Source organism: Alnus glutinosa, chromosome 10, assembly GCF_958979055.1.
Source record: "Alnus glutinosa chromosome 10, dhAlnGlut1.1, whole genome shotgun sequence".
Lineage (NCBI taxonomy): Eukaryota > Viridiplantae > Streptophyta > Magnoliopsida > Fagales > Betulaceae > Alnus > Alnus glutinosa.
Window position 1 is genome coordinate 23,148,747 of NC_084895.1, and position 60,850 is coordinate 23,209,596.

A 60,850-nucleotide genomic window follows, 5' to 3' on the forward strand; every position below is an offset into this window, starting at 1 on the left:
GAGTTTTGATAAATAGCTCATTAAATTTTATATAGTGATTAATCACTCCTCGGGGTAAGCAAACCAGAACAAATTAGTCATGGCCATTAGAAAAGTCAACAAAATCTGTTTATGTGCCATATCATCACGAATCAGGACAGCCAAACTACTCCCATTGCCATTGGGAGTGGTTCGGCCACCACCTTCAATTTTTTTTTTTTTTTTGGCCATTTAGGAGTGGTCAAACCACCCCGAATAGCCACGGGGGTGGTTCGCCCACCCTTAGATGCTCAAATGAGTGGTCAGACCACCCCCAAAGCCATGGGGTGGTTCAGTTACACCTCATTTAGTATCTTAATGAATTTTGTTAACTTTTATAGCGGCAGAAACCAATTTTTTTTTTTTGCTTACCTCGTGGAGTGATTAAATACTATTTAAAACTCAAAAAGATATTTGTTAAAACTCCAAATCACATGAATAAAAATTGCATTTATAACTTTAAAATTTATCTTTTTACACATAATATTAAACCTGGGCCAGAGGTTGAATCATGGAAGAGTGTAAAACAATTAAAATTGGGCTAGAAGCCCAAAACTGATCAAAGTTTTCAAACCATTTAAAAGTTTAAAATTAGGACAGAAAAGATAACAAAGTTAGGCCCAAATGCCCCAAACAAGTGGGCAAGGGCTCATAATCATTTTAAAACAAAAACAAAAACAAAAACAAAAGAATAGAGAAAAGAATTAATAGGCCCAAAACCCTCATTTCAGCCCAACCATTATGACATTACTAACCACCACCGTAACTGACATGGCAATGACCAATGGTGTGTTTGGTAAAGATTATTGAGTTGGTTTTTTTTTTTTTTAGTAGTAATAAGAAGTGATTGATATGATATAAAATATAAAGAATCATGAAAAATTGAAAAAAAAGAAAAAAAAAAAGAAAAAGAAAAAATATATATATATATTTATATATATTATAGTTAATTTATTTTATTTGAATAGCAATAAAAAATTATTGATGTGTTATAAAATGTAAAAAAAGTTAAAATTATGGCTGGCAAAACGGGTCACCTGACATGACCCGTTAAGACTTGCGACCCGTTTACCCTAGACCTGGACACGACCCCGTTTATGTTAACAGGTCGGGGCTCAAAACATGATATGAACACGATTATTTTACGGATCACCCGACACGACCCATGAACCCGTTTAACATAATGGGTTGGATCGGGTTGACATGACCCGTTTAGCTTAAAAACTTTTATTTTATTTTTAATTTATTGTTATTATTATTATTTGGTGGGGTGGGGTGGGGGTTTGTTGGTATTTAAATGAAATAATAATAATTTTAGCAAGGGCTATAATTCTGGGTTTCTGTTTATGCCACTTGGTTTGACGAAGTCAGCGAAGCTTATAGTTGAATTACACAAGAGGGATAAATTTTTATATTTTCAAACGAAATAATTTAGAAAAACGAACTTTAAGCCAAAGTGCTATTTTACTCAACCAACTAAGCATATAGTTGAATTATGCAAGGAGGGATAAAGTCTTCTTTTGTCGGTGGCAAATAATATTTTCTTCATCTTTTTTTTTTTAAAGGAAAAAAAAAAAAAAAAAAAAAAAAAAAAAAAAAAAAACCTTTTGATCCAAATTTCTGTTTCACTCAATACCTCCAATGAAACAGCAAGCATAAGCAAAATCCAGATATCGGTACAACATTGGAAAAAACATGATAACATATATTATCATAAGGCTTAGCTGCGGCTACATACATGTATATATGCATATACATTCTTTCAGAAAGCATACACACATACATAAGCAAGTACTGACACATAAAAATTAAACATTCAGCTAAAATATATTCCTAAAAAATGAAGAGAACCCATAAAGTAAAGTTTCAGGGTATTTCAAATTTCACACCAGAAAAGAGAGAGCAACAATAACAACAACAACAAGCCCCAGAAATAAGAGGTATTTATGATATTGGAAGAAGACCCAGAAACAAATAATGGGCAGTTATGAAATTGGAAGAAGACCCAGAGCAATAATTGAATATTACCAAATCCATTTGTTTATAGCATAAATGTATTGAAATTTCTTCACAAAAAATTTCCATTTGTTCACAAAAAATTTATGAAGAAATTTTAAACAAGCAAGCAAGCATCACAGATTATCGAATTATGATTTCATACCCACAATAATAAGGTTATAAAAATAAAAAATGGAAATCAACTAACATACCGGTAGACTCGGCAGTACCGGACGCAACATCGGCTGGAGAGAGAGAGAGAGAGCGGCAGAGAGACAGGGAGAGCAGAGACTTGAGAGAGAGAGCGTCGAACGCTGCGACTCGACGAAACTGAAGGAGAAGAGAAGGACGGCGGCGCGGAGCTGAAGAAGAAGAGAAGGGCAGCGGCGTTGCGACTTGGCGAGGCTGAAGGAGAAGAGAAGGGCGGCAGCGCGGCGACTCGACGTCATCGGCGAGGCTGAAGGAAAAATCCAAAAAGAAAAAGCTAGGGTTTTCTTTCATTTTTCTCACTTTTCCGATTTTGTTTGTTTTTTTACTGTTTTGAATTTTGATTCTTTAAGTTTTGAATCTCTTGTTTTCAACTTTTCATAAGTTTTCACTTTTCAGATAATTCCCATTTCCCCATTTCCCAATTTTCCTCCAAATTTTCCATTCGGCCCATTCAGCCATTCCGCCATTCTCCTTTTTTTAAAAAAATAAAATAAAAAAAATACTAATCGTGTATGGCGGGTGACCCGCGACCCGATCCACTAGACAAATATAAACAGGTCATAAACTGGTTGACCCGTTTATGACCAAAACCCGTTTAATGTAGACCCAAACTCGCTAATTTCGTGTCGTGTTCGTGTCGGGTTATTGGATTGTGTCAAAATTGCCGGCCCTAATTAAAATGTTATAAAGTTTTTTTTTTTTTTTTTTGAAAAAGTAAAACTAAAATAAGGGAATTGAGTGTTTGTTGCCAAACACTCCAGAAATCGTGTATCAGTGTAAAAAGTTGGTGACATTTCCGACATTACCGTTGGCAGAGCAAAAGACGAAAATACCCCTTTTGGTACTGTTTTATCTGAGTCCTGATCCTACCTTCATGAAAAATCTACGCCACTCAATATCATTTTTAATAATAATCATAAAATCATGTATCAAACGAAGGGGGTAAGGATAGGGTTTTGTCTCAAACTAAAATCACACACGCGTGTATATATATATATATATATATATATATATATATATATATATATATATATATATATAATTTAAATTTGAGTAATGGTAAACGTATAATATTTTTAAAACTTTTAATATGTAGCATATGATAGGAGCAAAAGTTATACGGTATAGTTTGGTTTGTGGATTGAATATTCCATTGATAAAGGAAATAGTTATTACTATAAATATAAGAGAGTAGAATGTAATAGTTATTTCTACTATTTAGTTTGGTGACAACATATATATTTTAATTGGAATTGAATAAAAATTACTAAAACACCCCACATGATTTATTTTTTTTTTAAAAATAATAACAATAATAAAAATAAAAACTCAAAAAGAAGAAGAAGAAGAAGAAGAAAACGTAAAAACTGATGGAGGGCTCAACCACCGAGACACTTGGAGGTGGCCTAGGCCACCCCAAATGCACATGGGGTGTGCGGCCACCCCTGGCTCCTTATGTGGCTGCCCACCACCCATCGACTAGCCACAATATCATGCAGGTTTCTTTTTTCTTTTTCTTTTTCTTTTTCTTTTTTTTTTAAAAAAAAAAAAAAGAGAGAAAATATAAAATAATGATTGACTTTTTGTTGAAAATGTAGTATATTTCTATAGGAATAGTTATTCCTTTCTATTTTTTAAGAAATAGGCAATCATCTTCAAGGCTGGCTAGATAAATTTTGAAGCTTAAGGCAACAAGTTTAAGTGATGTCATTTTCTTATATATTAACTATTAATTAAAGTAAATTTATTTTAATATTTATACTATTTTTTTTTAATATGTCAATTATAGCACTTTTTTCTATTTGTAAAATGTATTTTCAAACTTTATATTTTTATTTTTATATAACTTATGAGATATACAATGAATTATCACTTGATTCAAAGACATTAAATAAAAAGATTTAAAGAAAAATAAAGAGAAAAATGAAAATAAGTTATATAAAGATTGATTTATAATAGAACATAATGCGGGAAAAAATTGTTGGACATTTTTTTTTTTGAACAGATTTTGTATTCTATTATTGATATTGCAAATAGCCCAGAGGCTTACAAGTTGAAAATAAGGGATAAGACCCCCATTTTCTAAGCCAGAAGGATCTGACTTAGTAAGACAGCTGCCTAAGCAGAAATACAAATTTTACAAGAATGACATTTGAACTTCTCTTACATTAACGCTCACTCTCTAAAGAAAAAAGACTTGATCTAGCAATTTAGCCAACAAATATTTTCATAAAAATTTGACCAAAACACAAGCAGACTGTGACCGGAGAAATAAGAGAAAAACACAAGAACACTTTAGCAAAAAAACCACCCAAAACAAGTTGCCGGCAATGGAGGAGAGGACCAAGACATCGGGCAGCAGCGCGTGAAGGACACGAGTCGACACCGGTACCACCCAGACGGAGGTCCGACGCCATATAACCGGTTGCCACCGAGACCGGCCTGAAAAAAGAAGAGCGTGGCCCACACGCGCACCAAATAGCAGAGAGCTCCCAGGCGCGTGCATGGGCACCACGCGCCGATCTCCGGCAATCAACACGGTTGGATCTTGCGGCGGCAAGGGTGGAAGACGACGGAAAACGCGACTGGGTGACGCGTGTCAGTCAAAAGTCGATGAGGAAGTGTAGATCTGGCTTCCAAAATCAATGAAAAAAAAGGTGAAAAAACGGGTCAAAACATCCCACCGACGACAAGTTAGCTCGGCCACTCCCCCAAAGAAGACATCTTAAGATGAACGATCCTGCCAAAACGAAAAGAAAAAACAAAGGAAAACAAATAAACAAGCCACCATAGCCCAAAAAGGCTAAGGGAAGATCAACCTTCACCGGATCTAGCTGGGATGAACAATTGCTCCATAACCCTAGAGGTTGGGAGAATAAACTAACCCCACTGAACCAACTCAGGGGGAACAAAAAACACCCTGACTCATGAGGAGCCAGAGGGAAGTCACCACCGGGAGGGGAGGTGTGAAAGCTACCCCCTCCCGATGAAAACCATGCTCACAGGGGAGGGCTCTAGAAGAGAGGAAGAGAGGGGGAGGCGTGAAAGCAAAAATTGTTGGACATTGAAGCTTATTGATGGTGTAATTTTATTTATTATGCACAAAGCAAACAATGAGAATTTATATACTTTGAAAACTTTTTATATTTTTTTTAGGACAAAAATTAGCTACAAACCGGTTTAATAAATTGACAAGTGTCCTAAAACATGTGAGATGCACATATAACTTTTAATAGATTTTAACGGTGTTAACTTTCCTTCTTTTTTTTTGTTTTTTTTTTTGTTTTTTTTTTTTAAAAAAAACTTTATTATTTTAACCTAATATTTCTCTCAAATAAACTTAATCTTTAATTCTTCTAACTCACTTTTTCTTCATTTTTTTTTTCCTTTTCTTCTAACCCTTCCTCTTCCTCTTCGTTTTTTTTTTTTTTTTTTTCCTAACCTCCTTCTTATACTCATGAGCATATATAAAAGAACCATCAAGTACATGATGACATGATGTAAATTTTACTGTAGTTACAATTAAGAAACAAAATGAAAACTTTTCTGTTATACAAAATATTTTCTAAGAAGCAAACACGGAAAAAAACTGGGAAGAAAAAGAAAAGGAAAAAAATTGTTCTGTTTAGGACAAAAAAAAAAAAAAAAAAAAAAAAAAAAAAACCTGCTGGACTGTCCTAACTGGAAAAAAAGTAAAATAAAATAAAATAAAATCTCTCACAAATAAACCTGCTCACCAGAAGAAAGCCAAACACATGAAAAAAAAAAAAAGAAAAAAAAGAACGAACCTGCTGAAAATAAAATTTAAAAAAAAACCTTGAAAAGAAGAGGGACAAAAATTAGCTTACAAAAAGGGAATACTCATAAACATAAAAGAACCATCAAATAAACTTGCTGTTAAAGAATGTCACTATCCTGGTGTGAAGAAAAAACTTGGAAAAAAAGAAAAAAAAATCTCTCACAACTAAACTCTTACTCAACTCTTACTCATCACTTGAAAGCCAATTAATTGGAAATAGAACATGAAAAAAACAAAAACAAAGAAGAAGGGTTAGAAGAAAGAAAAACATAGGAAAAAATAAAAAAGAAGGGGGTTAGAAGAATTAAATGACAGGTTTATTTGAGAAATAAATTACGTTAAAAGAAGAAATGTTTTTTTTTTTTTTTTTTTTTTTTAATAAAAAAAAAACAAAACAAATGGGAAGTTAACACTGTACCGTTAAATTCTATTAAAAGTCACATGTTTTATGACACTTGTCAACTTATTAAACCGGTTTATAGCTAATTTTTGTCATTTTTCTAAACATTCAATTCAAATAAACGTTGGAAAAAACATTATGCACGTTGAACTAATTTCATGAATGTAAAAATAAGGCTTTTAAAAAGAGTAAATAAGTTGGACTTTTCAAGAATTTATGAACTTTTATTATTATTATTATTATTATTATTTTGAATATGAATAATGAAACTTTCAATTTAGAATTTCTTTTACTATGATTGAGGGGGACAAAGATCATCTCGAGTTCAAATGAACTAGAAAAGGGCTAGTTAGTATAACAATCAAGGCAAAATGGTCATTTTATATATATATTTTTTATAATTTTGCCATTTTATTTAAATTAACCAGAGCTTCTCAAATTTAAATGAATTAGAGAGGATCCAAATGCGTTTGAGAACCTTAATTAAAAACTATTTATTAAATCGTTTTGTATCATAGTCTTAAATTTTGTTTTAGAAATAACTTATATTGTACAATTACTAAGTATGGCATTAATTAAAGAGTATTTTATTAATTTTTTATCATATTATAGCCTTAAAATATATATTTTTTTGTATTAACTTTTATAAAAAAAAAAAATATTTATTATATAATTATCAATTAGAGACCTTATTCAATTAAGAGCCTTAAATCGCCTAAGGCTCCGACCACCGTGCATACCTCTTGGAAATAGTTATTCCAACTATTCTTAATAAATAGACCGTACTCTGTCTCTACCAAATAAATGGATTCCTTACACGAACCAAACGAAAGTCTAATTATGGTTTGAAACTGTCAACTGAAATAGCAAGCCGTCCGTTCTCTCTCTCTCAAAAAAAGAAAAAAAAAGAGACCGCCAATTTCCAAAGTATGGGCGGGAAAATTACAAATGAGAAATCATATTGGAAGAATAAAAGCCCTCCATTGTTCTCTGTGCTCAGTAATTGCATGGTTCTTGACTTATTACTGTGCTAACGCACAGCTTCAACAATGCCTCCGAGGAAAAAGCCCAACTCTTCTTCTTCCTCCTCCTCATCGTCCAAGAAATCCAACCCAACCAATCAACCCCAGCCCTCCAAGTTTGGCATCCAACATTTCTTCCAACGCCACACCCAGAACGGCGAGAACGTCCTCTTAGCCTCTCGGAACCCCAAGCCCTCCTCCCCTTCCAACGCCGCCGTTTCGACCTCGCATAACCCTGCCACCGATGCTCCGAGTTCAGCGCCAGAGAAATCGGGTTTGCCTGTTCGAAACCCGATAAATTATCCCGAAAATGCACCGGATTTGCAGAAACCCGACGCGACACATGCGGTTTCGGCGTCTCGGGACCCTAAAAGCTGGTCGGGTTCGCAGGCGAATGATCCGAATAGTGCCTCGCAGAATATGCCGACGGATAATATCGTGGTGATGGATGTTAGTTCTGATGAGGAGGACCTGTCGGAGGGTTCGCAGGTAAATGATCCGAATAGTGGGTCGCTGACTACGCCGACGGATAATATCGCGGTGATGGATGTTAGTTCTGATGAGAGCCTGTCGGAGGGTTCGCAGGCAAATGATCCGAATAGTGGGTCGCAGAATACGCCGACGGATAATATGGCGGTGATGGACGTTAGTTCTGATGAGAGCCTGTCGGAGGTACCGCCAGAGCCCAGAGGTTTCCAAGTCCGTGCCTCTCAAGCGCTTCAAGTTCTCGCCTATAACGGTAAATTTACATCGGAAACTTCGTTGTAGTTCAGCTTAAAGTGTACTAGTAGTGTTAATGATTACATTTTTTGAATTATGCTCATCGTGTGTTTGTAGTATTTATAGCTTAATTTTTTTTTTAAAATTAAATGGTTAAGATTTTGTCAAATCACTATTTACCCAATGCAATAAATTAAGTAAAAATTAAGAATGTGATTATGACATGAACTAGTAATTGATACGTAGTTACTACCAAAAAAAAAAAAAAAAAAAAAAAGATTTTTGAAATGGCTATAGTAATCTGTGTTTTTTTTAAAGTCTACTTAATTTTAAATAAGTATATCAAAATTTGAATAATTAGTGACATGGCAAAATTTAACACGTAAATAATTTATTTACGTGTCAATTTTTGATTTGTGACATGTTTGTTCGACATGTCACAAATTTTTGCTAGGGGGCATGCTGCACGGGACATTTCACTTGTCCCGCGTGTCATACCCCCTTGGGCCATAACTCCTCTCCTCTCACTCTACTCTCTTTCTCTCTCTCTCTATCTCTCCTTACAATACTGCCGCCGCCCGGCTTACCCAAAAATTACTATTTGAGACGTTATTTAATTGGAGGCGTTAGGCAATTGCCTAATTTGCCTAGTCTATCAGCCGGCCATGCCTATGAGATTACTGCTTTAAGCCCTATGAAGTCAATAGAAAAATGAAAAAAAAAAAAAAAAAAATGTCCCATGAAGTGTGCATCTCGTTTACTAAAAAGAAACTTTGAGATAGATTTGAAAAACAAAAAGCCATTGCTTTTTCAAAGACAGTTCCTGTGGGCAAAATGATTCAACAGTTATTATCATTATTTTTCTATGTAAAGGTAACTACGGGTATTATCATCTCAATTTGTAAGAAAATTATATTAAAAACTGTAACACGTCAAACGTTATCTGTACATTAATGTTATTGTTGAAGCTGCTGATTCTGTACTAACAAAAAATAAAACTAACTAATATGGCTGGAATCAGAAACTTCTTGCGAATGGATCATTTATTTTCATTTAGTTTGGAGAATTCAGTTGGTGATTAGTACTCAGTTTAGGACTTGTCAGTTGTCATTGGGTTCTGCTTGTTTTACTGATGTTGCATGAGGTTGATTTGTTTATGAGGATAGTATTGACAGGAAATTAATGTTTATTTGTTGAGTAAATGATATTTCTAGCTTTCATGCATATGAAATTTCTATGATTTCTCTAGTGAATCTCTGAAGTGCTTGCTTGTTTGATTATCCCTGCTGATAATTTAAAATTTTAAAATCTTTTTAATCTCAACAAACCATTTAGCCGAGACCGAAGATAATATAAGTAGGCATTTGTAATTCTAAAAAACATGATGTTTGAATTTGTTAGGTCTTGATAGATTTTGTAACCCATAGTCACATTATTAACATTCCTAGCTCACGTGCATAATCTATATTAAGCACATAAATCAAATAAATAACGTGAAACGGAAACATATCTCGTACAGGCTAAATTACAATGATGCTAGGCTATTAGCGCACCTAATAGTCACATACTTTTTTAATTGAATTCCTAAGTCCATACTACTTGCAAAACAATTTTTTTTTTTTTTTTTTTCAATTCTTCTGTCACTGCCTAGCCTGGGCTATAGTAACCCGTCTGTCTTAAGTTAGGGAAATGATAAAAAAACAACAATTACACAATTCTTCCACAACTATCACTCACGTGGGGTGAGCCCATGTGGTGGTAGACCCCACCCCATGCGAGTGATTGTTGTATACAATTTGTGCATTTGGTAAATGATATATATCTCATTGTCAAATATGTGAGTCATTCATATATGGTGGTGCATATTTCATCCATTAATGTATACACAATTAATTAATTTGGGGGTGTGATGTATTTCACAGATTACAATGAGTTATAGGGAAAAATCTAGAGCACAGAGGACCCCACGCGAGTATAGGCTGCCTACGGCACAGGGGTTGGGATCTAGTGACCTTGAGCACACGAAGGAAGGGCAGACCCCTGTACGCCCTGGAGCATATGGTCATACAAGCTTGACCCAGTTGGGGTACGAGTATCAACCTGCATCGTACGACACAGATGCTTCATTTCATCTGTCACATATGCCGTCGACGATGAAGGAGGTAGGGGTGTGTTCCCCTAGTCATGTGGCGCGGCTATTCCCCCATAGCAGCTCGGGTGCAGACGACAGTGAGACACAGCCTCTGGACAATAGCCAGACACAGGCTCCGGACGACCTGCATGGGGGGGCAGGTGACACGCATGATGTGCAGCCCGAGGACCCTGCTACACAGGTCTTGCGCCCTGACCAGATTCGGACAATAAGTAAGTATATATTTTTTTAAAAAAATAACAATATTTACGTATATATGTTTTGTAGTTAATATTCAATTCGAAATAATTAACATCAGTAATTATTAATGTGTTAGGTATCAATCTAGATGGAAGCACTTGTTTCGAAGTGTTAACCATTGCAGACCTGCACAATAATTGGGGGATCCCCTCGGGGAAAAGGGTTGTATTGGAGTATAATGCAGCGTCTCAACCTGTAGGACTTAGCGCTAATAAATTTAGACGGCAGACCGGTAAGCTAATAAGGAGTGGGGCCTATGTGCATATACGGGACGCTTGGGCGCATGTAAAGAATAGTATGAAGGAGGATGTATGGAATGCCCTCATGGTATGTTTAAACTAGATGTTATATGAAACGTTCGTAACATATTGTTAATATATATAACGTATTGTTAATAATTGTGTATACACACACACACACACACATGACATTTTTTTGTTTAGTTTTTTAAATTTAACAACTTTTAACTTGTGCAGGTAGACTTCTACATCCCGCCAACATATGATTTAGCTGCCGTAAAGCGGGATGCATTTCGGGACATGGGAGAAAAGCTCAAGAGTTGGAGATACAAATTAAAAAAACAGCTTAACATTCAGTCAGACGATACTCCCGAGATGGTACGGGCAAGAGTGGGGGAAGCAAACCTCTCTAAGTACGACCCCGAAGACTTGGAAGCGTTGTTGGATAAATGGTGTGACAGGGCCAATCAGGTAGGTCATGAGTTATATTACTATTTTGTGTAGTTTCATTAATTTCATGTAATTGTGTTAGTACTAAAATATTAAGAATGTTAATTGTGTAGGAGTATGCTGCTCATATGAAGGCATTGCGAGCATTGAACAATACTCCCCATTGCGCCGGGTCCAAAAGCTTTGCGAGGTTGACACACGAGGAGGTATGTGTGTAATTTACCCTATTCATATAGATGTAAACATTTGAATATATATAAACATGTGTTATTGTTTTATTTTTTTCGGCAGACTATCACCAATGGCACTCCTCCTACACGAGCACAGACATACATAAAATCACATAAGAAGAAGGATGGAAGCTATCCTAATGATGTAATAAAGGAGAGATGTGTATGCTACTCACCTTTCATATTTTGTTTTACTTATATGTGTGATAAATTCTTTACGATTAATACTTATTTGACACACCAACATTTAATACAACATACAGGAGAGAATGACAGAGCTAATACCAACTGACCTTGCCGCATTGTCGAGCGTGACACAAGGGACGGTACGTTGGGCACCAAACGACGCGTATGCCCAGGCGCACGACAATAAGCCCGAGTATGCTGGCAGGGTTCGGCAGGTTGGGCCGAATGTTTTGCCTGTGCGGGGAACCATACACTCATACTATATACCCTCACAGGCACGATCACAAAGCTCGAGGCATTCCACCATCTCTCAAGAAGTTCTTGACCGAGCACTCAAGGCTGAACGGGCACGACACAAGGCAGAGATGGATGCAGTGTTGGCGTCACAGGCACAGATGGTGACGCGATATGAGGCCCGTTTTTGCCAGCTTGAGGAAATGATGCGCCAGTCGATATCCGTGCCCGAGGTCACTCAGCATACCACAACGCCGAACAGAGCTTTCATACCATGTTTGAATGTGAGATCATCTGTCGGTAGTGGATCAGGTAATAATTAATGATTTGGACCATAGGATTGAAATGCTCATCTATAGGTTAATGCATTATTATAAGTTACACTAGGTAAATTGTTGTTACTATGTGCCACTTTTGGATGCCGTATAAATATATGTTCTCTGTGTGTGTGTGTGACATTCTAGATGTATATGATTCATCATCTATATAGAACATGCATAGAAGGGCCAAACCTTCAAATCCTCCTAAATTTTGATATGTCACAGGATACTTCAGATTCATAACACTTCAGCTGCTTTCTTGAAATGGTCAGATTCCTCTTACAGATCTTGTGCAAATACATTTAGTTTCCAGTATTTCCCATGTTCCTTCAAGATCTTCTTCTCCTATTCCTTTTCAATATTTGCTATACTGTTGCAATGAAAATTAAGGCAATGATTTTCTAATGGTTGTCATTGGAGCTGTCAGTTGCTTCCCATCGTAACGTGGCTACCACCTACTAAGATTGATTTATGCAGTTCAGTCCCTCATATGAGGCATCAAGCTTATAGTGTTAATGGTTTACAGAAATTGGATGTGGATATCAAAATATGCCTGTGATTAGGATGATTCTTACATGTTTTTGGTATTGTCTTATGGTTATTGTAGGATGATTCTTACATGTTGTCGTGATTCTCATTTGCAAATGATGATCAGGGTGAGGGTGAAACAGGAGATGTCAAGAAAATCCATCAATCTTGGTTGCAAACATGAGATGTTTTGCCTTTTGTACTCTGTAATGTTGAAGGATACAATGTTACAATCAACATCTTCCTGTGTAAGTGAGAAACAAATGCTGAATTTTGAAAAATGAAATGTATAGATAAATATGTTACTAAATTGTAATCTTTGTCATTGCATCTTTCATATCCGTGTACTTCCATCTTCACCTAAACCATGAGAGTAGGATCTTTTACTGCAGATCAAAAGAAATATAAGATCATCAAATGAAAATGTAAGAGAATGAATACAAATGCTTGACTTTCCCCTTCTCTGAGCTGTCTTAATTTCTTGCTCAGATTATGTCATGGTGGTTATAATTAATGTGTAAGTTCTGTTTACAAAGAGAAAATTAAATTATTTTATGCTCTGTTCTTTTAAAAATGTATTTATATTCATTTTCTGTGCATATTGAATGTTTTGCAGCATCAAATAGAGCTTTTGAGAATCTTCATTTTCTGTGTATATACAAATCCTAATCCATGTTATGCACTTTGCAGCACAATGTTTTTAGCTTCCTATTTAAAATAGAATGGAAATAGATTTAAAATTCCTGCAAACTCGCTCGGGCAAGGGTTCAGTTTCATAAATTAAAATGATCTATTTTTTATATCATTAACTCAATAGTGGTACGTTTGTGAATAAAATAATGGCTAAATACTTTTTTGCCGCATGGGTTTTAACAACTTTATTTTCCTTCCTTAGGTTTCACTTTTGATCACATGTGGTACTTTGCTTATGGGTATATACCTAAATAGTACTTCCGTCCATCTGCCATTAAAAAAACTAAAGAAATTTTACGTCAAACCAATCAAAACTTAACACGTATTATATACTTTATTAAAATAATAATAATAATAATAAGAGAAAAGTACACATAACTCTTTCAAATTATCACTTTATTGTTAATGTTCTCTCAAACTCTCAATTGTGTCAATGTTTTCTTAATGACAAAAATACTTTTCATAAAATTATTAATTTTTATTAAAAAAAAACTAAGAAATTATTTTAAAAAATCTAAAATAACAAAAAGTTATAAAAAAGCAAAAAATAAAAATTGGGTTTTCAATTTTTTATTTATTTATTTTTATAATTTTCAGTTATTTTTTAAATTTTCTTCTTTTTTTTAAAAATTTTTTTTTTCCCTGAATTAATAAGAACATTTTTTGTCCTATTGAAAACAAAAAATTAGGATCATTTTTGTTTTTTTGTTGGTCTTAGGAGAGATATTGACATTTTTTAGTAGTTTTATGAGGGAAATTGACACAATTGGTAGGGAATATTTGTATTTTTCCCTAATAATAATAATAATAATAATAATCTTTAAAAAATTTAAATGTAAAAATCAAGAAAAAAATAACTAAAAAACTATTAAAAAAAATTATTCCAAAGGGGTGGCTGAGCCATCCCAGGGCCAATCTGGGGGTGGTCCGAAGCCGTTGAATTACCCCTAAAGCTATTGGGGGTGGTTAGGTCACCCCAAAATGGCGAAATGGGGGTCGTCAAAACTGCCCCCAAAGGCCTCGCGCCACCCCCGTTTGGCTTGGAGGTGGTTTTGGCCACCTGGCCAAACCCATACTCTTTTTAAAAAAAAAAATTGAATTTTTGATATATTTTTTTTTAAAATTATTTATTTTTAATAAGATATTAAACACATGTCAAATTCTGATTGGTTTGACATTAAATTCTATTAGTTTTCTTGATGAAGATAATATTTTGGTATATTCCTATAAGCGAGGTACCACCTATAATCAAATAAAGAAAAAAATAAAATTATTAAAACCTAAGAAGCAAAAATGTATTTAACCCTAAAATAATTAGGGTTAATAAGAGGGGTGATTTCATGTTGAAATGTGGCTCTCCGTTCCCGAAGTTCAAGTTAGCTGAATTTATGGATAACTCACGAGGCACTTTTATTGACCGTGAGTAGCTTTCTTTATAAATAACTTCATTAGCACCTGAATCAACAATTTTTTTTTTTCCTATGTTTTAGTTTAAAAAATTATTTTTTTTAAGAGATGTGATTTTTTGCCATCCTCAGACACAATTCTTAACCACCTTGCCCATGTGACAAGGTGGTTCTCTAACTAGCTTTATGTTTTTTTTTTTTAAAAAATAAAATAAAAAAAGAAGTAAAAGTTGCTACACGAGCAAAAGTGGTTAAGAATGGATGACAATGCATTCCGCAAGCCAAAATTAACAAACAACTCAAACACAAAACACTCATAAATATTACAAAAACAATTTTCACATTATGTCACATAAAAACATTTTAAAAAAAAAAATAATAAAAACACTCACAAAACACATTAACAAACAGTTTCTTACAAACTAATATGACACTTATCATGTTAGTCACTAAATTGCTGCGGTCAAAGTGACTCAAAGTGCTATGTAAGATTTAAAATATTAAAAAAAATAAAAGGGAATTGAGAGGTGGGTAGTCAACTACCTCAAGAGAATTGTTGGGATGGCTTTCCATTAGTGGCTAACCACCCTTTAGGAGTGAGGGGGTGGTACGCTAAGCCGGTGGATGCGATTACCCCTTGAGGCTCGAGCCATCAAGGTGGTTGTGATGCCATTGGAGTGTTTTGGCAACCCCAAATAGCTAGAGCCTAGAGGGTTGGTTAACAATCTCAAAAATATTTTATATATATTTTTTTAAAAAAAAAAGAAAAGAAAAAAAAAGACCGCCACAACTATGGGCGGGAAATCACTAATGACTAAGCTATTGAAAAATATAAAGCCCTCCGTGTGCTTCTCTCTCTGACTATGCGCGCAGTAATTGGAAGCTAATGAAGTGACAAACCCTAGTTCTTACTGCAGAGCTTCAACAATGCCTCCGAGGAAAAAGCCCAATTCTTCTTCCTCCTCATCAGCATCAACATCAACATCATCATCTTCGAAGAAATCCAACCCAACCAATCAACCCCAGCCCTCCAAGTTTGGCATCCAACATTTCTTCGAGCGCCACACTCAGAACGCCCTCTTAGCCTCTCAGAACCCCAAGCCGGCCTCCCCTTCCAACGCCGCCGTTTCGACCTCGCAAAACCCCGCCACCGATGCTCCGAGTTCAGGGCCACAGACATCGCGTTTGCCTGTTCGAAACCCGATAAATGATCCCGAAAATGCGCCAAATTTGCAAAAACCCGACCCGAGTCATAAGGGTTCGGCGCACCGGGACACTAAAAACTTGTCGGGTTCGCAGGCGAATGGCCCGAATAGTGCGTCGCAGAATACGCCGACGGATAATATCGCGGTGAGGGGTGTTAGTTCTGATGAGAACCTGTCGGAGGTGTCGCCGGAGGTTTCCAAGTCCGTGTCTCTCAAGCGCTTCAAGTTCTCGCCTGGAATGGTAAAGTTACATTGGCAAATCCATTGTAGTTCAGCTTAATGTGTATTAGTAGTGCTAATGATCACGTGTTTGGTAATTGTTTTTAAAGGTTGGCAATGCATGAATTATGCTGATTGTGTTTATGGTATTTTCAGCTCAATTTCTTTTTGGACTGTTTTTGAAATTAAATGGTGCAGATTTTGTCACATCAGTGTTTACCCAATGCAATAAATTAAGTAAATTTTAAAAAAATTTAAAGGAAGTAAATGTTGGTGGGAAAATCTGAACTATTTAATTTGAAAATAATGGTTAGGATTTTAAGAACTGCATGGTGAGTTACATTGAAACGCTTGAGGTTTACATGTTACAATTGAATTGTTAGTTTTAACAAAGTTATGGAAATGCTTAAGGTATGCTAATTAGAGTGATTTCTATTTTCGTTTTTATTTTTTTTTGAAAATTGGCATGGGGATAGTTGATAAAGCAGAGCCAGGATGATGGGGGTGATGAGGTGACATGGAAGATATCTCCGGTGAACGAAAAACTCCAGGCAGTTTCGAAGCGCATACCGGAGATGATGAGAGTGTTGGCTGACTCTTCAAGGCTCAATGCTTTACACCTTCGGCAATGTTCACAGAATAAGGCATGTTGGTTGGTTAAGAATTTTGCATCTGTTGACAATTTGTAGTGGTTTGATCATATGGTTAACTAATAGGGTGGTACAGACTTCTCCCGGTACATCTGGCAAGGTTGAGAAGTGGCTTTCATCCCCGACAAAAAAGGCTGCTGAAAAATCTCTATTATCCACAAATAGGGTTGGCTTGAAAAGGGTTAACCCGGATCAGGATATGGATTTGTATGGAAATGAAAGTCAATTGACAAGCACTGGAGTTGCTAGTAGGCAGAGTCCATTCCGAACTCCGCCATCTCTGTCATATTGCCATGATAAGGTAATTTTGTCATAAAAAATGTTTGGTTCTGTTTGTATTCCAGGAAGGTGGAGGACCAAGAAGAAAACATTTTTCTTAAATGGTTTGTTATTTAGGATACAAGAAAAGACTGTAGAAAACGTCCCTTTAACTAAGTTTGATATTCTATATATTTCGAGGTTCATTATTTTTGTTCTGGAAGCAAACACCAGAAATAATGTAAGACTAAACAATTTCTGATTTCTTGATCTTTTCTGTTTTCTTTTCCACTGTAAAGTGTGTACTTTTCCTTTTCTCATTTACACTGTAATTAAACTGCAGATTGCTAATGGTGTTGCATGTAATAGAGCATCTGATCAGCTGGGTTTAAGACAGCACAAAAAGGTATGGATGTACTATGCTGTTTTACTTATGCTGATCAGTTTTCATGCTTCTTTTCTGATTCAAGTGTTGGATTATCTTGAGAACACAAGTGCAAGTTTTCAATTGCTGAGTGAGAAAGTTTACATAATTTATTATGCAGGAATCAATTACATATTCCCATAAGTAGTCTTAATTACCAATGAGATCTATTTGTTCCTATATTCTCCTAGGCACTGCTTGAACTTTTGGATCAAGTAGAGGATGTCATTTCTGTTGAAGACTCATTATCTAGTGACATGGAGGCATATTCATCTAAGTCTCATGATAGAAATGATGATGAGATGCCTGTCAAAGTTGATCCTGCAGTAGAAAGAGTGGCAGTGGATTTACCAGAAGAGGTCACTGGGGGTTCTTCCAATTGTAATTTTCTTGTATTGGAGGTATGCTTTACCTTTCAAATTTTATGTCCTTTTGTTGGTGGCATGCTTTACTTTAATGGTTTGATGCTGATAACGGAATGAATGAGGTCTTAAAGATTGATTATGCGAAACACATCTATGCTACAGGTGTCTGAGAGGTGTAAGCCTGCTGACTCATCTGGTACTCAATGCCCATATAAGGTTTTCAGTAAGCTCTACACACAAACCACCTCATTTCTGCAATAGAACTAGAACAGTACTAAAGCTGATCGCTTGATTTTCAGGTTCTTCGCTTACTGAACGAGCATAGTGGAGAAGAGCGTGCTGTGTATTTGTGGGAAGATTGGTAAGTAAGGCACCTATCTTTCTTTGCAGCATTTTATAACTTATCACTGTTTTTGGAACCACTCCCTGCCCCCCTCCCTCACCTCTATTGAGAGTCACATAAGTCCAAAAATTTGCTAATCCTGATTGGTTGTTGTATAGGTTAATCAACGGCTGTTGTTGAAAATTATGTTTGTAGTGTTTCTCAAGTTTTGTCTTCTTTCATGTCTTGTCAGGTTTTATAGTGTAGTTGCACCTGGAGATACTGTGAATGTCATTGGTGAATTTGATGATGAAGGAAAGTGTGACATAGATCGTGACAGTAATTTTATAATTGTTCATCCTGACATATTGCTGTCTGGAACACGGGTAAATTACCTGCTTCTCGAATATTGTATGTATATGTTTTCATGAGGCAATATTTGTTGTGGCTCTACTCCTGGTAGCTACTCCAAAGCATTGTTATGAAGATATAAGTTGACTAGATTTGAGCTTACTTTTACTTCATTTCTTCCTCGTAACAAGAAATTTTTTTTAGGTTTCGGGTAGTTTCAGTTGCTCTAGGCGAACTGTTCTGGATGAGAGGCTAAAGTCCAGTGAGTATTCAACTGCAGCTTTAATTGGTACCTTGCTGCACCAAATTTTTCAGGTTTCAGAACTCCCTCTAGTACCTCGTAAATTTTTTTGATGCAAAATCAATCTTCTTTTCATGAGCTACAATTGTAATATTTCTTTCCTTTTTCAGGCTGGACTTATGAAGGAAGTTCCAACTGTACAATTCTTGGAGGAATATGCAAGAGTGGTGCTCCAAAAAAACATTGAAAGCCTATATGCATGTGGAGGTGGAAACATATATAATTGTCAATTAACTATAATTTCTAATTTCTCACTGGCAATGTCCTCCCCCATTTGGGTGTACTCATAGAACCTTAAGCATTTGCATATGTTCAATGGACCATAATCTCTTTAAATTTTATTTCTTAATATTTTAATTTAGCTTCTCCTAACAAAATATTTAAAATAAGAGCCATCCTTTTAACTCTATGGATTATCTTGTCTAAAACTTTTAGTTTCTCCATATTTGGGGTTTGCAGTAAATGAAAATGATATACAGAAAACCTTGATTGAGGCTGTCCCAAAAATGTTGAATTGGATCATCACATTCAAGGACTCACAGGTACGCTTATGTAGTCTTCTCATCGCTGTTACTTTTGTTCTTGATTATCTTTTTGTATTAGTATGGATTTGGTTCATTATTGACAAAGCTTTACCTCATCCTAGCTGGATTGATTGTGAACCACATAAATTCCTGCATGGAGCCAATTCATTTATTTTGTAACTCATTTTTACAGGACTGCACTGTGGGTTTTTTTTGTGCGCTTGTTTATGTCTTAGTGGTAATTGTAACATTGTAATACCCTATAACCTGTATCAGAATTGTGTAAATAGACCTACATTAGTCATCTGTTGCAAGTCCCAATTTCCATGTCCAACCCGAGGGGTTGGATGCATGAACCCACCCCATTTCCATCCGAAAGTTGCCACGCCTTTATATAATTTGTTATATGATCTACTCTACACCTTTTTATTTTTTTATTTATTTTTTTATTTGTTTTATCTATCCTTGTTTTATATGTGTTACGGAAATAAATTTATGTCTTTGTAGATATACGATTTCTCTTTTTCTTGGTTGTTGGTGTACTTGAAACCTTATAGATAGAGGCATAATATGTTGCCATTCTATACCTTATAAAGCTATGGAGACTTCCAACTCTTGAGTCTAATGATCTTATAATTTGTCTGTTGGTAGGTTTCAAAAGCTCCTTCTGTTGATTTTGGATCTGATGATGGGCTGAAAAAAGTTAACCTATCTGAGGCAAGGCCTCTCACCTACTTGTACTTGTATGATGTCATTTTCAATTTTGCATCTATACATATGCATTCGTATTATACATTTATAGATCATATGAATATAATTTTACATGGTTGCATGTGTAGATTTTGATTTGCATGTACACTACCTATCTTTCTTGTAGTCCCTATAAATATAGGAAGGACAAACCTACACCTGATAATCGATAGTAGTAGCATACATTTGAATCAATATTCAAATATTTATCACAATTGTAGTTGTCTCTAGTTGCAATTACCCTGTGAGAGTCGCTTCAAGTTATGTGAAGTTTGAGATTGTAAAATTTAGTGCTACTTTCTCCTCAGTTCAATGTAAACGATATTAATGTTATATTTAGAAGATTTCTGTTATAAATGCAGGTAATTGATATTGAGGAGATGGCATGGGCCCCTAAATATGGCTTGAAAGGGATGATTGATGCTTCTGTCAGAGTCAGAATAACATCAAACAAAAATCAAGCTAATGAGAAGATTATGCCTTTAGAGTTTAAAACTGGGAAAGTATCGAATGGCCAGGCAAGTTTATAGTTGCTACTGCAATTTGTTAGCCAAGAAATGCTAGAATAATTGAAAATTTGAAATACTCAAATCACCTTATCTTCTATGGTATTATCCTTATTTTTGACACTTGTGATTTCTGCAGTCATCTATGGAACATTGTGCGCAAGTAATCTTTTACACTCTCCTCATGTCTGAGAGGTGTGCCCATTATCCTTTCTTTTTTGTTTTTGTTTTTTTTTTTTTTTTTTTTTTTTTTTTTTGTTTTTAAAAAAAACCGCGGGGGGGGGGGGGGGGGTGAGGATGTCAGATGCCTCTGTTATGAGAAATTTTAAGAAAAAAACATACTTTTATTTACTTTGTTTTTAGTTTTTATTCAGGTACAAAAAGCATATTGATCGTGGTCTTTTATATTACCTACAGTCAGATCAGACGCAGGTAAATTCAGATATAACTACACAAGCATTTTCTCAAAATTTTGACGTTATTGAGTGGTATTTACTGTCTATAAAGGGAATTGTGGTTCGAAGATCTGATTTGGTTGGGCTAATTATGCGTCGTAATGAACTTGCAAATGATATTCTCAAGGCATCAACAGTGCAACAACTACCCCCAATGATACAGGTATGACCATTTACCGAATTGTTAAGTATATTGTGTTCTGGACAACACCTTGCTGGACTGCTATTTGACATTCTTGCAATTTTCTACAGAGTCTGAACATGTGTAAAGGCTGTCGCCATCTTAATGTTTGTAGCATCTATCACAAGGTAATCTTTTGATTTGAAGGACTCAAAAGTTGTTATGCTACTTAAACTGCTTCTGTTTGTTGGCTATGGAAGTGGGGTAATGGGACTCATTCACAAGCTGGTCATTCCCATGTTTGGTTTGTGTAAAATTCATTTTATGAGAATGAATATTTTTTTTCCATCAAAAAATTCATTCTCATTGCATTGATAATGAACCTGGTATACCCATGAAATGTGAGAAAACCCATTCCCACCAAGTGGGTGGTACCAGATTCCGCAAAATTTATTTATTTTTATTTGGCCTTGAGAACGCTATTCAGTACTCTATTAGTGTTGTCATCAGCTTTAATGTGATATTGATGCAGGCACATGGTGGTAGCACTGAAACCAGTGGATTAGGAGATGTGTTTGATTCACATACTAGCCACCTAACAGTTCCTCATTGCACATTCCTTCGGCATTGGGACCGGTTGATTGACTTAGAAGCTAGAGAGATTGAGGTGCATCTTTGAAGCCATTATGTCCATTTTTATTTATGCTAGACTACCCAAAATATTTTACATAATTCTTTGACATGCTTTTTCTTTTTTATTCTCAGCTTGTAAAGAAAAAAATCTGGCGTTCGCATAGTTTGAAGCATGATAATTCCACTAGTTTCCTTTCTTCTCTTGTTCTTGATGCGTCAGATGAACTTCCACATCAGAAGTCTCTTAAAGAAAACCGGTTTATTTATCGTTTTGTGTATCGAGATCTAACATCTTTCAATGTGAAAGCGTCTAATAGAGATTCTTCAACTGTAGCCACTTCTCCAACAAGTGATATGGACTGCACACTTAAAAGTGGAGACTATGTGGTACACTTATTTTCTTGTATAGATTTGTGCATGATGTCATTTTAGCTAAGTTCACTTATATTTGTCTTATTGATGCATGCACAAAAAATCTGCAGTTTGCTTTCTTAAGCAACTAGAACTTACAAACTTACAAAGCTACCTTATGAGTTAGCAAGCATGATCCAATTTCTTCTGCTAACATATGACAATTTATGAGCTGCACAGTCATTTGCACATTATGTTACTGTAATAATTTCTATATCATGTGGCATATTTCATCTTTAATTTTTCTCATAATAGTTAGTTTCGAATTTTTCCCATGTTATGTTTAGATACTTAGCACCGAATCTGGCCATCTAACCATTGCAAGTGGGGTCATTACAGAAATCAGTCGCTTTCACGTTTTTGTAAGTATTTCATTTGCTATAACTCTTTATATCTACTACTGTGAACTGAAAAATTAGCTAATTGGTGCCAAACCTGCTCCAGCAGGATGTGTTACGGAACATAGTAGTTTCTGCTCTTGAACTACGATATTTCGATGAATTTATCAGTTTGCAAATTGTCTTCTATAAAACTCTAGGTTTCTTTTTCAAAGCGCCTACGACTTCCTGGGAGTAATCCTTCTTCAGAAGCCCAGAATCTTTTTAGAGAGGTTTGGCGGATTGACAAGGATGAATTCATGACTTCATTTGCAGTTATGAGGTACATACATGTATTTTAACTATTCAGGGATGTGTTTTTGTAGCATTAGACATTGTACCCTGGCTGAATTCATGCTTGATGTTATTATTTGAAGGTTTAACCTTGTACAACTTTTTCTACGAAGTGTGCAAAGTACTCATCTTCGGAAGATAATTGTTGACCTTGAGGTGAATGTTTGTTGCTATGTTGTTTGTCCTGGACGTTTTTACGTTTTTCCTAATCCTATGGCACCTTTTTTGCATGGTTCTGCATGTGTGCGTCCTTTTAGGCTCCTAAATTTGACAGTGGATGTATATTCAGCCAAGATCCAGCAATAGCTTATGTATGGTCAGAGAAGAATTTGAATGATGATCAGCGTCGAGCTATCCTTAAGGTTTTCTGTACAGCATGCTGACAACCCAATTTATTGAACAGTTACTTGTTGAAGCTATTCTGACCAATTATCTATGGGTTGCATCTTTTTACTTATTTATCTATTATTCAGATACTTACCGCAAAGGATTACGCTCTAATACTAGGAATGCCTGGAACGGGCAAGACTTCTACAATGGTGCATGCTGTGAAGGCCTTGTTGATGAGAGGCGCATCCATCTTGCTTACATCCTATACAAACTCCGCTGTTGATAATTTGCTTATAAAATTAAAAGCTCAGGTCATTACTACCGTCCTTTCATCTTTTATTACTATATTAATGTTTGGTTTCTTCCATTTTATTTCATTTTCTTTATCTGTCACTTTTTATATATAATGCTTCAAGTGGTCAGTGAATATACTTGTCTGCTTGAGTTCATTATTTTGTGTGTTGCTTACTACTGTTTACTTGTACGCAGCTTATTTTGGAACGAAATTTGCTATAAGTTGTTTGTAAATCAAGTAATAAAAGATTTGTAGTAGGTTTGAGAGTAAAAAGGAAATAAGATTGTGTTTGTTGTTAATATGGTTTTGAAACTATGGGGAACCTTCTTTCTATAACCACTTTTGGTCTTTCATGTTACGTGATGCCTTGTATACAGTAGCCCAACTGATTGAAAACTTTGAATCCCAACTTCCTTTTTCTATGATAAGCATGTTTGACTGTAATGCAGTATTTGGCGCTCTGGCAACATGCCCATAAGCTCGAGTCATAAAGTTTCTTTAAACTGGGGTCTTATCTATGATTTTGTTATTGATTTATTGGTAATCGTGCCTATTCATTCCACTTCAGCCAATTTTTCTTTTGGTGTTGCCTCTAGCATTAGGCACACCAGAATGCTTAGTGAGAAGCACTTAGAAGTTCTCAGTCCTCGGTGTAAGCAGTGCTTTCTCAGTCTTCAAAAACCAATTGTGGTGGACATGCACATCAATTCATTTCTCTGATTGTCCTTATGATTGTATGATGATCATTGCACCCTGTATCCTCCTGTTAATATTACTATCATCAATCTCTCTTGCGTGGTATTGAAATTTTAAATTATCAGGGCATTGATTTTGTACGTATTGGAAGACATGAAGCTGTACATGAGGAAGTTCGGGGACATTGCTTTTCAGGTCAGATTATAAATTGTTAAGAGCATTCCTTGTAATAAAATCAGTTTATTTCTTATCCATCTTATGTTGAAGGTTTCTATGACAGGGATGAACATACAAAGCGTCAAAGATGTTAAACTAAGATTAGACCAAGTCAAAGTTGTTGCAGTTACTTGTCTTGGAATTACCAGTCCCTTGCTCACCAACAAGAGATTTGATGTCTGCATCATGGATGAAGCTGGACAGACTACCCTCCCAGTATGCTTCCTTTCTTGTTTATGGGTTCTACAGTATCTATAAATTCATTTTTGTTGAGGTAGGTTTTTAAAATGCAACTGGAGGCATCTTCTTAAAACTAAAATTAAAGAAGTGGGCGTACTGCAATCTGGTGGCTGAGAGATTTTGAAAAGTGAATCTCTCTTTCTCTCTATAAACACATATGCACATGCACCCACACGCAAGCAAGCGTGCGCACACTCACAGACAAACATACACGGTATTTGCATTTCTAAATCAGTCATTCGTGTTACTTATCAAAAACAAAAAAAATCGGTCATTTGTGTGGACAGTGAACATATCTTTCCCTCAGAATATGAAAGTTGATATTTTGAAACGTACCAATAAAATGAAGCATGCATTATGTTGATAATGTTTGGTAATAATTATGAAACAGCTGGAGCGTGTATATTTGAGATGGGCGAGAGCAAGAAAAAAATTATAAAATTAGAAATGAATGTGATACAGACATGGAAAACAGCGACTAGCTGCTAAATTTTAGGTGATCTCCAGTTTTGGCAATTTGGAGTGTTTATATATTTGGGGCACACATCTCTGATAGGGGCCAGGCCTGTATGTTTTCTCTTTAAAATTGATGATGCTTCTAAACTTAGTATGTAGATTTTATTACTGCATAACTTCTTTGTCAGTATATCTTGTGGAGAGTTAAAATATGTATATCATGCATTTCAGGTTGTTATGCATCCTGTATATGGTTGAAAGTAAAGCTTAGTTAAGTTGAGTTTGTTGTTCTGCCTATATATTTAGGCTGTTTTCTGCTAATGACATGGTGGTCCTGTCTACGAAAAATTGTTAATGAATACAATCATTGTTAATAAATGCTGTTTGTTGTGTTGGACTCTGTAATGGATTTATGAGTGATTATCCTATCAGGTATCTCTGGGACCCTTGATGTTTGCTTCAACATTTGTCCTTGTTGGTGACCATTATCAACTACCTCCTCTTGTCCAGGTGATACATCTTATGTATTTATAGTTCTTTTTGCTTAACTTTTCCTGCTATAATGTTTTTAGCTCATTAAAAATATGGTGCTTATCAATTTCTAGAGCACAGAGGCTCGGGAGAATGGAATGGGGATAAGCTTGTTTTGCAGGCTGTCAGAAGCACATCCTCAGGCAATTTCAGCACTGCAGAGCCAGGTAACTTGAATTCAGTGTTGGATTTAAAGTCGACTCTTCATCTGGTACTTATTCTGTACCAGGTCTACTTACTAAGCTGATCTGTATGCAGTACCGTATGTGTCAAGGCATTATGGAACTATCAAATGCCTTGATATATGGTAACAGATTACGTTGTGGTTCCTCCGAAGTAGCCAATGCCAAACTTCACTTTTCTAGTTTGAAGTCTTGTTCATTGTGGCTAAAGGAGGTAAGAGCATTCTTTTGCACGCAGTTCCATTGTGATCTATTCTCTTCTTGCCTGTAGCTGATGTGTAATGTAATTCTGTGGTCATCTTGTGTATGGTTAGTCATCTTGTGCAATTGAAATTCATCTTTCAATTTTAAACTACTAAATATTAAATGCCCTTACCGAGTGATTCATGATTGCAGGTTTTGAATCCAACCAAACCAGTCATATTTATTGATACAGGTTTATAAATAGATAGTCATTTGCTTTTCTTGTAATTTCCATTCACGGATTTTTGTTAAATGGCTTGGTTTCTTACATATAATTTTTTCACAACTCAGATATGTTGCCTGCTTTTGAGGCAAAAGATAAAAAGACTCTGAATAATCCAATCGAAGCTTACATAATTGCAGAGGTATGATTTTAGTTTAAATGTGCTGTAAATAGTTCTTGTCACCTAAGGCCCAATATCATTTCATTTGAATTCTGTTTCTTGATTGAAGCCCTATAAGTACTTTAAAGCTTTAATGAATGATATTTGTTCCCCATTTTGTTAATCATATAGGTCACCGAAAAATTGGTGAACAATGGAATCGGAGGGGAAGATATTGGCATCATTACCCCTTATAATTCCCAGGCAAATCTCATACGCCATGCTATATACATAACCACTGTGGAGATACATACCATTGATAAATACCAGGTGAGGTTGATTATATGACTGTTGTGTCATTGTTTATTTTTCTGAAACTGATTTGATAATTAGCTTTACTTAATTACTGGAAACTTTGATTAGACTGTGTGACTTGTGAAACGGAGGTCACTAGTTGGAATCTTTCTTTTTTCTTCCCTTTGGGGCCAATTACTCATTGTAAAAAAAATAATAATAATAATTAGACTGACTTGTTCAGGCTCAGTCCTGTGATAAAGATGGAACAGATTTTAGGGGCTCCACCTGCTTTATCTTGACCCAACTAATTATGCTTCAATCCTTCACTTATCAAAAACTAATAATAGCCCACTTGTTTTTTTTTGGACGATGAGGAATACTCAATCTCCCATTTCTTTCTTTTTTTGGTTTGTTTATATTCTTAGTTAAGTTTGACGATCATATCCTATATCATTGAAATTTTTAACTTTTTTATTTTTATTTTTTCCTTTGGTCTAGGGAAGAGACAAGGACTGCATACTTGTGTCATTTGTTAGGTCTAGTGAAAATCCAAGGGACTGCTCTTCCTCCCTTCTTGGTGACTGGCATAGGATTAATGTGGCTCTCACACGTGCAAAGGTAGGCATCATCAGTTCTTTCCCCGTATCAAAAACTAATATTTGACCATAAATTTGGAGTTTACTCGAACATCTTGGTTGCAATTGTAAATCTTGTGCTTTGTGAGTTGATTATATGGGGAAATGGTTCATGTTAGCATATCTCTCACATTTATTTCTTTTTTGTTTGGACAGAAAAAGTTGATCATGGTAGGGTCATGCAAAACCCTATCGAAGGTTCCATTACTGAAACTTCTCATCAAGAAAGTTGATGAGCAATCAGGCATTCTGAGGATATCCAAGACGGAAATTAGTTACAGGGAAGAGCTGAAGAGATGCTCTCAGTTGAGATAAAATTTTCCTCCTTTTCCATTTCTTGTCACTGTAAATAAAATAATTTTGATAATTTGTTACCAATATTAACGTTGTGAATAGAAGGAAAACTAGTTTTCTTTGTAACATTTTTGGAAATGTAAATAACACAGAAAATGTCATCTGAAATCTACATTTTCCATTCTATGCGCATAGCAGAATCAATTGCAATTAATCTTAAGAAAAATGCAAAATTAGTTCACGTGGTTATACCGATTTGCACTACGTATCTTGTAGTATAAAAATTTGTTGGGAGCTCAATATGGTAAGGAAACATTTCTCACATTTTATCCTAACCAAACATCACCGATTCACCATGCATGGTTTCCCATACCAGTCGAGGGGCTGAAAAGCCCAGATTTGGGGAATATGATTCCCATGATCATTTCAAATAAAATGGAGACCATTCATTTTATGGTCAATATTTAAAATTAATGCATTTAATGTTCTATATGAAGTTAATGTTAGTACGATTTTTTTAAAATTAAATAATGTAAAATTATATACACTGTTAGATGTACTAACTTAAAATCTTTATAATGAAATGGATAGTTAATTTGGAACTCAGATTGTACACCAAGTCTGGTGTTTTTTCTTTTTTTTTTTTGTCCTAAGCACCCAAGTCTGGTGCTGAGTGGGATATTAGCATATTGAGGTTCGGACGACGACGTTTCAAAGTGTATATTTTGTTAAAAAAAGATACAGAAGCCCTTTTGTGACTCTGTAAGAAGAAAACATGTCTGAGCCCGGGTTCGAACCGGGGACCTCTAGTGTGTGAGACTAGCGTGATAACCAACTACACCACCCAGACGCCATGCTTGTTTGACCATTTTATAAAACTTATATTTTTAACAATAGTTTTAATTTTATTATTATTGAAATACCATTTATGAAATTCTTAATTTCTAAATAATCGATAGAATTTCAAGTACCTTTTTTTTTTTTAAAAAAAAAATAAAATAAAATTGTATTTTCAAGTCATTTGAATCTTCATATGTATATCACCCCATATATATGAATTGCAACAACTGACAAGGTTTCCCGGCCCAAATGCATGCTTTGACAAATCATTGTTCAACCTAACCACGGTTGCTGGTGACTGGAGTTGCTGCCTAAGCAATTCAAACGTCATTTTATATAATTTTCTTTGTTTTTTTTGGCAAAATAAATTACCAATCAGGTAGCTATTAATTAGGAGTTATGTTAACATTATTTTAATATCTTAGTATCCTAATATCCACGGGCATCTCATTATGATTTATTTTTACATTATTTTTCTCTAACAATTCATGATAAGATATGCATTGTAGTTGAACTTTTTTGTCTATAATTTGACGTAATATTGTTGAAAGTTGATAATAAACAGAACATGTCATTTGACATGTTCTATTTATCTAGACAAACAGCCTGCAATCAATTAACTATTATCCATAACCACCCATTCAATGACTCAATACCTTCCAAACATTCTCGAAGAAATTTCTTTTAAATGATGTGATATTATATACAAAATAAAATTTCCACCATAAAATAAAGAGGATCCTTATCTTAAATGCTGTTTAGGAAATCCATCCTCAAAAACCCACAATTTCGTCAGATTTAATTTATGTTTTTCATTAAACCAACTAATTAATATGGAATGTTCCTCTAAAACCCATATAGAAGTTTCTTATTATCTGCCAAAATCGTAGAACTAAACATTGACTCTATGTGACAATCAATTATATATCTAAAACAAAATCAGAGTCGGGATTATGTTTAATTTCAAGCAATTATAGAAATAAATATTAACTATAATGTTGTATATATGTGTCCCTATTTAATTTATTCATAATAATTAATATTGTATTATCAGATGCCATGTCTTGTAGGAGTGTGTTTGGTTTGGTTATAAGCCTGCTCTCCATCTCTTTGTTGATTCATGGAGTTTCTTCAGTAGAATATGGGGAAGCTCTGACCAAATCCTTGTTGTATTTTGAGGCTCAACGATCAGGGAAGCTTCCATCTAACCAGAGAGTGCAATGGCGGGGAGATTCTGGGCTTCATGCAAGATGGTAGCGATCCATGGAGAAGTAAGATCATTTTCACCTTTTTTAACAAAATATATGTTTATGTTAATTTGTCGTCATCATCACCACTACACGCACCTTCACTACTTAAAAATTGCTTAATTCACTTATATATATATATATATGGACAAAAGACATTTGTTCCCCTGTTTTATCTACGGTTTGACGATATATTCCCAATGTACAAAAATTGTTAAATGACAATTTTGAACTTGATAACGTGTGGCAAATTTTATCTTCCGTCCACTTACCCGTCAATTTAGACGGAAAAAGCACGTGACCTTTTAAGCATAAATCATTCATAAATTGCCCCTCTGAAAAACGCATCGTTTCAATATTATACGTCTGAACCGGCCAAAATCGACATGTACCAGCTGAAAAAGAACATGCAGACCCGGCCGCTGAAAAAGAATAGAACTAGATCCGGCCAAAACTTGTTGGTAAACGCCGAAACCATCTAGAATCTCACCGGAAAACAATGAATTTGACTGAAGCATGCCAAAAGATACCAATGCCAGTCGAAAGTCGCTAGAAAAAATCAAAATCAGTCAAAAACTTGCCGGAAAATACCAACACTGGTAAAAAATCACCATTCTGAACGTCGTCATTTTGGTAGATGGCAATTTCCTCTCGCGTGTCATCGATCGCCAAAGAAGCGCTGATAGGGACTGAAACGATGAGATTTCCACGGTTTTGTTTTTGTTCGTCCTGGCTTTCATCTTTTTAATCGCTTCTCCGCTGAAGCTAAAGATTCTTTCACTCAACGGCTCATTGACGGAGAAAAAGACCTTGGGATCGCCCTTCGGTAATTTCAGCACCACCGGCGAAATCAATCTAGAGTTCAGGGTAAAGTCCGGTTGCTTCGAGATGCTTTTCACCCCGCGAGACTTCTCAACGAAGGTGTTGAAGAAGTTCCAAAACAACGTGCAGTCGGCGAGCTCTGTGACTTGGACGATCAAGATGGGCTTGAAATGGCCGTCGTAGCTCACGGTTCGATCAAGCGCAAAGAACTCCTTGACACAATCAGGCACATGGGGCGGAGCCAAAATCCAAAATGTCGTGAATGAACAAATTGGTGGCAGTGGCGTGGATAAACTCCGCTCTGTCATCGTTGCACGTGATGTACACGTAGCCATTGGAGTTGGTCCTTATGCGTACACTCTCCCACTTTTCTTTGTCTTAAACATCACTGAATACATTTGCTTTGCTTAATTGGTTTGTTCGGTAGAAAGGTGTGAACAATCTTTAAAGGTCTTTGCAGTGGTCCTGAGGCTGAGGCCATGAATGTGGGAAGAACCATCTTTAGAAGGCTATTCAATTCATCATGGCTGATAAGAAGCTGGTCTTTGGAGATTAGGTGCTGACTCTTTATCTTCCAAGAATCCTCCTCCAATGCTTCTCACTCCACTTTCTCTTCGTGGGTCCTTCCCATATTCCTTGTTCTATCACTTCTCGAGTGCATTCAAACACCAAAGCACTCTGAAACCCACTACAACGTTTCATAAGGTAATCCCACTTTGCAATTCTTTTATGTAAAACCATATTTTGCTCGGAATAAATTTAGATAGTTTTAGTAACACTGCCGTATCCCATGCGTTTGACGAATTTCCAGTCCCAGAAAATGAAGAAAATTCAAAGGGAGTTGATTTCCTCCATATCATGGAAGAGCGTGGGATTCGTGTGAATTTCCAAACCTATCTATGGCTTTTAGAAGGGTGTTTGAATTTTGGGTCTTTAGTATTTGAGAGACACTGCTCTTGAGGAAATCGACGAGCATGGGGAGGTCTGAGACGGAGAGCTTGAGGTCTCCGCGTGTGGACTATATGCACATGAACACTAGTGAAACGCTGCGTTTAATATGTGGGCAATTTGGGAATGATTTATGCTTAAAAGGTCACGTCAAACGCACGTGACTGAATTTCCGTCCAAATTGATGGATGAGTGGATGGAAGGTAAATTTTGTCACATGTTGGCAAGTTTGGGAGAGTCATTTAACAATTTTAGTACATTGGGGGGTATATCTCCAGATCGTGGATAAAATTGGGGGGGAAAGTGTCTTTATATATATACACACACAAAGTTTTTCTGATATTGCTATTTTCTTTTATTATATATTTTTGGGTGGGAAATTTTGAGAGAATATGATGAAGGAGTTTGATCATGATTTAAATTTAATTTAATTAGGGAGAATGCTGACCATTCTATTTTTCATAAATGTGCTTTTGTTGAACAATTTTTTCTGGACATTTTTCAGCAATGTTTAAATCATTTTGACAGGTTTGAGATGGCTTTCTTTGCTGCTATTGCTAGGAAGATATGGCTGAGGAGAAATGCTATGATTTTTGAAGGTGTCTCTGATCACCCAAATAAGATCTATGCAGATGCTGTCAGATTGGTGGATGATTTTAAAATGTGTCTTAAAGGTGATGAAGAGATGTCCAAGTCTATGCAAGAGAATGTTCTAGTTTTGTCGTGTTGGAAGCCTCCTCCGGAGGGAACCATCAAGGTTAGCTTTGATGCAACCATCAATAAAAGTGCTGGTTATGTTGGGGAGGGATTGATTGCTAGGGATTATTTGGGTAATTTAAAAGGGAGCTAAACGTTTTTCTATTTCAGTGCTAACTGATGCCTATAATCCAGAACTTATGGCAGCTTCTCATGCTACTATTTTCTGCACTCAAGTTGGATTCTTGAATGTGAGACTTGAAGGTGATGCTTTGAAGGTTATAAAAGATGTGAATTCTCCCCCGCCCCCCCTTATCTTTCTTGCAGTGGGCATTTTATAGAAGGTATTAAGCAGGAAGCCTTGCACTTAAGTTCCTATTCCTTTGTTCATGTGCCGAGAACTTGTAACGAAGCAGCTCATGTACTTGCTAAAACAGCAGCTGCTTCTTTTTGTGATGATTCTTGGTTTGATCAAACTCCTGCTTGTATTATTGATATTGTTACTAGGGAAGAGAGAGTCCCTAGATCCTGAAAAACTTTTGCATTTTTTGGGATCAGTCTTGTAATGAAGTTTTACTGAGCATTTGTTCCAAAAAAAATAATAATAATAATTTAATTAGGGAGAATATTTTAAAATCCCCTATGTTTTTTAGAATGTTGCATGTTAGACTTGAGCTTTCAATTAATTTGGCTAATTAATTCAATACCCAAGGTTTTTAAAGATTTTAAATCTAAAACTTTTAGCCATTTTTTCTTCAAATAAATAACGAAATTTCATGAAAAGACTATTATACCCTTCTCATTAAAAAAGAAAAACAAAATTTAAATAAGAAATGTTAGAAACTATATTTTTATCTTACAATTATCTCACAATGTTATGTGGTAGTCTCGACCAATCCTTGGATCAAAGTTTGTTAAAATAAAAAATAAAAAATTAAGTGATTGGTTAGGATTGCCACGTCAGTATTGTGAGATAAAAATTTGATTGAAGCCACATCTGTCACTAAATTATTTTTTTAACATTTTCCAATCATATGCTAACACATGTCAATAAGTTGTTAAATTGTAATTCCAAACAATCCATTTTCTAAGATTTGGTTTAAAATTGCACTTTTTGTCTACGAAATCACAATGACAAATGCACCCTAAGAGTTGTAGGGGTAGCATTACTAATTATTATTATTATTATTATTGTAAATGAATGTTTTTCTATTTCCCTTAAGGTACGTACTCTTTATTTCTTTTCATAATAGGTTGATCTAGTGGGAGGATATTACGATGCCGGGGACAACGTAAAGTTTGGTTTTCCGATGGCATTCACGGTAACAATGCTTTCATGGAGCGCAATAGATTTCCGAGCACATCTCAAGTGGGGTAGGGATTACCTGATCCAAGCACATCCCGAGCCATACGTTCTCTATGGCAAAGTAGGTGACAGCGATTCTAATCATGAATGTTGGCAGAGACCAACCAGAAGATATGACAACCGTCCTTTTAAGATTGATGATCAGCATCTAGGCTCTAATCTTACTGCTGAAACTTCTGTTGTTCTTGCTGTTGCTTCTATTGCTTTCAGGCGAATAGACTCCAACTATGCGTCCTAGCTTTTAAACCATTCAAAACAGGTTTCCTATCATCATCATTCTTACAATATATTGTTATGGGAATTTCTCATTTTGGATTGATGTATGTATGTATGTATGTATGTATGTATTATTATTATTTTTTTTTTTTGAGATGAGTTTGACCACAAGGGTTGGATATATGTGTTATGAAAGCAAGATCTAACCAACATTGCCTTGCAAAAATCACCAAACAAATATGTGTTAGAACATATAAACATATTATACCAAGCTAACATGCGCAGTGGAAAACGAAAGACAAGAATCTAGGCTTACCTCTAGCCATCTTTGTTAAAGTGTTTCCATGAAGATCTGAAGAACAAAAAAATATTATTTGAGTGATCTTCTAACCTATGCTTTACTGTATTGCTGTACTGATGGTGTACACATGCTGTTTATTTATAGGCTAGGTCAGAGACTCTCAAATATGGTAAACACCGTATTGTTCCTCCCATCAAGGAAACAATAATTAAATTGATTTAAAAATCAATTTAATGATTCCATTACGGTAATTTAATTAAATTTAAATTACCTTAACTGTAATACCATATATTATATATATTTTTTATTAAATATAATAAATACCGTATATGTGGCATATAGGCCATATATGAAGATAATATCTTACATTCTCCCACTTGGCCTTTATGACACATGACCTTATGGTATTAGGTTTTTTAGTTTGGCCAATCACTTATGGAATCCTTCAACTTAGATAAGAAATGTTACATATGAATCATGGCGGTAAAACCATTATAAAATTAGGTCGTCATTTCCATGTATCATAGTGTAAAACACTCCTTACATGAGTACCTTATGGATAGTAAAGCTTTATGAATGAACTTTCTATAAGCCATTCGGGTCCAACTTTATTTATCCTTATGGATAAAATAACAAATATGCGCAAAATCTTTATTATAATAACTTCATGTCTATGGACCAAATAGAGACAAACCAAGCAAAAAATGAATTAATGAGTCTCATATACTGCGCATGACTTTATACTTTATTTATCGGTAAACTTTTAGTCATGGGATCCGCAATCATTAATTCAGTACTTATATGCTCAATAGACCATTTATGTCTCTTAATGTTATCTCTCATATTGAGATACTTGATCTCGATTTACTTCTACTTCTACTCTTTATTCTTATAAAAGAAAGCTATAATAGAATTACCGTAGAATATCTTTATGGTCTAACTGTAAAATCGACAATATTGAGACTTTCAACAAAATGTCTCATCCATCATGCCAGTGTAGTAAATTCATAGTATGCGAGAATTTTAGCTTTCTTGGCAGACGTAGCAACTATAGTCTGCATATTGCATTTTTATGATATATCATTCAATAAGAAAATATATACCATAAAGTAGATTTTCTACTATCTACACAATCAGCAAAACTCAAATCTGAACAACTAACCACCTCTAAATGGAATGTGTATCTTTAGGTTAAGTTGTACTTCTTGGTTCCTTGTGTATACCGCAAGACTTTATTTGCTGCACTTTATTGACCCAGTACTCTTACTATAAGCCCAATGATTAAGTCTAGTGCAAGCCTATGCTTGCATTAGGTTGCATAATGCAGATGCTTACCTAAAACTTTTTATTTGCTTTTGTTCCAATACATTTTGGGACATTTAATATGTATTGAATTTATCCCTTTTAGTTGCCACTGAAGGTGCAAAATCCTTCATTCTAAATCTTTTAAAACCTTTTCAATGTAGGCCTTCCGAGACAATGTTAATATTATTTAATTTATGTCTCTGTGAATCTCTATGTCAAAGACATAAGAGGTTTCACCCAAATTCTTCATTTCAAAGTTTTGTGAAAGGAACTTTATGTAGCAAGAATAAATCACCACTTGCAAAATAATATCTACATATAGGACTAGAAAGTTTACTTTACTCCCATTGACTTTAAGGTCTATATACTAATTAACAAGGTTTTCAATAAACAATGAAGCAATAACCTTGTAAAAAGTATACCATCGACGAGAGATATGTTTCAGCCCATAAATAGAATTCTTTAATTTGCAAGCATTCTGACTGTTATTTATAAAACATTTAGGTTGTCTCATGTAAACCTCATTTTTAAGATCTAAATTTAGGAAAACTGTTTTCACATCCATCTGATGTAACTCTAGGTAGGCTTGGCAATTCGGGTTCACGTCAACCCGACTAACTCGATTACATAAACGGGTTCGACATGAACCCAGCCCGATTATTAATCGGGTTGGACCGTGACCTGAACACGACACGATTAATAATCAGGTAACCCGAACATGACCCGATAAACACGATTAGTAATCGAGTAATCCGTTAACCCGACACGACCCGATTTTTTTGAAAGGATTTTTTGAATGTTGTTTGAGGCTTTTAGCTGCATATCAATGCTGTTTGAGGTTTTGATCTTGTTGGCGAGATAAACAAAACTGGAGGTGCAAGGTATGAGTTTGAAATCCTTTGAATGCCGATTGTTAATTTTCTGAATCAATTTAATTATTAATAACCTGGCTATGTACCTAGATCGAGTGAATCAACCTACTAGATTTTCGTCAGAATAAAGATACATATATAGAAGACATTCATTAGCACAAGGAGCTTAATTTTTGAGAATGTCTAGGTACTTGAAAATTGCCTTACAGTTAATTGGCTGCTTAATTTTTCTGATCTTTGGGCATATATGCTGATATGAGTATCCTATATATTTGCATATTAAACAACAATTATATATATAAGAACTGAGAAATATATAGACACAATATATATATATATATATGTGTGTGTGTTTAGATCAGAACCTTTAAAAGAAAAAAGAAGGGAAATTAACATTGCTTCATAGACCACCCCTCACGCAATGGATTAAACCAAAACATTGCTTCATAGACATGAAGAGTTTTTAAAATCAAGGTAGGATTGTTAGAGATCTTCCAATATGCAACCATCAACTCAACATCACTTTACAGACAATATTTAACTATCAATATTTTGTTAAAATTTGAGAGGAATACAAAAAGAAAAATGCTAAGCTATTCCTCTCAAATTAAACTTAAATTAACTAAACATAACTAAAAATTTTACAACTAGTAAGGGCAAAACAGAATTCAGTTTTAGTCAACTAGTAAGGGCAAAACAAACCCCATAATCAACAACCAAGAGTCTAGTAAAAAGTTCTATATAAAAAGAACTCATTTACATATAAGCCAATGTCAAAGAATATTAAGAGAATTTGCTCCTAATGAACTTAGAATATCATTGGAATTGAAATTCAAAATCAAAATATCTTCTTCAAGCTCATCAAACTTCATTTGTGTCAATTCTACATCAAAAGATAAGAGGAATTAGTGTAATAAAAAAATAATATAAGTTAATGAAAAAAAATAAATATACAAATAACAAATATTACCTTTATCTTCATATAACCAATCTCGAGTGCATACTAGTGCCTTAACAATATCAAGTTTGAGTAAACTCCTATATTGATCAATCACACGTCCACCAACACTAAAAGTGGATTATGAAGCAACAGTAGAAATATAATTACTCAAAATATCACAAGCCATAGCAGCAACTATAGGATAACGAAATTCATTTACTTTCCAGTATGAAAGAATGTCAAAATTTTCCTCCGCATCATTTATCATCCTGGGTTCATGATGAGTGCAAAATATTGTATAATTGGGCCCCTTAATTTATATTTGTTAAACCCTTAGTTTTGTTATATTCTAATATTTTTTGTTAGTTTTGGTATTTTAGTGTTTTGCAGGTCTTTGAGAAATAATGTCGTTATTTTTGTAGAATTGACTTAAAGATGCAAGGAAGGTCCAAATCAATTTTATCTCTAGACTTGTGGAGACCAAATCAAGCACATATCTCCCTCCATAATGGGCAGCAGCTCTACACGTTATTGGCAAAAAGGTTTTGGAAGAAAATCCTTCAAATTCCAAGGTTTGAATGAAGTGGCAAAATCCTTTATTTATGGAAAGAATCCAGATTGAGCGCGTAACTTTATTTTCATCATAACTTTCGGCTCAAGAATCGGATTGCATTGAATTTGGTGGCGTTGGAAAGCTAATGAAAAATGAAACAAATAAGTCTGAAATAGGTTTTTCCTATTTCGGACTTTTACTATGCCCAAATTGCCCCGTAATAAAAGAACGCTAATGTGTGCGAATTTTGGAGTCGTTTTCCTACTTGGATTGAAATTTCAAAGGATTTGTACAACTAAGGGACCATATCAATCAGATTTCTTTCCAAAGCAAATGCCTTCCATGCACAAGTTCATATTCTTTCCATATATACCTGGTGATGGACGTGTGGAGCACAAATCAGATTGACATGTCATGATTTCTTTCCATAATCTTTACCAAGACACATGGATTCAAGATCTGATTTATTTCCATCCTCAGGCTGCTGTGCAATTAATGCAAGATGTGATTCTTTCCCTAGCTTGACCACCAAGAAAAACCCAAAAGACCTCGGAAGCACTATAAATACCATGTTTTGGTCTTAGAAAAGGGGGCCGGGAGGAAGAAGCGAAGAGGAGCGAAGGAGCACAGAAGAGCATCGAGACGCAAAGTTGGAATTTTATTTTCTTTGTTTTTAATTTATGTTTAGTACTTTGATTATGGAATTTATTTTCATAAACATGAGTGGCTAAACCTCTAGCTAGGGTTAGAGGTGAAGCCTAGTATTTTTATTATGTGTTCTTGAGACCATGTTGTTTGTTCTTCATAGATGAATGATTAAATTTTGGGGATGATTTTTTATTTGAGAGTAATTTAATGGGACAAGTTTATTTTGATTCCTTATGATTTTTGTTTATATCAAATGCTTACGTTGTTTGATTTGATATGATTCGAAAATATATGAAATGCTTAATTTATTGTTTCATGTTTTTGAAATCAAATTCTCAATTAACCCATGTTTAATCTATTTTATATTTTTTTTTTTTTATGTCTCATGAATATATAATAAAATACTAGGTGGATCCTTGAAACCCTAGTCTTTTCCAATATTATCTTCAAAATCAAATTTATTTATTTTAGTTTTATAGTTTACTTTTTAATTTAAATTATATTCTTCTGCTCCACTTTCGAGTGGAAACCAAAAGCAAAAATTCCTATTTTTTTTTATTATTTATTTTTCTTTTCTGCAAAATAGTAAGAATTATTCTCTCGTGTCTAATCATTCCTTGTGGATCGACCTCGGACTTACCGTGATTTATTACTTGCAAAAACCTACACTTGGGTTTGCACCCTTTGTGGTCCAACAGTTCATCTAAATAAAGTTCTAATTGATTCTTATTTGCTTGAACATCATCCCCGCCAGAACTAAAAAATGCCTACAATTAAAAAAAGATAATATGAACATAATTTACTAAGTAGTTAGGAGTATATATACTAAGTTACTAACAATAGCACATAAATCACAAAATAAACATATAATTTTACCTTCATCATTGTGGAAGTCCGCTTGACTTGTGGTTGGGGTACTTGGCGATCAACATGTCTTGTATCAAGAGATATGATGCTTGAAGATGTAGTTAAGGAACCATCATACTCCATTAAAAGATAGATCAATTTATTATGAACATGACTATACTCTCTAGAATTATTAACTCCATAAAGCCTCGAATTACAGAAATTTACAAGTTGAAGCCTGTAACGAGGATCCAACACAGCTGCAAGAGCCAACACTACACTAAATTCTGACCAATATTTCTCAAATTTAGAGAGAATTTATTTTGTCATTAATCTCAATCTCTTATACTCATCTTCACTCTCAACTTCTTCCTTCAAAGTTACATAAATGTCAAAAATCACAGGAAAGTAGAATTTGGCTATGGGATACTTGGTACCAGAAAAGTCACATGTAGCATAGTAAAAGGAAGCCAAAAAACAACATATATGAGTTACTTTTTCTCACTCAAGTGCAGTAGGGCAATGCTTACAGTTTGAATCAATCATTTCTAAATAACTAAAAGCACTCCGATAATGAATAGCAGTCTCAAGCATAAGATATGTAGAATTCCATCTGGTTGGTACATCTTGTTTTAGTCCCTTTTTACTATCCAATGACATTTTATTCACAGCCTGAAAGAAATTTTGTTTTCTCAATTGTGATCCTCTAACATACTTTACACTGTCACGAATCTTTTGGAGAGCACTATCAATCTCTTTCAAACCATCTTGAACTATCAAATTAAGAATGTGTGCATAACAAAGAATGTGAAAGAACTCGCCTTCACAAAGAAGGATTTTCTTCATGTTCAATTGATTTTTTAATGAACCAACACAAACATCATTGGAATAAGCATTATCCAATCTTATAGTGAAAATTTTGGTCTCAATCCCCCACTCTTCTAACATATTATACGTCTTTTCATACAAAGATATACCATTATGTGGTGGGGGCATGAATGAAAAGTTTAACACCTTTTTAGTTAAGACCAAATTCTTGTCAATAAATGTGCTATGAGACACATATATCCATCAGTAGTCAAAGAAGTCCACAAATCAAATGTTAAACAAATCCTCCCAGGACAACCATTCAACATAAATTTTACCTTTTGTTTCTCCCTTACATGCAATTTTTTCAAATCAGTCTTAAAAGTATTCCTAGAGATAAGCGGTGCATCAGGATGCAAGTATTTTATCATCTCTCTTATGCCCTCATACTCAACATATTGAAAAGGCAAGTCATGCTTAATGACCGAAGCAACCAACAATTCTCTAAATTTTTGGGGACAAAATATAGAGTTACTTACAGACATAGATCCCTAATTTCTAGATAAGAGCATCTACCCAACATCACGAGTGTTTCTCCTCGGACAAATGTTTATGTGACACTTCAAATTTCTAGTTCCATATGTACTTGGAGCCAAGTATATAGTACCACACAACTTGTATTTTGCCTTTAACTTCTTACCCTTCTTACCACGAATGGCATCAAAATGTTCCCAAACAGCTGAAGTCCTCCTACGCTTGTGGCCTTTTTTATCTTTCTCCACACAAACACATTCATCTTCTTCTATTGTAGTCAATTCAACCACATTATCCTCAAAGTCTCTAACAATATCATCACCAAGTACTTCGTTACTCATCTACACACATCATTATTAGTAAATTAGTTCGTCAATCCAAAAATAAATAGTGCATAAAATCTATCTCACAAAGAAAACTTGGAACTTAAATGGCTAATAATCTTACCTGCTTTTGATCCTGATTCATGATTGGACGCAAGTCACGCAATAGATGAGCTGCTCAAAATATATGGTAAGTTTTGTTAGAATCTGAGTGATCTAGACAATAGAAGATGTACCGGAATTAATGAAAGCCAAACTACATCATGTAAGCAATCATAATGTTTTATTCTTAAAATTTATAAATAAATAAATAAATGAAGACGCAACATTTAACTAAGAATCCTAAAATAGATGAGTTCTGAATACACAAGTAGCATGTATATGTTGTATGCTGCAAGTGAAAAAAAAAATCATTTAATAATATATTCAAATAAGTTGATTATTTTTTTAAAAGAAAAGAAAAAGATGTCTAGTTGACATGGATATATATGAGACAAATTTTGTATCATTTATGTCCAATCACTTTCTAAATATAATAATTCATATATTTTACCATCTTAGAAATATTCAGAAGAAAAGGCCAACTTGGTTTTGCTTAGTGTCACCATAGTATTTGACTATTTGTTTACTTATATATTTATTTATTTATTTATTTTTATTTTATTTATAAAAAAAAATGCTTGTAGATGGCAATAAGGATGTGCAATACATGTTCTGTTTTCAGTTATTTAGTTTAGTCTTGTTTGATACAGGATGGAAGCTATCTTGGTACTGGTAAATTTGATGAAGTAGGTCATGGAGATGGTGAAGGAACAACACTTAATCTGCATCCACTAGGAGAAAACACATTAAAATTAATGAAAGGCTGCAACGTTGCAACCCATAATACTAAAGAAAAAAAAAAACTCATCTTTTGCAATCAAGAGACTAAACAATCTGGTCAGGTAACAACAACTCTCCTAAATGAATTGTACAAAAAAAAAAAAGAAAAAAAACCATAAGAATCCCATAACCTTCAATCAAATTATAATATAGTAAATATACCACCCAAACCTTTACAAATCAAGAAAACCAAAACATCATCTTAGTCACATAGGAATTTCACAATGATCCTCCTTCCTCCTGCTATAGCAACTTATATACAAACAAACTAAAAAAAAAAAAAAAAAAAAAAAAAAAAAAAAAAAAAAAAAAAAAAAAAAAAACACCTACATGGGCCATATCAAAAAATTCAAAAAATCAATCAAAACCCATATGTATATACATGTTTTTGTTTGAGTGAGCATCAGGGTATACTAGGGGGAGAGGAGAAGTAGAGGGTAGAGAGACGAGATCGAAGTGGGTATTACTTCTTTCCAGGCTGGGTGAACGGTGAAGTGGTGATTCGGTGAATGAGTGAACTGTGGTGATTCCGGATTCGGTGAAGACCGTGAAGTGGTGATTCCACTGATTAATTAGCCAAGAGTGATGAAGATTGAAGGGAGAGGAGAAGCAGAGGGCACTGAAGAGTTCAAGAGTGATGAAGATTGAAGATTGAAGGGCGTGTGGTACGGCTGTGCAGGTCTGCTGCGGCTAGGGTTCTCAAATCTCAACTTCTCACGGTCTCAGTGTCTCACTAATTCAGTAATTCACCGATTCAGGATTTCACATTCCTCTTTTTTTTTTTTTTTTTTTTTTTTTTTTTTAAGTAACCGGGTCATAATCGAGTTGACCCGATTATGACCTGAACTCGATAATGCTAAACTCAAACCTTGTTTTTTCGTGTCGTGTTCATGCCAGGTTCGCGGGTCGTGTCAAAAATTGTCAAGCCTAACTCTAGGTCAAATGAGCTACCAATGCCATGATTATCCTAAATGAATCATTCTTTGATATTGAAAATAAGGTTTGATGATAATCAATCCCATCCTTTTGAGTTAAATCCTTGGTTACAAGTCTAGCTTTATATTGTTCAACAATACCAAAAGCATCCCTTTTGGTTTTATGAGACCATTTGCAGCCTATGGCTACTGCTTCCTTTGGTAAGTCAACGAGATCCTAGACTTGATTTTTAACCATGGATTATATTTATTCTTTCATGGCATGGAACCATAATGTGAAGTTGTCTCCACTCATAGCTTGTGAAAACATGTTTGGATCATCCTTAGGTCCGACATCAACATCAGACTCTTGAGGTATAAAACTTAATCACTAAGGATTGCTGATCTCTTTATTCTATAGGATCTTCTTAATTCTAATTCCTTTACATTTTGCAAAATCTGAGTAGATTCATACTGAACTTGTTCTTCATGAGTTGACAATCCTATAACTAATTGTAGCTAAGGATAATCAATTCGATTTTTCATAAGTACAATCAAACATCCTTCATATGAAGGAGCCTCAGTCAACTCTCTTGCTTCATCTAAGTAAAACCTTTGAGGATAAGCACTCCCTCTAAGTTCAACATCCTTTAGAAATTCTGCAATCAACAACTCTAGGATTATATGAAGGATAATAAAACCAAAAATCCCTCGGAGTTTACTGGATAGCCTATAAAAGATCCGCCGGTTGTCCTTGAATCTAATTTCCTTAAGCGACGATGGTAAATCTTCACTTTAGTAGGGCAACCCCATATGTGTAAATAATTTAAACTTTGCTTCCATTTATTTCATAAAAGGTGTCTTAAAGACAACCTTAAATGAAATGCTGTTTAACATATACACAACGGTCTTCAAGGCTTTACTCCATAAGAGTAATAGCAAATTAGTATTACTAATCATTTTCCTTTTGTGTGTACCTACCATAATACTCTTTGCCTATATCAGATCTTATGATCTTCACGTTGTTTCTTTTCTTCTACCTTATAGGTATTGAAAGCATTCAATACCTCAGCTTTATTATTTAGAAGATAGAGATACATAAACCTTATATGGTCATCACTAAAAGAGATAAAGAATCTCTAACTACTTAGGTAATGAGTATGAAAAAGGTCAACACCTATCAGTATGCATGATCTCAAGAATTTCAAAAACACTCTTTGACACCTTTAATAGTCTTGTTGGTATGATTTCCCTTATGTAGTCCACACAAGTACCAAATTCAGTAAATTATTATTTACCAACTTTTATTTTCTGTATGGATACATACGTGGTGGATGAGAGTACTTCTTATCAGGAGCAAGCCATCACCACAATGAAGAATGGAGAAGTGATCGAAACTCACATGGAAGAGAGGAAGGAGGAGCAATTTGAGGCCCCACAAGCTCTACATTGGGCAAAAGGCGAGGAAGTGAGCACTGAGGCTCCTTCATCATCCACTCTTATTTTCGAGACGCCATATGAACCTCAAGCCTCTATTGCTTATGACTTACCAAGAGGTCAGGAGAGTAGTTTGTTAGGGCAGTTAGAAGAGCAAAAAGAGACCATTGAGGTAGAAAACTTCCTTGTGTATTCTCCTAACTTTACTTCAGTTCACGATTCTCTTTAGGATGAGAAACTGTTTGAGAATACTCAGAAGAATCTACCTCGATATGCGGACATTTGGAATTACCTTTCTGTAGGTAAAATTTATTCTCTTTGGTCTAAGAGAAGAAAAAGATTGGTACTTCAAATTTAAATTTAAAGGTCAGAGAGCATTGAGCGCATCAAGGATGTGGATTCCGTTGGCCTAATGGATCCCACATATTTTGACTAAATAAGTCAGCTTCATAGGTTCGAGCATATGCCATGTGCGCTCGAGTCCTCCATCAGGCTAGGGCACATAATCTCCTTCTAGGTTTATTTTCTCCATTGTTGTTTCATTCTTAGTTTATATTTTTACAACAATGTGTTGCACTTGACTAGTATTTGGTTGGAGTATCACTCTCTTTTTCAAGACGTGTTTTTACAATCAAGTTTAGAGGTATGATTTATCCCGCATCTGCTTATTCAGGTATTCATATCCTCTTATTGTTATGTTCAGTTCTATACACACATTGGGGACAATGTGTGATTCAAGTTTGGGGGTATTGAAGAACGAAACACTGTCCAATATTTTGCTATGTTATTCTTGAGCATGCTGTTGATTTTGAATTCTGATTCGTATTTCATTGGTAAGCTTAACATGATGAACACATGATTACTTAACTAGGGAATTAAGAAGTTTTGTTATTTTATTTGGCAGCATGAGATATTACTTGTTTCAATTTGATTCTCACAAGCACACTAGCACGTAGTCTATAGGGTATGAAATTTGAAATTAGTTATGTCTGTTATTAATATCTTGGATGCAACTGGGTAACTTATTAGAGGAATAACTTTGGCACAAAAAAAAAAAAAAGAAAAAGAAAGAAAGAAAAAAAGAATAATATTGATCACTTTGAGCTTTTCGTTGAGTAACCGGATCTCTTGCCTCATTAAGTATTGAGTATTTGCGTCAAAAGGTGAAAGTTTGTTTTGATTGATAAAATGGCTAAGTTTAGCTTTGTAGCCTTTTTGACTCGAGTTAGTAAGTCTTTAGGATGTTTCACACCTAGTGCCCTAAAACTATCTGATTTGGGAGTCATTGACTTAACACTCGTTACATGGGTCAATTAGAAAGCTTAAGGGAGCTAAGCATTGCACAACCTGCATATATAATAATAATAATAATAATAATAATAATTATTATTATAAATATATATATGCCTTAGTTATTTTATCTAATGGGGAGTCCAGCGAATTTTGAGTGTTGAACCATTCATGAATGATATTAGTTTTTGAAACCCCATGACTATGTGTTAAGTTCACTTTACACTAATTGAATCTTGTGGTATCTCATAATGCCATGTTAGTAGCTTAATTTTTAATTCCCTGAAATTGTGAAGATGAAGTTTATTTTCTTAAGCTTGCCAATGAATGAGAACCATTGTTTTTATGATGCTGCATTCTTGGGGATAACATGGTAGGAATAATGTTTGTGGGTATCATTCATAGCAAACTCTCACGAGACTTCGTTCGTCCACTAGAGAGTCCTTGAGGTTTAAAAGGCTTGTTGCATACACTAAATGCAATCGTACATCCCACGAAAAAAGGATTTATCTTGTTGTTTTTCAGTTTTATTTCTTGTTTCGTATTGCTAAGGGACTAGCAATATGTAAGTTTGGGGGTGTGATAAGCGTCGAATGTTGCACATTCAAGCCCCTTAACTTGCATATATTAATTTCTTATCATTGTTATTTGTTTGATTTTGTGTTGCTTTAATGTTTTCAGGTTTTAAATAAAGATACAATTAATTCCATTAATTTTGGGCTTAGAGCACACTTTGAGAAGACCTATAAGATATTGGTAAGCTTAACCAATCATAATAGAAGACTTCTGTGATGTGGTTAAGTTTAATTAAATCAAGAGAATGATTAAATCAGAATTTCTCCAAAAAAAAATACAAATCGAATTGGATTCAAATTTGGATTCTGCACATGTCTCAGTATTTTGATCATAACTTTTGGGTCAGATATTGGATTGCTATGAAATTGATGGCGTTGGGAAGATAATAAAAAATTAAACAAATATGTCAGAAATATCTTTTTTCCAATTCGGACATTTACTATACCAAAATCGCCCCGTAATAAAAAACTGCAATTTTGGACGAATTTAGAATCATTTTCCTACATTGATTGAAGTTTCAATCTTCTACTTGGACAAGAAAACTCAAGAGACGATTTTTTTTTTGGAATTCCAAGAGCTTCTAGGCCTCTCCTAATATCTATAAATACACCACTAAGCTTCAAGAGAAGGTGTGCTTGTGCTTAGCTTTAGACAAAAAATTCTTTTTGGAGGCTTGACAAGTTGAAGAGGAGAAGAATATGGTAGGAGGCCATCCCAACACCACGATGAGCGGCTAAATTCTTACAAGGGTGTTGATGTAGCCCTTTCTAAGTAACAATGGTTTGATTGTATTTTAATTTGGTATTTTCTATATGCATGATGGTTGTATAACTGTGAGAATTGATCTTAATGTTTATATTCAATCGTTATGAATTTCTTATCTTGTCTTAGAAAGTCTTTTATATTGATTGAACTCAATCCTTCATATTTTTTGTGATTATGTGAATGATTGTTATACAACGGTTTTAATTCACATATGATCAAGAGGGTTAGATAGTCCATGCCTAGGAAATATGGATTGTACTACACCCTAATTTAGTGTAATTTAGGTAGACAGTTCATACCAACCGAAGATGAGTTATACTATTCCATTGATTGTATGTATCATATTAAAGACGTAGCTAATCCATACCTAGGGAAGAAGGGTCGTACCGCATCTGAGTGGTTAGGTGGACGGTCCGTGCCAACCGAAGATAGATTATACTTATTCTTTAGAGGTAATTTCTTGACTACTCAAGTGAGACGAGCCCTATATCATGCATAGTATGAATTTTTCTTGTTAATTTATTATTGAACATTGTTATGTGGTGAGTGGTGAAATCAATCTCCTATTCTTTATCTCATCCATACTCTCTTTAAATTTATGTCTTTTACTTTTATGCATTTATTTTAGAAAACATAAATCAAACATTTTTTTTGATTAAGTTATATTTAATCTTGAAAAGCTTGATAACAATACCTATGCAGTCCTTGAGGTTCGACACCCTCTCTATAGCCTTATATTACAAGGATTCGTTTTATTGCGAGTGATTAATTTTATTATTGATATATTTTGGTAAACAAAAGACCACATCAACATACATGGTCAGAAATTTATTTACTAACCAATTATCCTTATGTATGCCTCAAGATAAAATTTCATATTTAGAAGAGAGAATTCAAAATGAAATAGACCAATAATGACTCAAAAAATCTCAACCTTTAAGGACTTAAGTTAAGCTATAAATATCATTCATTCTCATAATGAGATTAAAAACACTTTAAAAACTGTAAAAATCTCAGTTTCTTTCATTCTTGCACCTTTTTCTCGGGAAAAATATGTAATATATATATATCCTCTCAACCTTGAGATTTCCTTGGCCTTGGTTGAGAACTCAAGTTATAATCTTACTCTATAGCTAGCTTTCTTTCTTGTTATGCTATAGTTTTCCCTCGACAATACATTGCTTTTATTGAACTTATAATACAAATTAAGTCTCATTATCTGCTTCATTGCCAAGATCATGCTGAATGGGATATTTCCAAACTCAAATAAAATGGGTTAGTTGAAATTTCTCAAATTCAGTTTCTTTAATTGTTATTTGTCGTTAGAGCATATGATTCTCGTGTGTATTTTCAATTTTCACATATTCTAATGACATATGTAAGTACTACTCCAACTCAGCTTAAAGAAAAATTGTCTGATTACAAAGAAATTAATACCAAAGGAGGTCGACATCAGGGGTGGTTATGGGCCAAAAGGTCCAACCATGTAGCCTGCTGCCTAGCACAGCTCAAAACAAAAGAATTACATCTTAGTATAGGAAATAGGCATGTTGAGCTACGCTAGCTGAACATTTCAGACCCAATCCAGTTTTGTGCTGACATAACATCAGTGAAGATGTATGTACGTAATTAATTAAATGGAAAGAGGTCGGAAGAGGAAGAAATAAAGAAAATGGAGATAAATGATTAATTTGTGAGTGTTTAATATTAGAAACTTACGTCAATTATTAAGAAAGAGCTCAATAGAACTACGTTGTGCTTCTTATTAACTTAATCTTATTCATATAGAGCTTATAAATGATTTGAATAGTTTCAAATGTATAAATTTGTAATTTAATCCTAATTAAATTTATTCACTTAGTGTAATTCAATCCTCCTTTATAACTAATTTTTTTGTTTTTTGTTTTTTAACGAAGATGTTTGTACGAACCAATCTCTGCATTTATAGATCTTTGCTAGAGTCTCTTTGGTACATAACTATTCTCATAATCTCATCTCATGTATATAAACTAATATTTCTATTAACGTCTTTTTCCTTCTTCAGTAGTACTGCATGCATGCATCAAATCACATGAGATATGTAGCTATATTTTATTTTGAGAGAATATATAAATAGACACACACATACACATAGAGATATATATGTTCTACATATATATGAATATAAAGTAAGCTAAATCAGGCTCAAACGGACACCGTCAAAGAACGGAACCCATGTCGAATACTTGCTCTCCATACATCCTCGATATTCAACAAAGTGTTCCCACACTCATTCACATTCTACCCTTCTAAGGCATGTAATATCCCAGCAACACGCCAAGCACTCATCACTTTCCTTGGCAGCCAATTCTGTCTCATAATGAAATATGGAGTGTTAAAATACTAATTAAATGATTAAATTTATCGTTTAATTTTTTATCATCAAAAACTAAAAGCGGTTGGAATAATTGGTGATTTGAAATATTAACCTCACAATAGTGCATGTTGATGAAAGATGTGGGAGTGATCATTGCAGGTGTACAGTAGAAGAAGCAATCTTTCCGCATTTTCTTTGGTGGGAACTGAGAAAAAGGAATGAATAATGTTCCTTTTGATGCATTCAATTGTTCGTCTTCCTTCCATCCATCTCCCACTAACCATGTCTGCAAGTCTCATTATGTCATATATATCATAGTCTTAAAAAGTTTAATCCATTAACTAGAACTGTAGGGGTAGCTAGTAAACACTTTTTTTATATTTTAATTTTGCCCCGAGTCTCAGAAAAGGGAAATGCATATGATGCTACAATTTTCACTATAATATTCTCACAAAATGACGTGCATGATAGTCCACGTGACACTATTATTTTAGCTACAATATATCTTCTTACAACATTCCTCCTAAAAATCTACGGATAAACCGTACAAATTTCTCAACTATACACTTGTATTCAAGTGCATGTCTTTAATCCAATAAATGAAAAGGAGAGTTGTTTAGAGTGAACTGCTAAATACATAAATTTTGAATGATTTGTATTATAAAAAGTACAAAATATAGAGATAAATTTAAAAATTTGGGAGGACAATGGACCTCTCAAGGTTATGAGTAGTTCTGCTCCCGACTAAGAGTGTGTTTGGTTGTTGGTTTGAGAAGCTAACAACTACGTGTAACATCTAAAAAGCTCATTTAAAGAAAGAAAGAAAGAAAAAATCTAATACCATTTCTTTCTTTAAATCCACACAAGAAGAAAGAATGTGACAAGCAATAATCATGCATGCATGAAATGGGCTGCAAAATTTACCTTCTGATCAGCATAACTTGTTGAAAGGATCAAGTTATTTTTCGACTTTGTGGTCAGCCTTAATTGAAGCTTCTCATACTCATCCTTATATGGTAGTGCAACCTAAAACAATTATAGTACTATAGTGTTAGAAAACTAAATGTAAAATTTGATGTATTTCTCTATTGTATAATATATATGACACTAGTAAATCCTTATGATTTACTGTTATATATATATATATATTTGACATGTCCACACAAAAGAAGGGAGAGTGGATTCGAACTAGTGAGAGGCGAATATTACTCCTAGAATATTGAATACTTTTTATTCGTATTTCCACGATAAATTCTGTTATTGTCTTTACATATAAAAGTATATTAGAAGGGCTTTGATTAGAATAAATTGAGCTTGTTTAAGCCAAATGCTTGAATAAACTTGTTTTAAATCACCACTTAATCTTCTAAAAGTTTAAAAAGATATGAATGGTTGAATTTAATCATTTGATGTAGTACCCTAATACTTCTCCTCGATCGCGTGCAATTCAACTACATACCTTCTTTTTCCCTTTTAAAGTTAAGAAACATTAGAAAAATAAAAACAAAAACATTGCAATCTAGCTAGGTCGAGCAAGGATTTTACAGTAGTTAAAACATACCTGAATATCCATTTCACATAAAGCATCGGCAATGGCATAAGCAACCTTAGTAAGGTTGCCCCTGAGAAACACTTGAGTTGTTCCTTTCGGAATACTATTTAGCACGATAGCCACTACTAAGCTGCTTCCATCCACCAGCTTTATTTTAAGCTGAGGGTACTTTTGGATGTAAAGCTCACCATTTTTATTAAGTTCCTCTCCCTGCAAAAATTTACAAAAGTAAAGGTCGCTAAAATACTTTGAGAAAGAATGAATATCCATGTACTTTTATTTTTGTTAATTTCTTCAATATTTCCAATAGGAGGAGCTCACGGGGATAAAAATATAAAAATAAGATTGAATCATATCAACGATCCAAGATATGGATTGAATTTCTCTTACACCAACAATTCTCCATTGCGTAAACCAACCATTGGATCAAGAAAAAAAATTTCCAATAATATATTAGAAAGCTGGATTTTTTTTTTTTATTTTTTATTTTTTTAAGCAAATAGCAAAAGCAAACAAGCCAAAACAGAAGAAACATAAAAATCAAAATGACACAATAAGGAATAAAACACGAGTAATGCTAGAATGGAGATTTGATGCAGAGGAATCATCTGAATTAGATGATGCTGAGTTGTCAGATTGTACATTGATGACGCTGAATTACCTGGAGCAGGTAGATCATCGCAAGATTGGAAAGAAATCGTGATCTAGCCTAATTAAGGCAATTTTCGAGTGCGCTGTAGATTTTTTGCCATAACTTTGGTTATAAGTATCCGATTTGCGCATATGACCCTAATTTAGAAAGCTCTCTTCGGCGCGCACGTCGTGGCCACCCAGCTACACTTGATGTGCCTCATTTCGAGGCCAAAATCCGCTATTTTCCTTTCCAAAACCCTAATTTTAGATATTTTTTTTTTCATTTTATGGTAACTTTTCGTTTATCGTTTAGGAAGTGATTCTGAGCCCAATTTGCACCAAATTTTTGGCAGCTGACTTATTTTCTTCTATATTTCATTTTGTTAAGGTTATTAGGGTTTTGCTATTTTTGGTAATTTTCAATTATAATAGCCGGGCTTGTGGGCGTTTCTTGACATTCTTGATTATTGATATTTTCATTAAAATTCAGAGATTGTCTCTATGTTTGGGATGATTTTCTGTTTTCTTCCTTACAAACTGTCTGTTGAATAGCCTGCAAGATAATCGCTGTTCTATCCAGCGTCAAGATTTTTATCCATCTTTTGTCCCTCTAAAACTGATGTGGCCTTTAAAATTACATATGGCTGTATTGAATATGCTTCCATTGTGACCATTAGAAATGGCCCTTTTAGTAAGGTTATGCGCAAACCTAGACTTTTGACTAAGATAAGTGTAGTTTCTATTCTTTAAGAGTTTAATATTAGAAAGCTGGACTCGCTTGCCTGATTTAGAAGACCTAAACTTAGCACCTTAACTTCTCTCACTTCAGCATCTAGTATAGCTTCTTCAATCAAGTGGTTGAGGGATTCCCTTTGCCATTGTAACATGTACTGAAGATTAAAACAAAAATAAAAACATAGGAAGAAGTTAGATAAAAATAAATTAAATCAAAACCAGTTGAATCAAATTGAATGTAACCAACAATAATCGGGTTTGGTTTGGATTCAATTCTAGTTGAAATTAGAACACGTGTCTCATAATATGACATAAAAAGCACATGCCCCAATGCCAATGAATCCAATCAAACTAAGACTGAACACAAGCCAAATCACAATAATCATATAAATGAATGTTTCTTACATGTATATTGTATCTTGGTACCATCCAAGATTGCAATTTGAGCTTTTGGAAAGTGATGCTCTCTAGAACAAATGTCTGGCCATAGTTCCAAGTTAGAATCAAAGACCATAGTAGTGTCACAGGCCACATCGACCACAGGTACCATTTGGAAGTATGGGGCCTTGAGGCCAAGGAGGCAAATCCTAGCCGTAGATGATAGATGGACTCCGGTGTTGTTAGATGCGTTAAATGTACCACATCAGGTGACTCTTCACGTCTTTTTAGTGCAGCCTCATATAGAGCATCTGAGGACTTGTCCATGGTCCCATACATGTAATCATATATAGGCATGAAAAGTGAATAGTTGGTGCGGAATTGGGTGTGATGTAGTGATCAATGAAATCTGTTGAGTCAAAAAATTTAGATTATAATTTCCTGAGATTCATATAATGAAAACAATAATAATAGAGATAATAATAATAAAAAATTTTGATTAGCTGATTGATTAGGCATAGGTCAATTGTACAAAAGGACTGAAACTTTAAAAGTATTACATAATGAACTACTTTGATCAAAATTAGGAGAATAATGCAGAGGTCGTTGTATAAGGGAGGACTTACGAGGGGGTGTACATGAAGTACTTGAGCGGGGGAAAGACGGTGAAGAGCCACTTAGGAATGAGCTCGAAATTACAGTGACCCATGTTGTTCATGAAATCAATATATGTGATGTAACCCAAGTAGGATGCTATTGACGCAGTCCCCGTGAACGATGTTGTCAGCAATGGTATTGCAAAGAGTATGAAATACGCTATGTGTTCTGCAAATGGATGGATCACAGCTGCCATATAATATGAACATCGATCAAGTTATTAGTACTAATTAATCCTCAATCTTGAACATACAAATTACAAAACTAACAAGTGTAATTTCTTTTTCAATTGAATCATGTTGTACGGCCAGAGTTGTCAAAATAATAATTTTTCTTTTTCTTTTTCTAATTGAATAAGGAAAAATGTTACAAGAAAGGATCTGCCCCATTCCTAATCCTGATGGAAGAAAGAACAGGAGATCTAGTGAGAATGCTACCAAATACAAGGTGGATAGCGGTCCATTTAGCTAAAACATGTGCTCTCAAAATAGTACTGTTATTCTTCTTAATATTATAATATATATATATATGATGGACAATATGGTTTTGATTGATAGATGTCCTATGCGCTTGTGTGCACGAATTAAATCCTCATTTATTTTAAAAGTTTAAGCTTATTAAAAAATAGTTTATTTAATTATTTAGCTAATATTCTAACATCCCTTCACATGTGAGATTAAACTCATTCTTAAGAAGTGAGACCCAATACGTGTGTAGAATATTCATTTCAAATCTGAGAGGTAAAAAAAAAGGAGAGAGGAGTAGAGATAGTCATCAAAGGGTGCCAATAATAATTAATGGCTTCCTTTGGCAACTGATTCAGTTATTTAACTTATTTCGAGTTTGATAGAGAATTTTTTTGGAGTAGATATAAATGATTGATGTGATATAAAGCAGATAGAACTTTTAAAATTTTTGTATAGAAAAGTGAATTTTTTGTTTTGTTTTGTAGTGATTTTGTGTTTGAATAATAATAATAAATTATTGATATATATGATATAAAAAATAACAATGTTTTGAGGTTGTGGTTTTTAGAAAAAATCTTGCATCAAAATCGAGTTAATCCAATCGATTACCAAACACGTACCGCCAATATCTTTGCTTGCGAGGTAAAGATTTTTTAGGTGAGTTTTCTTTTTGAATAGTAATAAAAAGTTATTAATATAATATAAAGTAGAAAGAATTTATATGGAAAAGTAAAAAAATCAATTTTGTAGTGGGTATTTTTATTTGAATAATAATTTATGTAATATAAAAAGTGAAAAAAAAAAAAAGTCAAAATGTTTTAAAGTTGAATTTTTTAAGAAAAATTGAAGGCGGAACCTTTGCCTTCTGCATCTCTTTTTTTCTTTTTCACGTATTTTTAAGTATTAATTTTAAAGTATCTTCTTTCTAACGTGACATTTAAAATTATTTTTAAATAAAATAATATGTAAAAATGTATATAATATTCAATGATAATTTACACAGACCGAACCCTTAGCAATGAGCACTTAAGAGTACTTAAGAATACGTAGCAAATTTTTCTTTTTCTTATCCAAAAGCTTCGTATCTTATAAGCTTGTTGGAAAGCTTCGTAAATAAGCTTCAAAAGTGGCGTGCATTTCAAATCTCACCTGCAGCATGCGATTTTATTTTTATTTTTATTTTATATATATATAAGCTAGTTAGGTTTTCGTCAAAGGCAACTTTTGCGTGTCAAAGAAACAACAGCTAATTAGACATTAAATATTTGTATATTATATATAATATAATATATATACACGGACGTAAAAAAATGAAGTATCTTACAGGTAATTGGTTCAGTAACAATGGAAGAATGGTGGTGGGAATGATAGCGAGAGTAAAGGAAATGGTGGTGCAATGCTCTGTGAAGCCAGTAGTATAGGAACTCCACTGGACCCGCATGAAGCAGAGTTACCATAACCACACCATCACTTCTCCAGAAGGGTAGGTTATGAGTCCCTGGAAGATTAATCATATAGCCTACGTAAAATAGTACTCCATTGAACAAGATCTGATCATCCCTGTAAACAAAATATCCGTCAAATCATGCATGTGTCAATTGATCATGCGAAACCTGTAGATTTCTGAATGAATTAAGCTACTTACTTACCAGCCCCTTTCTCTATCAACCTGCTCGAATTCGATACCTTTGTCCACGATCCTATTATTGCCCTTGGCCGTTCGGTAACGGGATAGAGAAATCCATATCTGGTTGTGCAGCATCCTCACCAAAAGGAATGGAAGAATAAGGAAGTAGAAGAGGTCTCTCTCACTTTCTCCCTTTACCATGAACGAGTAAGTGCTATGAACCGCCAATGGAGCCAAAATCACGTACTTAATTCCCAACAGGAGAACAGAAAATTAAGAAAAGTTAAAAAAAAAATACGTATATGAATTAAAAGAAGAAAGATGCTTTATGAAGATCAGTGTAATGAACCAATTTATATGACCTAATAATTTGTACATCAAACTTGACCATAAACTGCAAGCATGTCCAATACCTTGAAGCTACCAAGAGGCTTCCATGGCCAGTCTGTGAGGATCCCTGGTTTCGTAGCCATACTCCTAAGGTATGTCAGTCACCCCCCGATTTGTGCTATATTTTGTGCATGGCTTTCGAGGGCTATATATAATGCATGCTCTTCCATTGTTCGTAAATAAAATGTAGAGATCAAAGCCGCCGTGAATGCAATGACAGGGTCCCCACAAATGCCATGTGGAATGCATGCCACACTCGGATTGTGGAATATGAATGCACATGTAAAGAGATGAGAAATGATCCCTACACTCATTTCTCACAACAACCCCACAACAAACTGACGTGGCTGGTAGTATTTTATTATTTTTTTACAAAAAGAAAACAAAACAAAACAAAAAAAGTAATAAAATATTACTAGACACATCAGCTTGTTGTGGGGCTGTTGTGAGAAATGAGTGTAGGGATCATTTTTCTAAAGAGATATGCAAATTTTGCTGTCTATTATTTTTTTCAAAAGGTAAGTTCTTGGATTATAAGTAGGATTTGAATCGAATAACTTTTAAACTATAGTTATGATATTGTTATCAAAGAACAAATGTCTCCCGAGTGATTAATTTTATCAATAAAAATTGTTACTTTGTTAAAAAAAAATAAAAAATAAAAAATAAATTTTTTGAAGCGATTCAACTTTCATGCGTTGAGCGATATGTCTAATTGTAGTTGATTGAATCGATCTAGTCAGTACGTCGCAATCTAAAAACATGTGCATCTTAGGTTACTTCTATGGTTTTTATAGTACTGGCATAGCAATTTAAAACGGAGATACGTTAGCTTCACAATTTTTATTTTTTAGTTTTATATATTTTATATTCTATAGTTATATTTTTTTATTTGTAGTGACATATGTCGTCATTTTATTAGTGTTGAAGTGGCACATTAACGAAATTCGTTAAGTGTTTAACGGAATTTGACTGCATGAAGTGATTTGTTTTTTTGGCATACCCCAATAACCTTTGAGTTCATTTAATTAATACCGCATGGAGCTAATTATAGATTAGGTAAAACACAAGGACTGATTTTAAAATTATCATTAGATCAAAATCTAATAGTGATATATCACATATCCAATAATAATTTTAAAAACCACATCAATTTCAAAAGGATTAAATGACTAATTTTAGTACACATATTTAATTAGAGGGAGGGTGAGGGGAGGCCGCCCCACTGATGGGGGAGGGGTAACAGTTGTGACATGAATTTAGGAATATCTTATGATTATAGCATTTTCATACTAGAAAGGATCAATTTGATAAAAGGAATATCTTATCTCAATGTCAAGTACTTAAGATATATTCCCCTTCCCCTTTCTCATGTTTGAATAGAAAAAATAAATAAATAAATAAAAAATAAAATAAAAAAAACAGAAGAAAAATAAAAAGAATATCTTATCTCGTTTTCTTTTACAGTTTTGGAGATGACAGATGGAGCTCATAACTAATGCTGTTGAGTGCCGTCTAGAGTCTAAATTCCTCTTCCTCTTATTAGTTTTCATTTAATAATTTTGTATTAAATCTTAATTAATTTGTCACATGATTTGTCCCTGTCTAAGCCCATCATCACCTTTCCCATCTAGCCCTCGAGCAGTATTAGAATTTACTTTTTTGAAGTTTTGTGGGTAGTTGGGCTTAACTAGGGTGGTTGAGGAGTAGATCCTCTTTAAAAGAGAAGTATGCACATTTATTTATTTATTTATTTATTTATTTTTTGTCATTCTATTGCTTTTTGGTCCCTCTCTTCAAACGTTTTATTGACTTAAGTATAAGAGTGTTTTTTTTATCTAAATAATATTATAAGTTATTTTTTTGTTATTTTTGTATTCTTTCAAAAATAACGTGACTTTTAAAATTATTATTGCGTGTATGATTAATCACTATTAAATTTTGATAAAGTGATAATTTTAAAAATCACCTATTCTTAGAAAGACACAAAAATAACTTATAAAATTACGCTCGACTCTCTCTCTCTCTCTCGTCCATACCTCCAACTGTTTCTTGCTTTTGCAAGTTTCCTTATCAATGTACGGTCAATCATATCAGCAGGCAAAATTGATTTCATTAACTAAATACAAACATGAGGTGTTTGAGTTATTTTGTGCCCATTATTATGGGATGGGATGGGATGGAACCAAATTAGAATGCGTGACACTGTACAGAGTCGTATCTACAAGGTCAGGGTACGATGATCTCCCTAATTGTGTGGTTTAAGTCAAAATACGCATGCCATGGATCGGAAGACTGTCGATATGCAGTTATCCGAACACAACCGAAATGGTTGTTTTTTAGGACAAGCATTTCAGTACTGTTAATGGATATGTAATAAATCCGGCAAGGAGTTTTTCAAATAATTGGTGAGAAAACCAGTTTAATTGTTGAACCCGATTGACTTACCACTTCAAATATTTTAACTCTTTGTTATGGTAACAAAAGGCACTGCCACAAAGCTACAGTACTACATAAGCTTCTTTATATGAAGCTATCTCTTCGTAGATAGATCTTGCTACAGCCTCTTTGGTACCTAATTATTCTCATATATATATGAACTAATTTTTGTGTAAACGTCCTTTTTCTTCTTCAGTAGAATTGCATGCATCAAATCACTCGATACGTTTATGCAGCTATATTTTATTTTGAGAGAATAAATAAATACACGCAAGCACATATATATATGCTTTATATAAATAAAGCACAATCATACGGGCACCGTCATAGAACGGAATCCATGTTGAAGACTTGCTCTCCATAAATCCTCGATATTCAACAAAGTGTTCCTACACTCATTCACATTCCACCATTCTAAGGCCTGCAATATTCCAGCAATACGCCAAGTGCTCATCACTTTCATTGGCAGCCAATTCTGTCACATGCATAATGAAATATGAAGCGTTAAAATATTAACTAAATGTTTAAATTTATTATTATTATCAAAAGCTTAAGCAATTGAGATAATTTGTGATTTAACATGGTATCAGAACAAATTAAAGTTTTAAGTTTGAACCTCATCTCCTTAATTTTCTTCACTTTTCAATTAAATATTCCACGTATTCAACGTATCTTATTAAGGAGAAGTTGAGCTTAAAATTTTGGGCTATGTGATGAATAATGTCATATATATATATATATACTTGCTAACCTGATCACAAGAGTGCATGTTGATGAAAGATGTGTGGTGTGCTGTCGCAGGCACCCAAAAATAAAACCTTACTTGTGAAAATATATATATAGCAGTGGAAGTAAGGGTCGATCCCACGGAGAGTAATTAGCCGAGTTTTATGCTACGTGAACAAGGATGGGGGGGGGGGGGTTTGAGTATAAAAATAATTTTAAGAAAAATAACTAAGAAACAATTCAAATTAAAATATTAATCAAGTAAAGAAACATTGGTCTAAGTCAACTTCCACCATCGGAATCTGGCAACTGATCATCGATGCAAATATATATCAATTCATGCTTGAATATTCACCGTTGGAACTATTTTCCTATCTCTCCTTAGTCGTAGTTAATTAGTAGACAAGCGCTCTAATTAACCCTAACTACTAAACAACCTAAGACAAGCGCTATAGGTTTAATCTAGTAGCAGCCTTAAGAATTAGAGAGATCGATGAAGCGAAACAACACAAGCACAAGCGGTTGCATTTAATTTCGTCGGATGTTCTTCCTAAGATTTAATAATCACTGAGAAGCAGCAAATCATTAAATCTTAGTTGCTTCACAGATTGGAGGGATCAAACAATTACGGATTTGATATCCAACCTAGCAATAGATTGCAACGAATAATAAACTAGTAGTACTCCTAGCAATTAAACGAGACAATCATGAAAATAAGTATAGAAGAACATCTGATACTCAAAGCATAAATCGAACAATAAAAACAAATTAGATCTCACAGTTTTATTGATTCCGAGGCTTCTGTTTCCTTCGACCAATTATGAAAGTTTAGCCACGCAGGGCCATGACTAAAACTCAAGGAAGTTAGAGAAGAGGGGAGAAGATGGAAGATAGATGATGTGTGTTAGAAGGTGTGTGGTGTGTGTAATGGTTCCCCCTTTTTATACATGTTTCATCCCATATGCTAGAAACCTAGGAAATCTCCTAAAGAAAGATATTGTAAATACTATCCTAAAATAACAATACACAAATCTACTAATTAAGGAAAATATTAAACATAAAATAAAGGCTAGGATAACTAGGAAGGTGATGTTTTCAATGGGGACTTTTGTTGCCATATGCTTTCTCGATTCTTTCTTTGTTTAAGTCCCCACAAATCAGCCAAGTATGGAGAGAAAATCAATTTCCTTTGTCATGGAAAGAGATGCTCCTTTCATGTTGTCTTCTTCCACGTGGTCCCCACAAATCTCTTCTTTATTTTCTTGATCCTCTACACATCTTTTCCTTCCTTTTCTTCCTTTTGCTTGACTTTGTATTTATTGCTTGGCTTGGCTGGAATTGATTGGATGATTATGAAAAGTCTCAAAGTAAAGAAATTTCCATATCTGAAAACTTCCGCAATTAAACCGCATCAGAACGTCAACTTCAAGCCTGATTTCGACCTTGATTCATCCGGTATCTCTCAAAACGCAAAACATAAAGGTTGTAGATCTTTTTCTTGGTGTTCCACAGCATCTTGAATCATCTCAATCGGAGATTTTATGAGAGAGTTATGACCAGATTACGAATTGATATTGAAACTGTCCAAAATCGCCCAATTTGCTTTGTTTTGCATTTAATGCCTCAATTTGTATCCTAAATCAAAATATAAGAATAATGAGTATATTTAGGCATTAAATAAGTATAAGAGATTAAATATTAAGGGAAAAAATACGACATTTTACATTCTTATCAAATTCCCCCACACTTAACCTTTGCTCGTCCTCGAGCAAAACTCAAATTCACCTTCCTAAGAAAACCAAGGTTGCAACGCCATCAACAAGGAACAACCAAGCTCTTCACAATTCAGAACATATCATGAATAAACATTTTTAAATAGGTTAAAATTATTTAGCAAGAATTTTCACTTGAAGATGGAGTAGACTAAAAATGTAGACCCTCACAGAAATAAACACTCGACTCTCATGTGTTTGAAGGGTATGTGTTTCGCTCAAATTCATTCCAATGGAAATG

At 34.3% G+C, this 60,850-nt stretch overlaps 3 protein-coding genes, 1 non-coding gene and 1 pseudogene across 5 annotated transcripts; 3 read left to right on the forward strand and 2 right to left on the reverse strand.

Moving 5' to 3' along the window:
- The first annotated feature begins 7,299 nt into the window (after positions 1 to 7,299).
- LOC133878802 (uncharacterized) lies at positions 7,300 to 13,213 on the forward strand. 2 transcript variants are annotated; one of them, XM_062317340.1, is made up of 8 exons: positions 7,300 to 8,186; positions 10,090 to 10,531; positions 10,636 to 10,886; positions 11,036 to 11,269; positions 11,362 to 11,454; positions 11,540 to 11,641; positions 11,742 to 12,210; positions 12,826 to 13,213. In XM_062317340.1, exons 1-8 carry the CDS (start codon positions 8,103 to 8,105, stop codon positions 12,828 to 12,830), a joined length of 1,680 nt encoding a protein of 559 aa, XP_062173324.1. In that variant the 5' UTR covers positions 7,300 to 8,102; the 3' UTR covers positions 12,831 to 13,213. The 2 variants fall into 2 exon arrangements, with proteins under 2 accessions (XP_062173324.1, XP_062173325.1); XM_062317341.1 differs by having other exon boundaries at positions 12,874 to 13,213.
- LOC133879217 (early nodulin-like protein 1) lies at positions 7,475 to 8,103 on the forward strand. Its single transcript, XM_062317748.1, has 2 exons — positions 7,475 to 8,032; positions 8,098 to 8,103. Exons 1-2 carry the CDS (start codon positions 7,475 to 7,477, stop codon positions 8,101 to 8,103), a joined length of 564 nt encoding a protein of 187 aa, XP_062173732.1.
- Positions 13,214 to 15,725: 2,512 nt separating the features above from the next.
- LOC133878801 (DNA replication ATP-dependent helicase/nuclease JHS1) lies at positions 15,726 to 27,903 on the forward strand. The gene is made up of 34 exons (XM_062317339.1): positions 15,726 to 16,291; positions 16,746 to 16,913; positions 16,996 to 17,220; positions 17,521 to 17,583; positions 17,793 to 18,002; positions 18,129 to 18,182; positions 18,266 to 18,327; positions 18,542 to 18,674; positions 18,844 to 18,954; positions 19,051 to 19,147; positions 19,400 to 19,482; positions 20,116 to 20,181; positions 20,577 to 20,732; positions 20,860 to 20,915; positions 21,095 to 21,152; positions 21,228 to 21,338; positions 21,428 to 21,484; positions 21,829 to 21,963; positions 22,062 to 22,316; positions 22,628 to 22,702; positions 22,879 to 23,000; positions 23,095 to 23,167; positions 23,269 to 23,373; positions 23,485 to 23,652; positions 24,458 to 24,527; positions 24,613 to 24,764; positions 25,677 to 25,754; positions 25,850 to 25,942; positions 26,034 to 26,171; positions 26,354 to 26,393; positions 26,492 to 26,565; positions 26,716 to 26,853; positions 27,319 to 27,438; positions 27,612 to 27,903. The coding sequence occupies exons 1-34, from the start codon at positions 15,773 to 15,775 to the stop codon at positions 27,768 to 27,770; spliced, it is 4,224 nt and encodes a 1,407-aa protein (XP_062173323.1). The 5' UTR covers positions 15,726 to 15,772; the 3' UTR covers positions 27,771 to 27,903.
- Positions 27,904 to 28,525: 622 nt separating this feature from the next.
- On the reverse strand, positions 28,526 to 28,599 carry TRNAV-CAC (transfer RNA valine (anticodon CAC)). The gene has a single exon. It is a non-coding gene; the product is annotated as a tRNA-Val (tRNA).
- Positions 28,600 to 49,061: 20,462 nt separating this feature from the next.
- LOC133880217 (very-long-chain aldehyde decarbonylase CER1-like) lies at positions 49,062 to 55,755 on the reverse strand (annotated as a pseudogene).
- Positions 55,756 to 60,850: the final 5,095 nt, after the last annotated feature.

What these genes read in the sequence shown, in the direction of transcription:
- LOC133878802 (XM_062317340.1), top strand. Translation starts at nt 8,103, where the DNA reads ATGAGAGCCTGTCGGAGGTACCGCCAGAGCCCAGAGGTTTCCAAGTCC. An exon ending in ATGTATGGAATGCCCTCATG is followed by an intron (nt 10,887 to 11,035) that starts GTATGTTTAAAC and finishes TAACTTGTGCAG; the next exon opens with GTAGACTTCTACATCCCGCC. An exon ending in ATGTAATAAAGGAGAGATGT is followed by an intron (nt 11,642 to 11,741) that starts GTATGCTACTCA and finishes TACAACATACAG; the next exon opens with GAGAGAATGACAGAGCTAAT.
- LOC133879217 (XM_062317748.1), top strand. Translation starts at nt 7,475, where the DNA reads ATGCCTCCGAGGAAAAAGCCCAACTCTTCTTCTTCCTCCTCCTCATCG.
- LOC133878801 (XM_062317339.1), top strand. Translation starts at nt 15,773, where the DNA reads ATGCCTCCGAGGAAAAAGCCCAATTCTTCTTCCTCCTCATCAGCATCA. An exon ending in TCAGTCGCTTTCACGTTTTT is followed by an intron (nt 22,703 to 22,878) that starts GTAAGTATTTCA and finishes ATAAAACTCTAG; the next exon opens with GTTTCTTTTTCAAAGCGCCT. An exon ending in AAGCTTACATAATTGCAGAG is followed by an intron (nt 26,566 to 26,715) that starts GTATGATTTTAG and finishes TTAATCATATAG; the next exon opens with GTCACCGAAAAATTGGTGAA.